The sequence below is a fragment of the Tripterygium wilfordii genome, chromosome 14, assembly GCF_013401445.1.
Source record: "Tripterygium wilfordii isolate XIE 37 chromosome 14, ASM1340144v1, whole genome shotgun sequence".
NCBI classification, from domain to species: Eukaryota; Viridiplantae; Streptophyta; class Magnoliopsida; order Celastrales; family Celastraceae; genus Tripterygium; species Tripterygium wilfordii.
The window spans coordinates 5,761,515-5,833,603 of NC_052245.1; the positions used below are offsets into that span (position 1 = coordinate 5,761,515).

Sequence of the window (72,089 nt, forward strand, 5' to 3'; positions counted from 1 at the left end):
TTCCGCTTTAGGGAGTCCCAAATGTCTTTCGCAGTATTTTTCTTCAGAATTGTCTCAAGAATTGATCGATCAATGGCTTGGAACAAATAATTCTTCACCTTCAAATCCTTCAGCTTTTGATCATCAACTATCTTCTTTTGTGCTTCAGTGAGATCCACCCCTTCTGCTACTACAGGGATCCCAGTCCCCACCAAGCTCCAATATTCTTTGGAACGCAAGAAATTCTCCATGAGCATGCTCCAGTGATCATAGTGTCCGTCAAACTTTGGGATTGCAGGTTGCACAAAGTTGCTGTCAGTGGCCATGTCGCTGCTATTTCTCAAGAAGCTGGATACTGAGTTTCACACTTTGGTCAGGCCTGTGACAGCGCTCCGATACCAGATGTTAAACACGAGAATAAACACTTAACAAATATTGATATTTGGACATACAAGCTGGGAGAATCTCTTATCTTATTCAAAGAAACATGATGGCATTAAATAGCCTTACAAACTAACTGAATGAGAAAAACAAGGAAAATAGAATCAGTTCACGTCTAGCAGACTTATTAACACGATATCAGGCTAAAGACTAGATCAAACATAAACAACTAGTCCCTGAAAGATAGGGATTATTAACAACTTCAACAAAAAAACAGTCTCTACATTACATTCTTATACAAATTTACTTCTAAAGTTTTGGTTTAGTAGATATGAATATGATGTTGTCATAACCAGCAAAGTCCCTTGTTTGTGGTGTGAGAGCACATCCCCTGTAGCGTTCCTGCCTTTTCCCCTTTTCTTATAAACCATAAACAGCCTTTTACTAGTCTATCAAACTTCAAACATGTGTGTTTTTGGAAATTGATGAATTCAAGGGGATTTTAGGAGGAAAAGAAAATTTTAATATGTTATTCGTTCTAGCTAATTTAATTTTTTTTTGAAACGGTGATCTACTATCGGGTCAAAAAATACACTTTTTGGGTGTGTTGGTGCACATTTTTGCACCACAATAGATAGATGCTACGTACTAGTAGCATATATAGTGGTGCAAAAATGTGGGGGCACCAAATGACATTTTTCTAGTAAAAACTCCTTACAGTTTTGAGACAATAATATTGCCCTTCAAAAATGATGCTCTTTTGGATGATTTCTAATATTTTTATCACAATTTTCCATTTATGTTCAATAATTTAGTTGATTTTTCGATTTTGCCCTTGTGTAAATGAGGATTTGCGGCATGATTTTTATTAATTTATTAATATTAACAAATTATTTATTAAATCTTATAATTGATCAAATGGTATTAATTTATTAAATCTGATAATTATTTGTTAAAAATATATAATTTTATTATTTATCGTATTTAATTAATTTAATAATGTTGTCATTTTTTTATAAGAATAATGTTGTTATTAGTATTAGATATTTGTTTACAATTTATTTAAATATGTTACAATTTACATGTATAATACCCTTACACATATTTTGTCACAATAATTTTAACATCGATATATTATCAGCAAAAATATAACTAAACACTTACCAACATTTTAGAAACCATATAAACTTTTATCATCGATCTTTCTCTATAAACTAGCCAGGAGCTCATGCTATACCCAAGAAGTACCAACAAAAATATAAATTTAAGTTTCAAAAAATATTATATGTAAAATTATTTTTAAATATACATACAAACATATATATATATATATATATTAGTAATAGAATTACAATCAAATTAGTATCATCATATATTGTTTACAAAATCCAAATACAATTAAAATAAAACTCACATTCATTTTGTCATTTTTAATATAAAATTTTATTATTGGCTATCCTCACGTTATGCGACTTATAAACTAAGCATCCACAGTAGGCACACTTGTATCCACACTCCAAACCACCTCATTTCTTGTGCAACTTCCCATTTATCAAGTGCTATATTTTAGTACACCCACAATGCAACACACTATCAAGCACCCCAAAAGAGGAAAGAGAGAGGAATTGAGGAAAAGGGGATGTGTGTAAGTTTTGTGAGTTGCATGGGTCCCACTAGATCACTATTCACCAGTTAAGGGATACTCCTTAAATGGAGTGTGGTTGGATTTTAAGATTTATCAAGAGTGATTTTGTGTCAATTGCATAGGCGCAGCACTACAATTAAATTAACCATAAAGAGGAGTTTCAAGTACTTGAAACTTTGTCCGTGGATGCTCAATATCGTTTCAGTTTTTACGTATTGTATATTTCGGCCCAAGAGTGAATTCAAATTCTTAGGAATATCTACCATTAGGCTTAAAAGTTCCTTTAGTATCTATCGTGAAAAAATTATACATTTTTAATTTATCTATTTATTTTGCTCTTACATCTTTTTGACACTCTCTTTCTTGATGAGCATAAACATTTTTTTTTCCCTTTTTTATTAATAAAAGGGAAATATTAACGGAATAGTATTAGTAGTTTGTTATATTGATTGGAAGAAAAACAAAGAATTGTCTCCCAAATTCTTAATGAGGTTGTTTTAGTTTTGAAATTAGAAAGACGATAAGGCATTATCTCTATCAATTCCTATATTAAAGGACAAGAAAAAATTAAAACCCAAACTAAAAGAATTCAATTACTTCAAAAGAGAAAGATCAGCATAAACAATCAAATCCAATCTGAAATAGGCAGCAAATAAAACGTAGGCTATAACATATTCTCATTTAATTAACATATCAAAGACTTATCACACTCTCTTCATTGAGTTTTTCAAAAATCCCATATCAAAGCACAAGAAAATCCACATAAACAAACAAATCTAATATAAATTAGGCAGTAAATAAGAGCATACTATAATTGAATTCAAAGGTGAAGAATCGAATTTTCAAACTAGTGGTTAAAAAAGACAAAAATGACAACTGATACCCACCACCACCAATTTTAATTTTCTAAAGTTCAACGATCCACAAATGTAAACAGTCCGTGTGGAAAAAATGCATATTAAGTGTTCGATGAAAGGACGGAGCGTGCAGACACGACATTACACAAAGCGGACCACGTTGAGTTGGTAAATGTTTTACGAGCCGCACGCACACATTTTCCCTTCCCTTCAAAACCAAAACACTCTACCCTTCTGTGCCTAAAAACACTTCAATTTTCTCTCTGTTTTTTTGGGCTCTGATGAAGAAATTGTGTCCGAACTTTGATCGTGAAGATGGGCTCGATACAGTCCTGGAAGTTCCCGTCCCAGAAGAGGCTTTTGCCTCTGCCAACAAGAACCATAACAAATCATGGCAAAACATGAAGGCGTGGATGAAACCAAACGCTGATAGATCACCAGCAGCGCTTCTCGGAAGCCGTAACACAGAGATCCAGCTTTTGCTTGGCGTCGTTGGCGCTCCATTGATTCCTATGCCCATCCGCTGCGATCATCGGTTGATCAATCGAATCGTGAAAGACCATCCTCTTGTAAGCAATACCCAATTCCATTTTAAGCATTTAATCAAATTGAAATATACTGATTTACAGGAAATCTGATTTGTTATATGCGATACAGGAGGCTTTGAAGGCGAAATACATTGTGCAGCAATATGTGGCGGCAGTTGGGGGAGAGAAGACATTGAATTCGATAGAGAGTATGTATGCGATGGGGAAGGTGAAGATGGCGGCGTCAGAGTTCTGTGGAGGGAATGGGATGTTGAACAACAAGGCGGTGAAGATGAAGTGTTCGAGAAATGGCGGAGGAGAGATGGGTGGGTTCGTGCTGTGGCAGAAGAAGCCTGATTTGTGGTGCTTGGAGTTGGTGGTTTCAGGTTGCAAGATTAGTGCTGGCAGTGATGGAAAAGTCGCTTGGAGACAGACCCCATGGCACCACTCTCATGCCTCCAGAGGTCCTCCCAGGCCTCTTCGTCGTTTCTTGCAGGTATTCACAGTGTTTGCTTTAAATTAATTCCTTAACCCAATTTCATTACTTCCTTTAATGCACTAAATTTCGGTTTTAACTCAAGTTTTTGGATTTGGGACTTCATTTTGTTCACTGATTTTCATGCTTTCAGTTCTTCTGTGGGTTTCTTTGTTAGCTGGAATCTATACTGAAAGCTATAATCAACTCCTCTTTTCAGATGTGCCATAAAAATAAAAAGAAAACTCCTCTTTTCAGAATTCTTTCTTTTTGGATATCCAAAACTATGTGAAGGACCCATTAGGGTCTGAATCTGAATTCTATGTTGTAACTAATTGTACTCATTAGGTCCACTTCGTACGTCACTTAAATCTGGTATTTCCCTACATTTAAGCCACTAAGTCTGACCCATAAAATTTAAACCAAAAAATCTTAATCAAAAGTCAACTAGTTAGAAAATCATTCTTAAAGTCAGCAACATAGTCCGCTGGGCCTGCCCTGGTAACGTAAGCTAGGCCCAGTTCAATGTGACATAGGCTCTTTCTTTGGTTCACAAACTTGGCCCAGATAATCTCATTTCCCAGTCCTAGACCCCAGACAAATCAAAGCAGAGTTTATGCCTTGTGTTTAATTCATTCCTTTCTCTGTAATATGACTCACATTTGATAAATGAAACTGAACAGGGTCTTGATCCAAAGTCCACAGCCAATTTATTCTCCGACTCTGTCTACATGGGAGAGAAGTCAATCAACAATGAGGACTGCTTTATACTAAAACTTGAAGCAGAATCCACTACTCTACAAGCAAGAAGCAGCAACAAAGTAGAAATAATGCAACACACAGTTAGGGGTTGCTTTAGCCAGAGAACAGGTCTATTAGTTCAACTACAAGACTCTCACCGCCTGAGGATCAAAACCCCCGGAAGTGAGAGCATATTTTGGGAGACAACAATGGAGTCGTTGATCCAAGACTACCGTAACGTCGATGGTGTCAACATTGCACACAAGGGTAGGACTTCAGTCTCATTGTTCAGGTTGGATGAGGACTTGCATACCCTTTCCAGGACAGGAATGGAAGAGGTCTGGACAATAGAAGAAGTCGACTTCAACATAAAAGGGTTGTCAATGGATTGCTTTCTGCCTCCTAGTGATTTGAAGAAAGAGGAAGACGAATGTGATGGTGTTGTTGGTGGTGTGCCTAGCGTTAATGCTCGTTTGCCATTCAAGATTCGGTCTGGTTCTAATAGGATTAGTGCTTCTAAAGTAGCTGCTATCGATTCATCCGAGTCGGACAGTACCGAAGAAGATGAAGAGTCGTAGATTTGGTTTTTATGAATGAATCTTGTATATATGCTAATATAGTTGCAATTGATAAATTGCTAAGCAAACAGTAGTAGTGTTTTTTGGAAGTTAAACTGGACCATCACAAGGATGGCAAGCTCAAAAAAAACTGATGATTCAAGCTGCTTTTTCTGTGGAAATGAATTCATATATAGATTTGATAATGAATAATCCTTGTAAGAAAAGTAAATATAGGACATCTATTTGTTTACAGGCTATAATATTATGTACGATACGGGGGAAGTTGCAAAATATTGTACAACATTATGTATCCAAGGATTATTTATTGAAGGTAATACAAAGCCCAATCAAATTAATAAGCAAAAGCCCAAATCAATAAGCATTAGGCAATAGCCCAAATGCAGTCTTAGTCTTTTAAGTTACTTGGCCCAAAGGTCAGGCCCCAAACAAATCAATTACCAAAAGGTGAGCTTTAGTCGCATCCCAAAGTTTGCTAAGTATACCCCGACTTTGTTGACTTTGTCTTTTTGTTAAGACCTATGCTCTTTACACCTCACCCACTCACCATCTCTTTCTTCTTCCTCACGAGCACCCACTACCGACCATTGTGTCGTCATCGTCCCGGCATCAATCTGCTAACCACTATCACCAAATTGAAGCCCAAGCCACCACAAACTAAACCTGACCAACCCCGATGAGTTTCGTCCACCGTAACCGTCGAAATCACGTTTGAAAGTCTATGGCCACCGTGAGAAAAGTCGTCTGATTCGGACAATCTGACCACTGTTGGAGGAAACCGATACCACCTTTCGATTCCTCGTGGCAAGGCGCTTCCATTCCACCCATTCTTCAGTCAAGATGCTGCCGAAAATTGATGACCCGAGTTGGGAAATTTTATTTACATCACATAGAGTACTAAGTTTACATCATTTTTTTTACCTTATAAGTTTACGTCCATATTTAATAAGTTTACACCAAATATTTAATGGATATCCTAAACTACCATTAATTTATAAAATTGTGATTAACAAAGTGTTAAGTTTACACACCTCATTAAAAGTGTTAAGTTTACACACCTCATCAATTGAACTAAAATTATATTCTGTATTTCAGTCAAGTATTTGACAATGATTGTTTTGTCAAAATTGAACTGCTATGCAACAAGATGAATCAAGAAAATTCAAAATGTTGGATTTAGTTAAGTCAAATCACTGCACAAAGCTCCCATCCACATGATTGCTGTTCAGAATTTTTTACCATAACAAGTTGCTACTATACCCATATCCAATCTGACATTATTCCAAGAAAGATATCATTAATTAATCATAAAATTTTATTGAGAAGTTGTTATACCTTTTTGCTTATGTTTTTAGGTTGAATTGATGTTTTGTTTATCGAAATAAGATCGGATTTTACATAAATTATATTTTCTGTACTTTTTTAGCTTCTTACGCTCAACAGCTATTCAACCCATGCTCGAGCATAGATGTCACAATATTGACCAGCAGTTAGCGCTCAACAGATGCTCAACAGGAGCTCAACAACTGCTCGATAGAATAAAATCCGAGAATTAGAAGTTCGACTTGTTTTAGAAGTTTCCTTTGAGGTTTACGTGTTTATTATTATCGAAGGAAACTCTAGGAGGTTGGGGAGAGTTTAAAACATATATAAATACCTCATGACAAGTCAAGAAGGTGAGATATTTTTGGAGGTTGACGACAAAGAAAGAAGAAGAAGGGATTTCGACAATGGGGTATGATAGGTTCTAGGCAGCCACGTTAAAAAAAAATTTATCACTAACACGTAACCCTACTGTTGCCAAGGATGAAAACAACCAGTAAGAAACCTAATCAACAAGGAAACTACAACACATACAGAGTTCTAGACGAACAGAAAACCACAACAACCCAAACTCAAACCCAAATCAAAACCTTTTTCTCAAATATATCGGTACCTTGTATCGATTTAGATTCATAAAATTGGATTAGACAAATAATCAGAGGGTATTTGTTGATCGTTTCGTATATGAGATAAACCCAAAAAAACTTACCTCTACGCCATCACCATTCTTTGTATAGTCAACAATGTTCTTTTCAAGTTGTTGAAGCTAATAGTCATTCGTATAATCCTTCTGGGAATCGTTATCTTCCATCTTCAACACTTCTTCAATAAATCTTGCGTTGAAAAGTTTTTGGCCTCTAGAATTATCTCTTTTTTGAGAGAATTTGTGTGTAAACTTATAAGTTTCTAGTATAATATGTAAATACATATTTAATATTTATTTTTAATAAAGGGTATATTTGTAATTCCAAATAAGGATATATATGTAAATAAAAAAAATCAAAAAGTAGTGTAAACTTTGTAGTTTATGTGGTGTAAATAAAATTTCTCAATCGAGTTTGATCCTAAACAGGGCATTTTTGGACGATTTGGTCTCTCGAATACCAACTCTGGGATAACTACGAGCCAGAGTTTCACGTTTTCGACTAGTTTCAACTCGAGAATGACCCCAATAGACGACGATATGGCCGGCGCTGGGAGATCTAATTACGAGATGCATTTGTAAAATGTTTCAGATTTATGTACTTTTGGTGTATTTATAAAAGTTTAGAGTTTTCATAGGTAACGCTTAACAACAGATGTATTTAGTAAATATTGGGGTGTGACTAAAGCTCTCCATACCATAATTGTTTCTGCTTCACATAGACACGCACGAAGGCTCTGCAATTATGCACTTATATTCACTTCCTGCAATCTAAACGAAGCTTTTAGCACATGTGATATAAGGATTGGCGCTTCACAACTCTTTCTTCTCACCTTCACGCTTTTATTTCGGTAAGACACCAAGAGTCTAAGACTTGATTGTAAAAATATTAAATTTGTGCTTTCAATTTTTAGGGATTATAGAATTGAACGAGAGATAAATGGCTTAATGATTGTCTAGTTATATTTATTGAGAAAAAAGAGTGTGATTAAATTTCTAATGTAATTATACAATATTAACAAAATGTGAGAATTCGTAGATTACAATTGTAATTGTTGAACAATTTATGGATGTGGTTTTTATAGTGCAATATTTCATTTTAGATTCGTATGTTTTTAAGAAGCGACATATAAATAACCAAAAAAAATTTATGGGGCATTGCCCTTGGTTCCTCACCACTTATTCACCCCATCATTCTAATCCTTAATTAGTCCGTCGGTGGTTGTCACTGTTAATGTCTGTATTTTATTTCTAATTAGGTGGGTCCAGTGTAGTTTTACCTTGCTTGATGAGGTCTGAAAAGTATTTTTTGTCATTTTGAAGGAAAAGATTTGTTATTTGTAAATTGTCGAAATATTTCAGCAGAATGAATTTTGACAAATTTGAACAATTGACGGAGTGGGTTGAATTTTGACAAACCCGACATATACCCGTTATGTTCCATAAACTCTATTATATCTATTTATTAGATAAGAGTACTCCATTACATGCTTGCCTCAATGACTCTCCAGGCTCATTCACAATATAAAAAATTTCTTACTTGAATAGGGTAGCCCCAAGATCCACATCACTTTTGCTAAAGTAACTGAAGGAGGTGTGTATCCACATCAAAAATTCATGCACAGTGACATGGGTCTTACCTATTTTTCTCGATGTTACCTTGACTGCTCAATCAAGAAAAGGCACAGCGAGGCCAGCATGCTTGCACCAAAGAATGTCGTGAGACAGAGTCTCTAGTACACGGTGAGTAAGAAAGTCTTTGATTTAGTATGTGTTATGCAAAAGAGGTTTTCTAATGCTGATTAAGTTTATGAACTTTTGTCTAATGTAGTTTTTGATGCAGAAATGAATAATGAATGCCGAATCTTCAATATTCTTATTTTTAAATAGCACGATTCTATTTCACTTTTTACTCGTACCAATAATATATTTTTCCCATCCCAAGACCGTATGACTTAGGGTGCGCTTAGTGCACCATTTTAAGTAGCATATATGCTACTTGTGCAACAAACACCTAAAGTAGCAAGTAACATTGAGGAACATTTTAACCAGCATTTTGAAAATGATGGTTTTGAGAACAATTTGAGGACCATTCAAATATTTCTGCCATGTTTGATCGAAATATCATTTTTTTTCATCGATTTACCTTAAATACCCTTGCTTATTTTTTTTATTAATACTTTTGACTGCTTCAATAATTCATTATTTTATTTTTTAATTAATACTTTGAAAATTATTAATCATAGTATTATCATTAAATAAATAAAAAAACTTGCATCAGATGTTTTTTTAAAAAAATTTTGATAGTGTAAAAAATAATTAAATAATTAATAAGAAATGATTTTAAATTTATTTTAAATATTTAATATAGTTTGTGTGTAAACATGTAAGAATTAAGACTCTGCAAAAATTAGTTGAAGTGTGGAACAGCCAGAGATTTAGTTGCTTAATTTTAAGATAAAATGCATACTACTTTTGTACATAATTTGTCACAACATTTTAAATAACGTATAGGCTATTAGCATAAATTCAACCAAATAGTCACACAACATTTCAAACAACGTATATGCTATTTTCAAAATTGTCCATCAAATGGACCCATAGCAAAATGTAATTGACTTTTATTTGAATATAAAATTTTGACCATAGCACCTATTTCTCAAATATTGTTGATTGACAATGCAAGATCAGTTGAGCTATAAAAATCAAATCTCAGGTAAATTGAAAGACATGATCAAGAAGTCAAAAAATTGATCAAGAAGTCAAAAAATTCATGAAAATTTCTTTATATTTGTATCAATACAGACATTTCCGTAAATATCGTCTCCGTGCATCAAAATTTTCCATAAGACAAAAATTAAATTTTGTATAAGTAAAAACTTTCTTGAACAAATTGGGGCACATCATTATATATTGATATAAAGTTCTATTTTGAGAAGATTGCAAAATGACTCATAGATATTGTATACAAGACTACAAGCAACATGTTAGCAGACCTATTAACTAAAGACTTACCCATATGTGTTTCAAGAACATGTATCTCGTATGGGATTGTTAGGTGCCTAGTTGTATTAAGTTAGTAGGAGTGTAATAGCTATTTCGTATACGGTAGTGCTAGATGTACATAGCCAAACATCCCTAAATATCCTTAATACATATGACATGCCACATAAGCTAGATGACATGACAAATTCAAAATAGAAAAAATTTGAAACAAAAATTAGGCGGTGGAACAAAACCTAATACAAAAGAATCTCTAAAAATCAAAAAGAGAGATATATTTCTCTCACTTCTCTCCCTCTTTCCTTTCTCTCTCTCAACCAATCTCCATCTGCAACCTTTCTCTCTCTCCAACTACTCTTCACCTGCAACCTCTCTCATCTTTTGTAGATGATGCCGTAGATCTGGTGACGAAGAAGACGGCGACACTAGTGTTAGATGGTGATGAGGAAGCCGTGAAGAAGCACTAGTGAAGGTTGGTGGTGGTCTTGAAGATCTATAAAGGTGGGACTTTTTAAAGCAAGGGAAGAGAGTGTCAAATTTTCAAAAAATTTGATTTCGTTTAGGATTATCACTGAGAATAGTGAAGACATTTGATTTTGTAGAGTAAGATTTTGATTTTGTTTGGGAATCGGTTTGTAAATTGGAGGTCAGCTATTGTATAATTATCAACCTAAACAATGTAATCAAGGCAAGATGTTGTGTAATTATCAATCGAAACAATGTAATTAGAACCTGTGTAAAATGAGACAGTCATATCTTCACAGATTGGTTTGTTTGGGTTGGTGGGTCGTTGTTGTTCTCTCTTGGCTGGTTGTGGGTTTGTTTGTTTGGGATCTTCTGTGTTGTGGGTTTGTTTGTTTGGGGTCTTTGATGTTGTGGGTTTGTTTGTCTTTGGTGCTTGTGTTGTTTTTGCCTCAGAGCTGGTTGGGGTGCTTTCCTCTTTCACTGGACATTCAAATCTCTATTAAATAATTACATTATTTTAGTGCGTTATTACACATTGATAGTTTTAAGTACATTATTTCAATACGTAATTACATTAATAACTTTTAATTACAAAACAATGAATAATTATATTATTCCAATGCACAATTACACATTGATTTTTCAATTAAATTATTGTGATCATACTTACACAATTCACAATATATTGCTCTAACGTCGTAATTAAAAATTATTTTCTCAAATCAAATCTCTATTTGAAGTAAATAATTACATTATTTCAATGCGTAATTACACTGATAACTTTTAATTACAAAACAAGTGAATAATGACATTATTCCAATGCGTAATTACACATTGATATTTTCAATTACATTATTGTGATCATACTTATATAGTTCACAATATATTGCTCTAACGTCGTAATTAAAAATTATTTTCTCGAAATTATATAACAATCTATGGAATCATAAAAAAGACTGAGTTCAAAACATATAAATATCAATATGAATCCAATTTGTTTTCTCCTTTGATGCACTTGACAATATATATGTAACTCTTTCTTTGAACGTTCAAATCTCTATTCGAAGTAAATAATTACATTATTTCAATGCGTAATTACACTAATAACTTTTAATTACAAAACAAGTGAAAAATGACATTATTCCAATGCGTAATTACACATTGATATTTTCAATAACATTATTGTGATCATACTTACATAGTTCACAATATATTGCTCTAACGTCGTAATTAGAAATTATTTTCTCAAAATTATATAACAATTTATGGAATCATCAAAAACGACTGAGTTCAAAATATACAAATATCAATGTGAATTTAATTTGTCTTCTCTTTTGATGCACTTGGCAATATACATGTAATTAGATTGTTTGCAAGTCCAATTACACTTGATAAATTTATAATTTTTGATTATATTGTCTTAATTATAACTCGTAAACAATCTGGATGATTATCAAACATCAGTGGATAAATTACATTATTTCAATTTATAATTATACACTGATAATTTCTAATTACATTATTGTGGTCTTACTGACACATTGATTTATGTGTTGGCATGACTCTCATGAAGGAGAGAGAAAAAGGTACATTTGAGTTGCAGATAAGTTAGTAGGAGAGAGGAAAAAAAGTAAATTTGAGTTGAAAAAAAGTATGAGAGAGAAAATTAAATCTGACATAAAGATAAGCATGAAAGAGAAAAAGTAAATCAAAAAAGTTGATATTTTAAAACACGTGAGAGAGAGATCATGAGAGTCAAGTGGAGGAAGAGAGAGAAAGTGTACATGTCTCACAAAAGAAGCGGGAGTATGAAGAGGAAGAAGCGGGAGGAACGAGCAGGAGTAAAAGAAGCTGCTAGGGTTTTGTCTGAAAAAATATCTACCTGGCATCCAATGTGTACAGCCAGGTAGATTATGGAGTTTTATGGACCAAAATATCTATGGAAGATTAATATTTTCCTTTCGTATAAGCATACTATGCTTATACTATTGTATATGTTGACATGGTTTCTATGATGATTATCTATGGTGCATAATTATGTATGATTTTTATATCTTGTCAATATACTGTCGTGGATGACTAATTAGGCCATCTCTTGAAGATACATGTTAAAATATACTCTTTTGATTGAATGAGTACCTATTATAATTATGCAATCCAAATAAGAATGTAATTAATTTATAGACTTAGCATAATTGATTGTGTCACTCATTTAAGTGGTTTTTTTTTTTGAGAATACAACACAAACAAGATAAGATAACTCTACACACTTGACACCTATGAGTATTTCATCACACGTAAAAAGTCAAGTGGTAGAAGGAACTTCTCAATTGCAAGTGAGGGACACACACAACCGATGTGGGAGTCACATTTAAGCAAAATGCTCGTGAATATATTCTACTATTGGTTTGGTCAGCCCATTGGGCCAAGCCACTTCTCTTAAGCTCATCTTGGACTCAAGCCCATTTTGGCTCATTCCATTGCTACACATGAATATGTGAACAATAGTGCTACATAGCCCATTTTTTGATAGCTCAAGTATTTTAAAAGAAATTTTAAAATGTTCTCTCTCAAAATGCATGTTAGATTTTGAAAAAAACCATTACATATTTGGAATCAACGCATACAACTCTTTCTAACAAGATCCATTGTCGATGAATTTTATCGGGTGGATTTTAATTCCATTTTTTTTAATGGAATTTCAAAAACAATGGATTTTGAGCTAAAACCTTGAATACTTCGTCATCTTCATTATCTATGGACTGTGGAGGTATGATTTTTAACTCTCTTGTATTCGTGATTTAACATACCCATTGACAAATAGATTTCATGCTTATATTTTGTGATTCGATTCTAACAAAACTCACATCGCATGCCAAAGCAAAACTCGCACAAAAACAAAGTTGTATTTACACACAGTGGCACCGTGTAGCATGCTGAAGTGAAGCAGGTCAAGGCAAACAAGGAGAATGTTGGAATTTATTTAAAAAATATTCAGTTTTTTAATTCCCTTTAATATTCAAACATGATAACTGTCGAGTAGTTTTTTTTTGAACTATTGCAACTGCTTGGTAAAAGACACCAATGAAGAGACATGTCTCTTCACTACAATTCCTATATAAGGGATGCAAGAACCAACCGTTGGTATAGATATATTGAATATAGAATAACAAAAGTTGTTGGCTGTTCTTCTCTTTATTCAGTAAGAGTTTGGTTGCAATACACACTCTTAATCCAAGACAATTTGTATCCCAAAAACGTTTTGCCAATTAAACCCAATTGTAAAGGAAGGGTGGCAATAATCGTTTAAGAGATAGATTCATTTTCGCCTACTGTCTTGAAGCAGCAGATCCCCATCTCTTAAACATTCTTGTTTATAGTATCTTTTCTAACATTTCTTAAACGATTATTGATGATGGCTTTTTCATCTTCAATGAATCCATTGATCACTGGTATTACATCCCTGAATGTGATGCCCCAAGATTTGTCCAAACTTGATCATTTTGATGGAAATAATTACAAATGTTGGCAAGAGAAGATTGGTTTTCTTCTTAACACATTGAAGGTCCGATATGTGTTGGAAACAACCTGTCCCACAGTCCTTGCAGAGAAAGCTACACAAGATCAGATCGATGCAAAGAAAAAATGGGAGGAGGATGACTATACTTGTCGAGGAACTATTCTCAACAGCCTGACAGATTCTTTGTTCGATATGTATTCAATGTTGAAATCAGCAAATGATATCTGGGAGGCATTGGACAAACAATACAAGACTAAAGATTCTGGCAACAAGAGTTTTCTTGTAAGTAACTATTTCGATTTTAAGATGACTGATAATAAGGCTATTTTGGAGACAAAAAGATACTTTTCGTCCCTCAATTATGGGACTAGTTTCATTTTTGTCCCTAAATTTTTTTCTCTCATTTGCATCTCTTAACTATTGAAAAGTATCATTTTCGTCCTTTCAAATGAAATTGAAGTTGAGAAAAACATGATCTGATGAACAATATGATGCCATGTAGGATTTTTCAATGGTCGGATTTATTCGAGGGATAAACATGATACTTTTCCATAGTTAGGGGACGAAAAAAGGAAAAAAAAAAGTTAAGGGACGAAAATGAAACCTGATCAATAGTTGAGGGATGAAAAGTACTATTTTGTCCTATTTTGGATCAAGTTCATGACTTGCAATTAATTGTGCATCAATTACTTGCTGAGGGCATTCTTGTTGATGAAAAACTTCAAGTTGGTGCAATTATTGCCAAGTTACCACCTAAATGGAATGATTACCGTAAAACTCTCAAAAGGAAGGGTGATAATATCACTCTTGATGAGCTAAAAAGGCAACTTCGAGTTCAAGAAGAGTCAAGGCGGCGTGACAAGCAAGATGATCCTATAGAAAATAACAAGGCTGTTTATGTTGTTGAAACAGACAACAAAAAGGGCAAGAGACCTCGTGACGATTCTTCTAACAAAGAGCAAGGTCCATCGAAGAAGAAAAAGGGTGCTTGTCATTTTTGCAAGAAAAAAGGGCATTACATTCGTGAATGTCGCCTTAAGAAGAAGCAAGACAAAGAAAAGGATAACCAAGCAAATCTGGTTGTAGAAAATCTTGTTGCTGTCATAACGGAAGCAAATGTAGTGTTTGATGTCGCTGCTTGGTGGGTGGATACGGGTGCAACCCATCACATATGTGGTGATCAAAAGCTATTCAAAAATTATGAGAAAGTTGGAGATGAGATCGAGCTCTATATGGGCAATTCCTCCACCACAAAAGTTGCTAGAAAAGGCACAATTGAACTGAATTTTACTTCTGGCAAGAAAGTCACTCTCTTGAATGTTTTTCATGCACCATAAATTCGTAAGAATCTGGTGTCCGGTGGTTTGTTGAATAAGCATGGCTACAAACTTGTATTTGAGTCTGACAAGTTTATATTGTCAAAGAAAGAGATGTTTGTAGGCAAAGGCTTTGCCGAAAATGGGATGTTGAAACTCAATTTAATGAATGAAAATATTTCTATTTATATCGTTGAGTCATTTAAATTATGACATGCTAGATTAGGTCATGTTAATTATAATTCTCTTGATCGCATGGTTAAATTAGGAATGCTTCCAACAAGTTTAATGAATGATAAAGAAAAATGTGAAATATGTGTTAAAGCGAAATTAACAAGAAAACCATTTCCTAGTATCAATAGAGCATCAAATGATTTATTAGAATTGGTGCATTCGGATATATGTGATTTGCATAATAGAATTACAAGGGGTGGTAAGAGATACTTCATTACTTTCATAGATGATTTATCAAAGTTCACCTATGTTTATGTAATTCGAACCAAAGATGAAGCATTAGAAAAGTTCAAGGTGTATAAAGCAGAAGTTGAGAATCTCCTTGGATCCAAAATCAAAATTTTGAGAAGTGATAGAGGAGGAGAATATTTCAGTTATGAGTTTGATGATTATTGCGAAAGCAATGGAATCATCCACCAATGTACAACGCCTTACACACCACAATAGAATGGTGTTGCCGAAAGGAAGAATCGAACTTTAATAGACATGGTTAATTGATCATTCTGGTTTGCCTTATAATCTTTGGGGTGAAGCACTCTATTGTGCTACATATATTTTAAATAGAATACCTTCTAAGAAAAATAGGATGTCCTCATATGAATTATGGTTTAAAAGAAAATCGAATTTGACATATTTTAAATTGTGGGGGTGTTTAGCTTATGTAAGGTTACCTGATTTAAAACGGGCTAAGTTAGGACCAAGGACAACTAAATGTGCTTTTGTTGGATATGCAATAAATAGTAAAGCATATCGGTTTTTAGAGTTGGAAAATAACATTATTATTGAATCTAGGGATGCTGAATTTTTGAAGATATTTTCTTTAAGGATTCAAGATCTCTAGAATCAAGTTCTTCTAAGGAACAAGTTCCTAGAGAAAATGGTAATCCTTCAAATGAAGAAGAAATTGAGATTCAAAAGTCTAAAAGAATTAGAAAAGAGAAAAGTTTTGGTCTAGATTTTATGACTTATTTGGTAGAGGGTAGTTCTAAACTTATTTTGCATGAATATGATGTTTGTTTTACCATGGAAAATGAGCCATCAACTTATGAAGAAGCATTGAAATCAAGAGATTCTGTTTTTTGGAAGAAAGCTATTGATGAAGAAATGTTATCAATAATGTCTAATGATACTTGGAGATTAGTAGATTTACCACCTGGATCTAAACCTATTGGTTGTAAATGGATTTTCCGAAGGAAATTGAAACCCGATGGATCCATTGACAAATATAAGGCAAGAATTGTTGCCAAAGGGTTTAGACAATCCAAAGGAATTGATTAGTTTGATACTTATGCTTCAGTAGCAAGGATTTCATCAATAAGGATGCTAATATCCTTGGCTTCTATTTTTGACCTAAATATTCATCAAATGGATGTGAAAACAACGTTCTTGAATGGATTTTTGGATGAAGAGGTATACATGGAACAACCTGAAGGTTTCATTATACCCGGTCAAGAAAAGAAGGTGTGCAAGTTGATAAAATCATTATATGGCTTAAAATAAGCACCAAAACAATGGCATGAACGTTTTGATAGTGTAATATTATCAAATGGTTTTAAATTAAATGAGGCCGATAAATGCATTTACTCTAAAGAAATTGGTAATGAGAATATCATTATTTGCTTATATGTTGATGATATGCTTATTTTTGGTAAAAATGAGGAATTAATTAAATCAACAAAGACATTCTTAGCATCACATTTTGACATGAAGGATTTGGGTATTGTAAATTTTATTCTCGGTATTAAGATACATAGATTAGATAATGCATATGTGATGTCTCAAAGTCATTATATTGAGAAATTATTGGTTAAATTTAGTCATTTGTGTGACAAGATTTCAAGAATTCCGTTTAATCCTAGTCTAAAACTTGGATATGATAAAGGAAGATGTGTATCACAACTTGAGTATTCTCAAGTCATTGGGAGCTTAATGTATGTCATGCATTGTACAAGGCTCGATATAGCTTTTACTGTAGGCAAATTAAGTCGATACACAAGTTGTCTAGGTTTAGAACATTGGAAAGCAATTTCCAATGTGTTGGGTTATTTAAAGTTAACCAAGGACTATGGATTACATTATATTGGAAGTCCCTCAGTGATTGAAGGGTATCGTGATGCAAATTGGAATAGCATGGATGAAGGTTCAAAATCCACAAGTGGGTGGGTATTCACCTTAGGAGGTGCAACTATATCTTGGGCTTCAAAGAAGCAAACATGCTTAACTCACTCGATGATCAAGTCTGAGTTAGTAGCCCTTGGTGTGGCTGGAAAAGAGGCGGAATGGTTGAGAAATCTATTAATAGATTTGCCTATGTGGCAAAAGCCTATGCCTCCTATTTCTATACATTGTGATAATCAAGCCACATTATCAAGAGTGTATAGTAAGTCATACAATGGAAAGTCAAGACATATAAGTCTTCGACATCACACCGTGAGACAAATGTTGGAAGAAGACATTATCACAGTTGACTATGTAAGGTCTTGTACGAATTTGGCGGATCCATTTACTAAAGGCCTTAATAAGGATTTGATTCGTAAAACATGTTTTGAGATGGGATTGTAACCAATTCAATAAGTTGCCAAAGGATGGCAACCCTACCTAAACTTGGTTCTACCATTTTTAGGTTCAAAGGGAAAAACAAGTCCTAAGGGTGATTGTCTTTAGCACTAAAATAAAAAAAAAAGTCTCATCAAACTGAGAAGTCAGTGCTAGTCCTGTAATGAACTTGGAAAGGTTGAGTTCAACTCTTAATGAGTTCTCATAAAAGGTGTTTAAAAAAACTACAGGAGCACCTAGAAGAATTCACCTATATAAGTGTAAAGTGAGGCCACTTTTGTCAGGGTTCCATGAACTACCTAGAGCACTTATGAATTTGGGGTAACACGCATGACCTTTATCGCGTGGCTGAAAAGAATAACTGAGCACTATATGTTGTTATGTGTACATCATTCGGTTATGTAACAAAGTTCGATAGTTCAAAGACATTAAGTCCACTATTCAACCTATTTAACTTTAAGGATGGATCACTATGTAGAAGTTCAAACCCTAAAGGTACTTCTACTTAAGTAATAACTTATAACGAGGTAACAATGCATATTTTTGAAATAAGTGGGGGATTGTTGGAATTTATTTCAACAATATTCAGTTTTTTAATTCCCTTTAATATTCAAACATGATAACTGTTGAGTAGTTATTTTTTGAACTATTGTAACTGCTTGGTAAAAGACACCAATGAAGAGACATGTGTCTTCACTACAATTCCTATATAAGGGATGCAAGAACCAACAGTTGGTATAGATATATTGAATATAGAATAACAAAAGTTGATGGCTGTTATTCTCTTTATTCAGTAAGAGTTTGGTTGCAATACACACTCTTAATCCAAGACAGTTTGTATCCCAAAAACGTTTTGCCAATTAGACCCAATTGCAAAGGAAAGGTGACAATAATCGTTTAAGAACTAGATTCATTTTCGCCTACTGTCTTGAAGCAGCAGATCCCCATCTCTTAAACATTATTGTTTATAGTTTTTTTTCTAACAGAGAACGGTGTTTTTAGTTGTTACTGTGCCCAAGGAGGAAGTTTTTGAGATTTCTAGTTAAGGCTTCTATGTGAATTGGGAAAATGGTGTTTTCTAGCTTCGCATTTTTGGCAACTACTTCTTAATGTTCTAAACTTATAGCAATTGATCTAATTGAGAAGATTTTTGTACGGCTAACTGAGAGTATTTGTTCAACATGGCAGCAATAGGTTTGAACGAGATATACAAGCAAATTTATTTAGTGACATTGATATCCATTTAACTTTCACTTTGTACAGCAACACTTCGCAAGCTTATTACACCACAGCAGGCCAAAGCAAAACACTCGAAACAGAGACATATATGTACAAATACATACATATATAGATATGCATATTATACGGTAAAATAACACACATTTCAGCCGGAGATATCAATGGACTTGACCTCAGGTTGCTTCTCCTCCACTTTTGGCACAACCACACTCTCCATAGTCGCCTTCACTTGATCCAATTTCACATTCTTAGGCAACCTGAACCTCCTTATGAATTTCCCACTACTCCTCTCAACACGGTGCCACTTGTCTGTCTTCTCCTCGTGCTCTCTGATCCTCTCTCCTCTTATCTGCAAAACTCCACCTTCCTCCACCTCCACTTTCACCTCCTCCTTTTTCAGCCCCTTATATCCGCCTTGAATATGTGAGCCTCCAGAGTCTCCTTCCAGTCGATCCGCCGCTCGCTAAATCAAAAGTACCGCCAGTAGAGGAAGCGACATTTGCGACCTCCCCGATCCCCTCGAACGGGTCCCAGACGTTGAGGGAGAAAGGATCGAACACGTTGCTCCTCCACCCACCAAAGAAGCTTGGAATCAGCCAAGGTTTTGAAAACCGAACCGGACCGGCCGGTCGGTCTGTCCAACCGGTGACCAGCCACTTGTCCGGTCCGGTTGAGGTGCCAGAACCAGCAATCTACGAACAGGGATATTTTCGGTTGAATCGGCTGGTTCTTCAGTTAAACCGATCAGAACTGGTGTTTTAACCACTCGGCTATGAGACTTTCTTTGTTTAAAATGATACTTTATTTGAATATATTGTATTTTTATGAAGTTTCTTATATATTATATGCATATAATATAGATATATATATAAATAATTCATTAAGTTAAAACCGGTTCGAACCTAGTTGAACCCCGGTTGAACCTTTGAACCGTAAACCAAAGACTTTTCGGTTTGATGACCGGTCCGGTTTTAAAAACCTTGGAATCAGCACCATAATTGCTAAAAAAGATTTGATTTCTGCGAATGTTTTCTGATGCTGAAATGGAAGCGGAGGGGTGTGAATATATATAGCGAAAGATCAATAGAGAATTGTGGACTTCTTTTCTGAAGCGGCGGTCGGTTTCTATAAAATTCTACGGTCTTCTTTTGAATTCGTGAAGGAGGCATATGTTTGTCTCTTTGGTACTTCTTCCACCGAACAGAGTACTTACATGGGCCGCCGTTGGATTCTGAAATGGGCCAAGATTATGAGGCCGTAATAATTTGGAAAATTTTATCTACACACCACTAATCTACCATCTTTATATCACTTTTTGAACATAATAAATTTACACCAAAAAATTATAAATCGACACACAAATTTATAATGAAGAAAACCAAATTACCCTTATTTTATATAATATTATAAATATTAATGTTAAGTTTACACACATTTAACTCACTTTTAAAGTTTCATCAAACACCTGACAACTTATTTCACATGTATAATATTATAAATATTAATGTTAAGTTTTGCAGAGCTCATGGACGACGATCCTCCTCTTGCAAACCTTGTCTTCGCCTAGCCCTCTGAGTACCTTCGCTATTTCGACGAAGCTGCACTCTAGGCCCATGTAATACTTTTTTTTTTTCCCCTTCTCTCAATTTGTATCTCTCTGTACACATTACGTTCTTGCTCATGTGTTGCCTTAATTTCTGTTAAACCTTTATTGAACTAATTCACGAAGAGATTTATATATATTTATGTAAACTACAAAATATTAAAAAGTGGTGTAAAGATAGTAGATTAATGGTGTGTAGATAAAATTTCCATTTGTTGTATCTTTACTGTAGCAAAGGAACGAATACCAAAGAGAAATTTTATTTGCACACCACTAAAATACTAAGTTTACACAATTTTTAAAATAAAATTATTTTACATAAATATCTTTATTTCAAATAACGTATTAAACCTTAATTAAAAATTTTAAAAAAAAATTTATATTTATATATTGAATTAAAAAGAACTAAATGTACACCAAAAATTTTGAATTAGGTTTTTTTATTTGGTTGTACGAGGAAGTTGGACGATGACACACCTTGAAAACAGGGCTGAAGCCACCGTGACCGAGGAGGTTCAAGTGGGAGAAGAAGTTTGTATCCCTCCATCTTTAATAAAAGAACATTCATTAGTAACAGATTGGATATATATAGTAACTTTTCTGGGTATATTTATTCAACTCCCCCCACAAAAACAAAAACTAGTCAACCTAAGACTGCCGTTTTGGTAAAGTACAAACTGACGAAATCAGTGAGTAATCATGAATCAACATTAATCAGTGACCATATCAAGAAAAACAAACTGACGAAAGTCAAATCTATTACTTCTCTAAGCATTCACAACCATTGCCAGAATTCTGAAGACAGCGGTAGGGGTGAAATCAGTAAGAAATTGTGAGGTTGAATGTGGGGTTGGAGAGAGAATGTGTGTGTAAATTTAATTATAGTATTTTTAATATTTTACACATCAAGGGTAAATCGATCTTTTTCACTATAATTTTGAGTGTAGAATATAATTTTATGGTATAAATTTATCATATTCAAAAAATGATATAAGCATAGTATTTTTGTGGTGTATAGATAATACTTCCCTAATAATTTCAACAATTTTCTTTTTGAAACGGCGAAGAAATATTCGAACCCTGATCATCAAGATGATATACACATCATCCTTATCACTCACATCATCTTTACCACCCAACTAGTGACTGAAGTGCAATTTCAACAATTTAGGCACCATTTGGTGTACAATTTCTCTCAACAATATATGGTCAATTAACCATAAATTGTAAATAATCACCAAACAACAACTTGTTATCCCAAAATCCAAGACAATTTCTTGACCATATATTATCATTTCTAATATTATCCCCTCTAGTACCATTTTGAGACGATATTGACTTTTTTTTGTAAAAACTATCCTCACTCTTTTGGCTTTTTATATGTTTGAAAAATATAAAATAAATAATTAAATAATATTTAATGGCTTTTATTATGTTCATTAATTATTTAATTATTCTTTAAATAAAAAACTTTAATTATTATGTTTTATTATTAAAATGCATATTACCCCTACATTTAATTTACACAACAATTTTAATAGCAAATAAGCTGCCAGCAAAAGTACAATCAAACACCTAGCAGCACTTCAATAACCATGTATGCTACCATTTATTACTATCATTTATTATCTACAATATATGTTACTGTCAAAATTGGCTACGGAACGCATCCTAGTCTTGTTAACTAATTATGTTATGTATCATAATCTTTTCCTAACCCTAATAAACTATAGACATAATTGTGTAAAACATCTCTCACACTGGTTTTGTGTTTCCGTTATTATCTAAGAAGAAGCGATAAGTTCAGGGCATGCAAGGCAGCCTTATTCGTGTCCATGGTGGTGAACAAAAAAGTGAAACTTGAGATGGAACTGGCAGCTAATGACTCTTCTCGTTCTCCTCATGTTCTCATCTTCCCTGCACCTGCGCAAGGCCATGTAGACTCCATGCTCAAGCTGTCCGAGCTTCTCTCCCTCGCCGGCCTCCGAATCACTTTTCTTAACTCCGATTACAATCACAACAGACTTGTCCGATACACTGATGTTCAAGCCCGGTTCGCCCAATATCCCGGATTCCAATTCAAGACCATTTGGGATGGGCTACCAAATGACCATCCAAGATCTGGTCACGAAATCATGGATGTCTTTGATGCTATGAATTCGGCAACAAAGCCGCTCCTCGAAAAGATGCTCACCCAGAGTGACCCGCCGGTTAATTGTATTATTGGTGATGGGATTATGGGGTGGGTTATTGATGTTGCTGAGCAGCTTGATATTCCAATCATTCATTTCCGGACAATTGGTGCTAGCTGCTTCTGGGCTTATTATTGTCTTCATGACACGATTGAAGCTCGTCAATTGCCTATAAATGGTACATCTTTCGTTCTCTCGTGTCTTCGTCTATTTCATTACGTCAAACTTAATATCTTTTCTTTTTTTTTTTAAATTATGAAGGAATCGAAGATATGGATCGGTTGATAACAACTGTACCGGGCATGGAAACGTTTCTCCGGTGCCGAGATCTCCCAAGTTTCTGCAGAGCTAGTGATCTCGACGACCCAAATCTCCGACTCGTCAAAACAGAGACCCGACAGTCTCCTCGAACCCGTGGACTGATTTTGAACACATTCGAAGATCTTGAAGGACTGATGCTTTCCCAAATCCATACTCAGTGTCCCAATATCTACACAATCGGTCCAATCCACGCTCACCTAAACACAAGACTAGGCGTCAATGGAACAGAAACTCAATCATCGAACAGTCTGTGGGAAGTTGACATGAGCTGCATTTCATGGCTTGACAAACAACCCCCAAAATCAGTCATCTATGTAAGCTTTGGAAGCATTACAGTGATGACAAGATGCCAATTCATGGAATTCTGGTTCGGACTTGTGAATAGCAAGAAGAGATTCTTATGGGTCACAAGACCTGATTCAATATCCGGGAGCGGCGCTGGTGGTGGTGAGATTCCGGTGGAGATTGAATTGGGGACCAAGGAGAGAGGGTACATGGTGAGTTGGGCCCCTCAAAAGGAGGTCCTGAGTCACAATGCTGTAGGTGGGTTTTTGACACACTCTGGATGGAATTCAACTTTGGAGAGTATTGTCTCTGGTGTCCCCATGATTTGCTGGCCCTACTTTGCTGACCAACAGTTGAATAGCAGGTTTGTGAGTGAGGTGTGGAAGCTTGGTTTGGACATGAAGGATGTGTGTGATAGAAAAGTAGTTGAGAAGATGGTGAATGATCTGATGGTGGAGAGGAGGGAAGAGTTTGTTAGATCAACGGATAAGATGGCTCGGTTGGCTAAAAAAAGTGTCACTGAAGGTGGGTCCTCTTATTGTAACTTGGACCGTTTGATTGAGGACATCAGGTTGATGAGCATGCAATCATATGGTCATTAACAGATGGGTGCAAGATCGTACCAATTAGAGTATGTAGACAAACAAGAAACTTGGGACGTTTAATAAATTAAGGGCATCTCCAAGACTGGTATGCAAAATGGGGATGCATAACTGTACTTTGCATATTTGAATAGTTATATGCATAATTTAATGAAATTTCATTCCAACAATGAGTATGTAAAATGGGTTTCCATTTAATTTATCACATTTTTTTTTATTTTTTTAATAATTCTATAAATGTGTAGCCTCTCACTCATCACTTTGTGCCAAATCTTTCAAAAACTTCTACATGGATCACCCAAATGCCAGTTCTAAGATTTTGAGAGAATTCATTGCTTTCGACTCTGATTCTGAAAATGAGTTGGAACAACTTTTTAATGCCCGAGAGAATGACGATCAACAAGCTAATAGGAGGAGACGAACTGGCCACCGTGGTTCCTTTTTAGGCCATAAAATTATTCAACGCAATCACATTGACGGTCACTCCAGATTTGGCATGCATTTTTTGGAATGCCATGGTCTCTAAATGATATCAATGTGCTACAAAGATCTCCTGTATTTGGTGCACTAGCTAATGGTCGTGCGCCCGAAGCAAATTACACGATTAATGGTCATCAATACAATATGGGATATTATCTCGCAGATGGCATATATCCTCGTTGGTCTACATTTGTGAAAACAATTCCATGCCCACAATGCCCAAAACGGAAACACTTTGCCAAAATGCAAGAAGCTGCTCGGAAGGACGTAGAGCGTGCTTTTGGGGTCTTAAAAGCTCGTTTTGCCATAACACGTGGATCTGCAAGATTTTGGGACGTCGATACGCTTGACGATATTATGACAGCTTGCATAATATTACATAATATGATCGTTGAGGAAAACGGGGGCCCTGACCACATAGACTTCGATGGACTCACAACTCCACCAACAATGTCACATACTCAAACTGCTGAGTTTTGAAGTTTCATCCAAACACATCGTCAAATTAGAGATTCTTAAACCCATTCACAATTGCAAGATGACCTTGTAGAGCACTTATGGACTCGCTTAGGGTCATCCGATTGAGTCCACTATAAGTCACAGTTTGTGGGTAGATCTGAAAAAACCCTCACGAGACTAAAACTCGTCCACTAAGGTTTCCTTAGGGGTTCAAAGGCTTGTCGCATGTGCTAAATGCAACCGCGATTCCTGCGTCAGTGAGTTAGGTTATATCTTGAAAGCAATGTTTATTTTGGTTTTATGCGTGTCCATGCATGATAATAAATGCTACTTTGTTTCCTTCAGCTCAATCACTATCCAAATAGAAGTCCACAACATCTAGCTCAAACATAGAGCCAAAACACAGGAGATCTTGTAAAGAAAGTTTAGACAATCATTTAATCAAAATAAGAAAACATTAAAAATTATAACCCTTTTTGGCCATTATCTCTATCCTAGCATTCTTCCAATACTCAGCCACCATGGGATCCATGCCTCTAAGGTCTTTGGACATAACTTCTATTTCCCAACTCCTCTCCATCTCCCTTTCCTTTAGCTCTCTATCTCGTTGCTGTTCAAGTAGAGCTCTATCACGTTGTTCATATTTTGCGCGTTCGATATTAAGTTTCTCTTTCAAGATCTCATCCGAAATTGAGGACTTCGATCCACTTGCAGCAAGTTTTTTTGCGGCTTTTATGCCTAGTGGTCTATCTTGATTAATGGAACGTTCATCATTATCTCCGCCAATGGGAGACTCATTAAGGTCATGTAGGGAGACACTAGAAGTCTTATGCCTCTTGTTTGAGAGAGTTTCTTGCCATTTAGCTTCATCCTTCAATATAATCCAACAATGCTCAAGTAGAAATGGTTTATGCTCTAAGTCAGCGTTCATGGATTTTGCATCATCTACCTGTATAAGAAATAGAAAAATAAACACTGTCAAATATTATTCAGTCAAGAAAGAAATGATTAAAGTTCAATAATGTCTAGAATCTCTAAAGCATGTGCTCTGCACTCTGAACACTATATGGAGAATCTTGGACTTAACATTGCAAAATAATGACTGTCAAATATCATTTATTCAACAAAGGAATGATTAAAGTTCAACATTATCTACAAATGTCTAAAGCATGTGCACTGCAATATGAACAAAATATTTAGAATCTAAGACTTAGCACATGAACTCAAATTCCAGCATCAACAATACAAAGTTAGTCACATAGTTAAGTAGGAAAAAATTACCATTCCTTGTTTGGTGTCTTCCTTCAATTTGACTTAAATGACCAGAAAATTTTGACACTTCTTGTTAATATCATTCCACCTTTGCTTTAGAGATGCTTGGGTACGGGGACCTCCATGGATGTTGAAGAATTCACTAATTCTTTGCCAATATCTATTAGCATTTTGAGCATTCCCATGTGTTGAATCTTTACTAGTATTTAGCCAAGCGGAGACAAGGAGTTTGTCATCGTCAATTGAGAAATTCTGACTTCTTCGACTAGTGCCTGTTAACGGCATAACCTCGGATGGAATTTGTGACTCCAATTGATCAATATTATGTTCATCGTCTAATTCATCGCTCATGAGCAACGATGCATATGAATTGTACATGGAATCCATATCTACAACTAGTCAAGAAAACATTAGCAATTAAATAAAATAGGACCAGAACATAGCACTTGCACTTGATGAGAATAAGCACTAAAGGGAAGCTGCAGAGGACATATACACAATGTTTCTTTAACTTGAAAAAGAGATATCATTTAAAGCTTCATCTTCTACAAAGAGCTCCATGTGGCCCCAAATAAACGCAGATTAGAGGAGCCCCAAATTCCTATGAAAGAACACCTTCAAATACATGCGAGAAATCACCCAATTCAAACCAATTTAGAGATAAATACCCAGTATCAGATTTCAATTTGGCCCCAAAATAATACCCAAACTCACCCCAAAATCTCAATTATATCTTCATATGCAGACATATAGACAACGGTTGAAGACTGAGTGATGAAGAATGGTACCTATCAACGTCGGAAGAGGTAATTGAGGAGAGGAGGATGATTGCGGCAAAGTTCGGAATAATTGCGACAAAGGTTGAATGGTTGCAATGAAGTTGGGATGATTGCAGCAATCTCGTCTCTGCTTTTATGGTGGATTCGGATGATTTGGGAGAGGTTTCTTGTCACTGTTCAAAGTCGTTGAGCAACGACTTTCTCCCTCCTGCGTCCTTTTGCATCTCCTTTCTCTCTCCTCTCTGAGATCGCAAATTTGGGAATCCAAATTGAGGTCGCATATTTTCGACCTCGTATATGAACGCAGTTGGCTTCACAAAAACTACGAAACGGGTATGTAAATCAACGGTTATGGGTATGCATACCCGTTTGCATACCAGCGTTGGAGATGCCCTAAGAGGTCTAAAAATGGGTATGCATAATTGTACTATGCATACTTGAATAGTACTATACAAACCCATATGCATATTTTAATTGAATCTCATTCCAACAATGAATATGTAAAATTGGTTTCCATTTAATTTACCACTATTTTTTTATTTTTTTTAATTATTCTATAAATATGTGTAGCCTTCATTCATCACTTTGTGCCAAATCAATGTGTATTTTACATTGAAATCTTATCACAAACTTCAAACTTCTCCATGGATCACTTAAATGTCAATTATGAGATTTTAAGAAAATTTCTTGCCTTCGATCCGACTCTAAAGATGAGTTGGAGCAGCTTTCTAGTGCACGAGAGACAGATGATCAAGAAGCAAATGGAGGAGACGAACTGGCCACAATGGTTCCATTCTAGGCCATAGAATTGTTCAATGCAATTATGTTGACGATCATTCCAGATTGTGGAATGACTATTTCAAGCCAAATCCTGTTTACTATGAAGGTCTATTTAGGAGAAGATTTTGAATGAGTCAAAATCTTTTTCTCCATATTGCAAATGTTGTGTTAGCGAATGATGCATATTTTGTCCAGAGACGGAATGCAGCTGGAGTTCTAGGGCTCTTTGCTGTTCAAAAGATCACCGTAGTGGTTAGGTTCCTCGCATACGGGAGTCTAGTAGACTCTTTGGACGAGTATATACAGATCGGTGAGAGTACTGCAATTGCAAGTTTAAGAAGATTTGTTAGAGGAGTTATTACAGTATTCGGAGAAAGGTACTTGAGGGTGCCCGATCAAAACGATGTTCAACGCTTATTAGCACAGAATGAAGAACGTGGTTTTCCTGGTATGCTTGGAAGTATTGATTGTATGCACTGACAATGAAGGAATTGCCCAATTGCCTGGCAAGGGATGTATACTGGACATTGTCGTTCGCCTACCATTATTTTGGAAGCTATGGCATTGCGTGGTATGTGGATTTGGCATGCTTTTTTTGTAATGCCAGGGTCTCTAAATGATATCAATGTGCTTCAAAGATCTCCTGTATTCGCCGCACTAGCTAATGGTAGTGCGCCTGAAGCAATTTACATGATTAATGGATATCAGTACAATATGGGATATTATCTCGTTGATGGAATATATCCCTGCTGGTCAACGTTTGTGAAAATAATTCCATGCCCACAGTGCCCAAAAAGGAAACATTTTGCTAAAATGCAGAAAGCGCTCGGAAGGACGTAGAACGTGCTTTTGGGGTCCTACAAGCTCGTTTTGCCATAACAGGTGGATCTGCAAGATATTAGGATGTTGATACACTTGATGATATTATGACATCTTGCATAGTATTACATAATATGATCATTAAGGAAAACGGAGGTTCCAACCACATAGACTTCGAGGGTCTCACAATTCCACCGACAATGTCACATACTCAAACAACTGAGTTTACAAGTTTCATCTAAACACATCGTCACATTAGAGATGCTTCAACCCATTCACAATTGCAAGATGACCTTGTAGAGCACTTGTGAGCTCGCTTAGGCTCATTCGATTGAGGCCACTATAATATACAGTTTGTAGGTAGATCTAAAAAAACCCTCAAGAGACTAGAGCTCGTCCACTAAGGTTTCCTTAGGGGTTTAAAGGCTTGTTGCATGTACTAAATGCAATTGCGATTCCTGCGTCAGTGAGTTAGGTTATGTAGTAAAAGTAGTTTTATTTTAGTATTATGGGTTTAGGGATGATAATATATGATACTTTGTTTCCTTAAGCTCAATCTGACTCCAAATAGAAAAGAACATCCTTAAAAGGCTGAACTCTATCACTACATGACAAAAACCTGTTGTTTAGTCAACAAAAGAATCACATCTCTGCATTGCTAATATCTTGAATACAAGCCAAAATAGAAGTCCACAACATCTTGATCAAATATTGTTCAGAATTGACAAAAGCAATGAAAAGATTGTCCATAATACATAAACCTCAATAATGTTAAGAGATTGTCCAAAATAAAAGTAAACATGTAGTTCAAGTAATGTTCAAAACCTCAATAATACAAAGTCTAAAACATAAAAACACCAGTACAATTAAAAAGCTCAAACATAACCCTTTTGACCATTATCTCCATCCTAGCATTCTTCCAATACTCAGCCATCATGGGATCCATGCCTCTAAGGGCTTTAGACATAACTTTAATTTCCCAATTCCTCTCCATCTCCCTTTCTTTTAGCTCTCTATTTCGTTGCTGTTCAAGTAGAGCTCTATCACGTTGTTCAAATTTTGTGCGTTCGACGTTAATTTTCTTTTTCAAGATCTCATTTGAAATTGAAGACTTTGATCCACTTCCAACAAGTTTTTTTGCGGTGTTTGTGCCTAGTGGTCTATCTTGATTAATTGAACGTTCATCATCATCTCCGCCAATGGATGACTCATGAGAGTCATGTAGGGAGACACTAGAAGTCTTATGCCTCTTGTTGGAGAGAGTTTCTTGCCATTTGGCTTCATCCTTCAATAATATCCAGCAATGCTCAAGCAGAAATGGTTTACGCTCTAAGTCAGCGTACATGGATTTTGCATCATCAAGCTGTATAAGAAATAGCAAAACCCTAAACTGTCAAATATCATCAAATGGCAAGAAACATCATTAAGAAACAACAATATGAACACAAAATCCAGCACTAATAATACAAAGTTAGTCACATATTTAAGTAGGAAAAATTACCATTCCTTGTTCGGTTTGTCCGCTAGGGTGTCTTCCTTCAATTTGACTTAAATATCCATAAATTTTTGGCACTTCTTGTTAATGTCATTCCACCTTTGTTTTACAGATGCTTGGGTACGAGGACCTCCATGGGTGTTGAAGAATTCATTAATTCTTTGTCAATATCTGTTAGAATTTTGAGCATTCCCTTGAATTGAATCTTTGCTAGTATTTAGCCAAGCGAACACAAGGAGTTTATCATCATCAATTGAGAAATTCTGGCTTCTTCGATTAATTCTTGTTAAAGGCACAACCTCGGATGGAATTTGTGACTCCAATTGATCAATATGATGATCATTGTCTAATTCATCGCTCATGAGCAATGATGCATATGAATTGTACATGGAATCCATATCTGATCAAATTGAAGAAACAATTCAACAATATAGATAATAAGCCTATATAACCAATTCAGAGCTTTCCCAAAATCATGTATGAATTCATCAAGTTGTTCTACTCTGAGAAGTGATTTATAATCTATATATATGTTGAAGTTAAACCAATCCATTCACACCCAAAGATTATTCAACTTCTCCATCATGGATAATCCATTCAATGAGAAGATCAACAATTGCACATTGGGAAAGTCGTGCGCTTACAAAACAAAATTCATGAACTGATTCGGTATAGAACCCAAACTACAAAACTAACAAGCACATCATCTATAGAATTCTTATGCTTACCACAAAATGATGAACCCAAACTACACACAGAATGGCCTTAATTCTTAGAGCCACTAAACAATCAAATATTAGGTCACACCCACTATCTCTCAAGTTTTGAGTTGAACCAATCCATCAACACAAGTAGTTCAACCGAAAACTAACGTCATCAGCTGCATAATTTATAAACACAAAATCAAAATCAACAATGCTACGAAATAAACAGAAATCAACTTTCAGAATCTAAAGTAAACGCACACAAGTACATGACACAATAAAATTACCCAAATTTCAACACTATTTCGGTCGATTGGAAGCTTATAACATGAAAATGCAGAGATCTCAAACTATTCCTCTGTGAATTTGGAAAAAAAAACTAAGAGAACAACAAAATCCACAGTCTCGAAATTGAACCCTAACTTCGTACGAATAGAAAATGAGCTTACCAGATAAAAGGTTAGCGAAGTGGGAGCGAGAGAAATGGCAGTGTGGGTGAGCGAATAGCGATCATAACTTAGATGTTAACATTTATGCATGGTTTTCGGCACTATTCATAGCCGTTGCTCAACGGTTATCAACACTCGCGTCGGTTTGCGACCTTCGTCTCTCTCCTTGCCAGAGTCGCAAATATTGGAACCATAAATGGGGTCGCAAACTTTCGAATCGGTTTGTGACCTTTGTTGGCTTGACGAAAATGGCGAAATGGGTACGCATATCGTCCGTTACCCGTTTGCGAACTGGTTTACGACCTTTGTTGGAGATGCCCTAAGTACGGTTAAATAAGGATATGTCCTACAAATGTTCAATCTCATTTAATTTCTCCCATTAAAAGGGCATTTTTTGACCAAAATTGATAGGTTAAAGTTAGTCACGTTTATTGGGACGTTAATTTCATTGCTGATAGGTTAGCTAATTTTGGCTTTGATTTGTCTTAGGGAGTGCATTTCTTTTCTTATCCTTCTGTTATCTATCTTCTTTCTCTTTGGGATGATATTGTAGGGCTATCCAACACTAGGCTTTGTCCAATTTAATAAACCTTTTGTTTCTCTTTAAAAAAAATAGAATGATAATAAAACTATCTGGAGATTGAAATGAAGAGTATCCATTAGTGTTTTGATTGCCCTCTCTATGTCACTTCTCTCAAGTCTCTAGCTTGCATTCCAAGTGCACTCCAATCTTCCAAACATGCCTACCATTCACAAATTGGTCACCAAAGCAAGGATGTCAAATCATTGGCAAACCTTCACGGATAATCGTATCTCCAATGTAGAGTTCCAACCATTGTGTCTCCAAAACCCTCCAATGGCATTGTGATGTAGCACTTCTTGTTGAGGAGCCATTTCATTATGTGACCCTCTTTCAGTCTTTCACCCGCCATCTCCATGAACCCATTCGACTAGGGGTGTTTATAATCGATCCGCAACCGTGGTTATTCTGTTATCTGATACGGTTTTGATTTTAGTAAATTTTTAGAATTTTTTAGATTACGGTTATAACCGAAAAACCAAAAAATATTAATATATATTATATACTATATTATATACGTTACATATTATATATTATGTCATATAATATATATCTATATACCTTACATATTATATACTAACTTATATTATATATATAAAAATACATATATATGTAATATATATATATATATATATATATATATATATATATATATATATATATATTGGAATTGTTGAGACATCATGAGAGGCCAAGTAGTATTTGTAGAACTCTAATTATGACTCTATAAAAAATTATAAATTAAGATACCAAATTAACTTAATCATTACACAAATTATAAATTAAGATTGATTAATTGTAACTCATGGTGACTTTATCATTTTAACTATGACGAGATAAATATATTTATTATCATTATCATGGGTTTTTATCAAACTTTTTTAAGATTTAATCCCTCTATTTTCTCTCTCTATTTAAGATTTATTCATACTTCTTTCATTTCTTCAAATACCGATCTAATTCGAAAAATATGGTTATTTCTGTTTGGTTATCCGAACGTATATGGTCCGATTATGAATTCTAAAATATCATAACCGAGTCAATTCGGACATTTAGGTTTTAGTTAAAAATCGAATGAACACCCCTACATCTTACAATGGTTTGACCCATACCCACAAGAAGGGTTGATTGGTATTGACATGGCCCGAAGCAATTTCTTCAAATTGTGTCTTGTTTAACCTTGTAACAATTCCAAAACTCACAAGACTACAGATTTTGGTGCATGTTTGTCTCGCTAGGAAATTGAGCTTTGGTCATGAGCAAGTAAGCTAGCTTACTTGAATGGGCTGGAAAGTAATTGTGAAATGGGAACATTGGGATTGGCTACATATGGTCAATGAATTCATCTAATATAAAAAAAGTTGTAGAACTTAATTCGGGAATTCTTTGTTCCCTTGTTGAGATCTCAGATTGTATACAAGGAATTCGTCTAAAATAAACGATGAAAAATCATTAAAGTGTTATACGGTTATACCTTTTGATTCTTGAACACAAGTGTTTATTAGGGTTGTTATTGGTATGTTTACCATTATCAAACCCTTAATACCGTTACCATACCGATTCCTTCGGTAACTCAAAAAATGTTACTATTGCCGAAAAAATCGATATATCAATGGATCGATAATGGTAAGCCAGTAATTGGTAAATGGATAATGCTTGAGACCTCCAAAAAGTGACCCCTATTTAATATGGAGTGTTAGATGTGAAGTGAGTCCTACATGTGTGTTTTTAATCAATGATAAAAATGATTATTTTAATGTCACATAGATTTGGAGAACTTTTGGGGATCATATTTTTGGGATCTCTAACATTGTCCTTGGTAAATTTACCGACTCTTATAACCCCCTGGTTTGTTACTATTACATCTTTCAAAAAAAATTGCCCAAGTAATTGTTTTATTTAAAGACTAAAATGAGCCAAAAGGGAAGAGTAAGCCCAAACAAGAAAGCCCAATCATTCAATTAACACCAGGATTCAATAGCCAATAAGTCTACGGATCCCAGTGAAATCAGTCCCAGTTATCCCAGTGCAAAGCTGGCATGCTGAGTTGGAAAAAAAGGGGCCCACTTCAACACTATCTCTCAACCATAGTTCCCTCCCCTCTCTTAACCTAGGTTAACCAAATCAACTCCTCTGCAACTCCACGCCAATCTCAACCTCCACATGGATCCATACCTAACGCAAAGTTCTTTCATGATTTGCAAACTCATGTCAGAGAATGCAGACGATTTAGTCTTCTGAAGGACATAAATTTCTCGCAAACAACACCGTATTTTCTCTACCAAGGTACTCCTCTTTTTAGTTTATGATGCTTTTTTAATTTCTATCTCGTGATTGCGTTTGGTTGTCGAGAAAAAGAGTCCTTCCTTTTCTAAAATTTTATATTTGGTTGATAATGTAGATAAGATACTTCTTGAACTGCGTGGGTTAGATCCTTTCTATTTGTATGATGTTCTTTGTTTACCTGATAATTTGCTTATGCATTTGAAGAATCAATCCAACTTGCTTTGTATATTTACTTATTTAGGCTTTGTTATGGTTTCATCAACACAACACATATCCTTGTTAATATTTCAGATAAAAGAACGACAGAAGAGAGTGAGATGCAAAACAAAACTGGTTCTGTTGTAGTTGATAATTCAGAAGGTGAGGATGAGAGCAGAAGAGATGAAATGCTACAAACTGATGAGGTAGTTCAAGAACCACAGGCTGGCATGGTTTTTAGCACTATAGATGAGATGCTGGATTTTTATAGAAAATATGGAAAGCAAAAGGGTTTTTCAGTTAAGCGGAGATCATTGAATAAAGATAAAGATGGGACAGTGAAATATGTCACATTTACATGTGGACGATCAGACAAGTTGAAGAGTCGTTCAAACAATGTGTTGAAGCCTCGTCCTCACATGAAGATTGGTTGCAATGCAAGGATGTGTGGTCGGTTATTTATTGATGGAAAATACATAGTGAGCCATTTTGATGATGAGCACAATCATGGTTTGAGTCCAAGTAAAGCTAGGTTTTTTCGGTGCAATCGTCAAATAAGTTTACATTTTAAGAGGCAACTTGAAATAAATGATATTGCTGGCATTAGACCAAACAAAAGCCATAATGCACAAGTTATTGGAGCTGGTGGCCATGAGAATCTTCCATTTCTTGAAAAGGATACAAGAAACTTAATCGCCAAAGTGAGACGATTAAGGCTTGGTGACGGAGATGCGAATGCGGTGCAAAGCTATTTTTTGAGGATGCAAACACAAAATGAAGGCTTCTTTTCCATGATTGATTGGGATGAGCATGGTCGACTGAAAAATGTTTTTTGGGCGGATCCTAGGAGCAGGGCAGCATGTAGAGAGTTCGGTGATGTCATTACGTTTGATACTACGTACCTTACTAATAAATATGATATGCCTTTCGCTCCTTTTATTGGTGTTAATCACCATGGCCAATCGATATTGTTAGGATGTGGATTAATTTCTAGTGAAGACACAGAGACCTTTACATGGTTGTTTCAGACATGGCTTGCTTGTATGTATGGATCTGCACCTATTGGAATCATCACTGACCAAGACAGAGCAATGAAGAACGCAATTGAAATTGTTTTTCCAACTTCAAGGCACCGTTTGTGCTTATGGCATATAATGAAGAAATTTCCAGAAAAGCTGGGTGCATACAATGAATATGATTCAATTTCTTTACACCTTGTAGCGGCTGTTTATGACTCATAAAGTCAGCAAGAGTTTGAAGATATGTGAAACTCTGTAATTAGCATATATGGCTTGAGTGACAATGTTTGGTTGGCGACATTATATGATGATAGACACTTATGGGTTCCAATATTTATGAAGCACAACTTTTGGGCAGGAATGTCGACAACCCAACGGAGTGAAAGTATGAATGCTTTTTTCGATGGATATGTACATTCAAAAACCACTTTGAAGCAATTCGTTGAACAATATGAGAATGCTTTGAAAAGTAAAGTAGAAAAGGAATATCAAGCTGACTATGAATCCTTTTGCAAGCAAGTGGGTTGTGTGACATTCTACGATATGGAGAAACAAATTCAAGCAATTTACACAACATCAAAGTTTAAGGAATTTCAAATAGAAGTAACAGGGATGATGTATTGCCAAATCATTTCAATTGATGGTGATGAGATGATTTCAGTATATGTTGTAGCCAGGGATATTGTTTATAGGGAGAGAGGGAGAAAAAGATTTGTGTATAGCGTTTTATTTGATGCGTAGCAATTTGAAGTAAAGTGCACATGTTACAAGTTTGAGTTCAGAGGAATGCAGTGTAGACATGTCATTTCCGTGTTAATCCGCAATAACATATGTTTACTTCCAGAAAAGTACATCATAGGAGGAAAGATGTACGGAGATGTCATACAAGGGTTAAAATTAGTTATGATGGATGGATTACTACACCTGAACAATTGCGATACGATAATATGATCAGTGCTTTCACTAAAGTGGCTGACTTGGCTGCGGATGATGAAGATCACTACAAGAATGTCATGAATTGGATCGAAGGTGCAAATAAAAATATGTCATTGCAAGTAACTCCCATAGTTATAAATAAAAATTTATCAGTCACCAATGATCCTGTCATCAAAAGAGGAAAAGGACGTTCCCCATGTACTAGGAAGAAACCGATAATGAAAAGGAGAGGAAAAAAAAAAATAACAAGACAAGATGTCCACGACTTAATGGTATGCCTTATATTTCATTTAAATATATTTGTGATATCTTATTGTCTCTTATTTAACAGTCTAATTTAGTTTGTTCTTTATCAGGAAGATAATGCTCCTTATTTACCAAGTCAAGCAATTGTCACAGCAACATATGGACAATTATCACAGCAGGGTCACATAGGTTCTTCTAGTCAAGTACAAGAGGGTGATTTTATGTCTTTAATTAGAACTATATCGCAGGTGCCTTTTTAAAAAAATTAAAGTAAGCATTTGTGTGAATTTTATTAAAACTGCTTCTCCATTATTGCTTATATCAACCTTGTTTATTTTCAGGATGGTCAAACATCAAGAGGGAGTGGTGAATATCAACTAGATATGGATGGATCTTCCCAAGATTAAATGTGATTATATATTTAACTGATGCATTGATGATGTTGTAATTAGCTTGGATACTCTCCTTGTCTCTCATTTTTCCTTCAGTTCCATTTTGGTGATGTATCAAGTCTTTTGTTGTGTTTTGTTTGGACTATGTTGAAGTTAATGTAACAAGTCTATTGTTGAATTTTGTTTGCACAGTTGCCAATCTCTTTTGTAATGTTGCCAATCTCTCCAGAAATGGTACCCTTCTCCAGAAATGGGGCCAATCTCTCCATGTTTTTTACTAGGCTGATTATCATTACTAAATGACACTTCAATATTGATTGATTTTCACCTGCCAGATTAATATCACCAGACAATAAAATGTTTTGAAACATCAATGTATTACAAGGGAGATCAATATGATACAAGAAAATGTTCCCAAGTACCTAATATCAACACTGCATATATACCCAAATCGAAAATGATCCAAGAACAACACTGCATATGGCCTACATATGTACCGAAGATTAAACACCTTAAATCAGCATTATCAATTCCACAAAATTAACCAACTCAAATCAAGCAATCCATTAAACTACCCTAAATCTCCCTATACAGATTTGAGACCATGAAGGAAGAGAAGCAACTGTAGATAACACTTGTTGAATAGTTCCACCCCACACCCAGAACCATCTTCTTATCTCTTCATTCGATTCAACAATCTTCTTCGCTTTTTCACTCGGTTTACTAAATCGGAGATGGATCAACAAGGCCCGTACACTGGCAGTTGCAAACTCGACCTTGATCGACTTGAAGTTTGAGATCGGTGTGGAGGTTGAGATCGGAGAGTATTGTTTCAGTTCGTTATTGATGTCAAGAATGAGAGATGAGGTGCACAACCTGGGTTGGAGCTTGAAATAGAGGTGCTGATTTGGTTAACCTAGGTTAAAAGAGGGGAGGGAACTATGGTTAAGAGATAGTGTTGAAGTGGGCCCATTTTTCTCCAACTCAGCATACCAACTATGCACTGGGATAACTGGGACTGATTTCACTGGGATCCGTAGACTTATTGTTCAATAGCAGCCCATTTATTTCCAATTCATGGAGAGACTTCACGAACTCTAATGAAAGCAGAGTGGTGACGCCGTAGCTTTGGTGAACTTGACGCTTTTACAGAGAGGCTCAATCTTGGAGGATCAAGGAGAGGAGCTCAATCATGGAGGATCAAGGAGAGGAGCTTATCAAATAAGTCATAAACTTAAGATCTTCGAAAAACAGACCTAGATCAGGATCGGCGAAGGTGGGGGAAGAGGAGAACACGTCGAACTGACCATTGATGGAGGTGAAGTGGCACTGTGTTGATCGGCTGACTCGTTGAACTGAGGCGGTGTGCACAGCCCAGATGCCATACAGAGAGGATGAGTTTTGAGACTTGAGAGACGACAAACTCATCGAACTGAGGTAGTAGTAGGGAGGAACTGGCAGATATGAGATGTTATTTGAAACTGAAGGTAAGTTGCGCTGCCCCAGATGAGAGTCGAGAGACTAGACTCCAAAGGTAGAGAGAGTGAGGTGTGACTTGTGAGAATAAGTATAAAAATTAATCAATGGTGTAGATGAATCTAACAGTCATAAATTAAAACTAAAAATAATATTAATATATATTTAATATATGTGTCGATAATCGTTAAAATTTTCGATGTTGAATTTTGTTTACTGTTATCGGTATCGAATCCAACGATAAATTTATCATACCGAAGTATTGGTAACGATATACCAGTATTCTATCATTTTGATAACCAATGTGTCAGTAATGATATACCATTGGATAATTTTTCGTTACCATAACAGCCAAGTGTAGTCTATCTACACTTATAAGTGCTAGCTATGTAGTTATATTAACAACAAGCTTTGATAACCTTTCTTTGGTGAACCGGGCTTTGATACCAATAACAAAAGAGAATGGAAATGAGAGAGTTGTATAGAAAATATTGTTGTAGAGAAGGTTATGCTTTTTATTAAATTTCTATGCCTTTATATAGGTAAAGATTTTACAAGTAGACAAAAGATTAACTTTACATGTGTTGTAAAACTAATGAAATAAATATTAAAAGAAGATGATCCTAAATTTCTTAATGTACAAGTGTCATATTTTTACTCATTAATCCATTGTTTCTGAAGATGCACACTGAGCTAGAGTTTCTAAAGCTATGTCCTTATTGATGGTGAAACGTTTATCTGGGTGGATAAGTTCACTCAATCAAGCAAATCATTATCTGTAAAATTTATTACAAAACACATGCTCCTGCATTTTTTCAGAACTTTGGTGACTTAAAAGGCAATTAATATATAGTTACATAAGCAAGAAAATCTGGAGAATTTACTTCCTCTCTTGTTACAAATTATATGTCCCACATCTTATGGCAAAGCCAAATGATGTGAGTTTGTAAGAACAAGCTCACCTCTCACATGTATGAGACCTTTTCCCTTGACCCAAGTGGCTCACCATTGAGTGAGACGATTCAAAGAGAAATAGAGTCATGTGTGTCCGATGTATTCATGGGAATCGATAAACTCAAAAGGCACAATATTATGTATGTGAGTAGGCTGAGATTTTTTAACATGGTATCGGGACATGGTCTCGGTTCTGTTGTACAGGCCTCCACCTATTCATTTGCTGGGTCTGGTATTACCCAACCCACAAATGCAGGGGAGTATTATGAATAATAGTTGCAATGCTAGCTAGAGATCCTTGTGATAACCATCCTAAAAACATTTCAGCAGTGTGTGACACTCATTCATTGGTTGTGGTGACATCATAGCAAAGAGTCTATTGAAAATCACACCCAATAAATGAGTGCTACACATTGCTGAGATGTTTTGAGATGGTTATCACTAGGATCTTTTTATTATTTTTACCTTACATTACATGTCTATTGTGTTTGGTAATTTACGTCTCCTTAAATTTAGTACTATCCATTGCTCACCAACGCAATTTAGGTTAGAGCATTTGCAATTGTGAGCTTTGGGGACAAAATGTATTTGGAGATGTGTTTTATAGAGTTGGTTGGGAATGAGAATGAAATGTTACATGTATTGATACAATGATGTAAATTTGCTGACTTGTTTTTGATGTAAAAAGGTGGGGCCTAGTATTGATTTTTGGTGTAATGGCGAATATGGTTTAAGTGGGCCCATGTTTGGAGGCCAATCATATTCCATATCCCCAAGCTTAGCCCACTAAAAGAGGGACAATAAAATGGTATTGTTGTAACTAAAATGGTATCCATGACCCAATAAATTTATGAAAAAGAATGGTATTCAAGTTGAGTTTGGGTCTGCACTCGTTCAGCCCATTTGCTTCATAACAACACGGCTTAGTGGAATAGGTTACAACATGAGAATCCAATTCCCATTAAGAAGATATGGTGTATCTAGGGTTGGGCATGAGTCGGTATTATTGGCCATTATCGGTCAACTGACCCATTATCAATAATCGATAATCAACCGTTAACCGATCCACAGGTGTTAGGCCGATAATGAAAATCGACCCATCATATGTGGGTCAGGCAATTGTTCTTAAAATGCCCAACTATCGGTTGGTCGATAATATCGTCCAACCAACTTTCAAATAAAAGTTGGGCCTAAAGCCCATATGTTGGCCCGACTACTAAACTTTATATTCATTATTCAATATTTATTTCATAAAGCCCATATGTTGGTCCAAGCCTCTTCTTCAATAGTCCAATACTCCAATTCAATATAGATTGAATCGTGTCATGATTATCTTCTAGAATCCTCTAAGATTCAGAATGGCTCAACGGCATAACCCTAGAAGGCTAGAATAGTAGAACTCCGCAGAAGCAGTGAACTACTGAACTTAGTGAAGGCTTGCCCACTTAACTTCAGTCTCGAAGGTAGCATGTAGCACCACAGGTCCACAATTCGCAACTCGCACTGTCGCACTTAACTTCAGTCTCGCAGCCAGCACGCAACAGTCAAGTAGTCAACACACAACACGGCACCACAGATCTGTGCACAGCTCTTGTTCTTGTTATATAATTATAAGTCATGCATTAATGATTTAATTCTTAATTTCTCGAGAGAAGATTACATTAGGAATGGGCTATCTCAAAAGCAGAGGTGGAGCCAGGAATTTTCGTGGGGGGCCAAAAAGTTGACGGGGGTTCTGGGGCAGCGCCCCCGAAATTTTTTTTAGGGTTAGTTACTGAAAAATTAACTAATTTCTCATTGATTATATAGCAAAATTATAGTGAAAGATACCACGTACTTACAAAGACCCTGACCTCATCTGCTCCTCAGTCCTCGGACCTCAATCCCCTTGAAGTCGCACTCGGATATGAGTCACAACACTTACAATAAAACGGTAGCATTTAAAAAAAGAAAGAAATGTTGGGAGGTTTAAAAAAAGAAAGAAATATTGGTCAAAGGAGAATAATAGGTTTAAAAAAAAATAAATGTTGATAGGTTTAAAAAAAGAGAGAAAAAAAAGAGATATGGTTGAGTTAAAATTCGAACTCAGCATATGATATAAAAAACCATAATTGTTACCGCTAGACCAACTGATAGAATTTGACATGTCTTGTACAAAATATATATATAATTGTTAATTGTTTTTCCAAAATCTAGGGGGCATGGCCCCCCCTGGTCCCCACGTGGCTCCGCCCCTGCTCAAAAGAACTTCTTTTGTGTATTTGTTATAGACTTATAGTTTAATAATGTTGTTGGTTTTGTAAAAATCGTAGGCCATAAATGGAAAGATTATATATGACTGTAGATTCATGGGCTAACTCTGGTCAAAAGGGGATAAGATGTTGTAATTTATCTTAATATACATATCTGGTCCTAATTATTAATTAAGCTTGTTTTGTTTGTTTTCTTTTTCCATTTGTGTGTTTGTGTCCTAAAACAAGACCTGCAATAATTAATTACATGGGATGGGAGTCATCATTATTAAGTATTTGCTATTTAGTACAAAAATTATTTGGACAGAAGTAGCTTTCTTTCTATTCTGCAAATGTGGAATTGTATGTATGTCAGTATTTGGCATTTGGGACTATAATGACTAATGAATAATGAGTGATTTAGTGTAATCTATATTCTTGTTCTAAACTTCTGATGCATATTTTTTCCTATGAATTATATTATAGAATGAAAAAGCGACGAGGTAGTGTGACTCTGTCATGCCTGATCCGTGGAGCGTGAAGAAAAAGACAAGGACAAGGACAAGGATAACAAAAACATGCACCTCACGTGCTATATGACAAGTCATTATAATCTCACCAGAAATTTCGACAGCATCTCCCCATAAATTGGGAAACCCAACCTGTAAGCAAACATACAATAAACCAAATAATGTCTAACACTTCCAAAAGTAAACCGACCCTCAGGGTCCATAGTCATACACATCCCATCATTGTCATCAGTCACACAGTAGCCACAGGACACCACTCTCGGCTAACCAAATACAATCCACTCCAAAACATGAATATTACTCCAACTACAACAACCTACTCACACAACTATGGCATGCAAACAACAAGTCATACATATACATCCAAATATATATAATCACACACATGTACCACATAAACGCAAAAGAACACACAAAAGTCCAGGCCACCTACGTCACGCGTCCTCCTACTGATCCGTAGCCTATGCACTAGATCCTGTCTCACTTGTAGGGAGAAAAATAGATAGGGTGAGCAGAAGGCTCAATAGAAACAAAATGATAGAATACAAGAAAAGAATAATAAGGATGAAAAAGTAATAATGTGTAATAGATGCAACAATATGCAATGCAAAACTAATACACCCGATCAACCCAACCGAACCTCCATATCCGCCTCTAATGACACCAAAGCCGACGAGAATCCATCCACGCTACCTCTCTCTCTAGCATCCAACCAAAACCAAGAACCAAATACCAGTCATCCATCACGTCAATCTCAAACCGCTAGAGAGAAAGTTGGCACGTATGAGGTCGTAACCACTCACTACTGGCCCCACAGTGATATCTCAACCTGCCATGCCTATTCTAGCGTCGGACAACTAGCCAACGTGTAGTAATAAATATCGCTACGAGAATCCTATGGATTAGGACCATCACAAGGCTCCTATCCATCATCCACACACCTGCTCAAATAACATCCATCACCTAACGTGAGCCCAGGACCATCCTCGGGAACCACCATGCATCTAATGTAAATTCATAGAATTCACGTCATTCGTGCAACATATATATACAAAAACATACATTCATCATGATGCATGAAGAATCACACAATGCCTGATTTATGACCAAGCATTTCAAGGGTTATGAACATTCACCATATTAAATCACCAATAACATTGTCATTGACATTAATACAAAGAAAACAATGGTAAGCATGCAAGGCTTGTTTCCCCACGGAAAGGTTCGAGGTGGAAACCAAAGCTTACCATTCAAGCAATTCGGTAGCTGGAAAGTGTTTTCAAATAAAAGGGTGAGAAATCCCTACCTCGAAGTGAACTCGCAATCCTCACCAAGAAAGCAACGTACACTCCACGCCAATTCACTAACCTATTCATTAAGATAGGCTCCATTAAGTTTCCATATTCACCAACCCATTCAAGTCTCACATTCCATACTCCACAATCTAACCCATTTAATAGATATTCACATTCTATCTTAATTTTTTAAGGTTAAACAATCAAACTTCTATCAGAATTTATTTTCATCCTAACCCAACCTAAATTTGAACAATTTGAGTCAAGAAACCTTATCTTGAAACTTGTTAGTTCCACCAACTCAAGAATTCCAAGCCTCCTGCTGAATTGGTTCAAGAACCACACATGAATCTAGTAATATAAGAAGATTAGAACCTAATTTTGAGTTATTGAACAAAGAAAACCCTCATTGAATCTAAATCCGCAAAACGCATTTAACCCACAAACCCTAGGTTTAAAGATTTACCTTAATCCTTCTATTTTCTTAAGCAAATGAAGTGTGGGTGTAGGTTTCAACTTTGAAGCACCCTTGACCAGTCAGAAAGCTCACCGGAATGTTGTCGAAAGTGGCTGCCGTGGGTGACTATGAGTGTATGGAGAGAAAAGGGGAAGACAAATTTTTTTTCTTTTTAAGAACATGAGAATCGCTTGTGCAGGAGCCCTTTTCTCTTTTATTATTATATATATTTTTAAAATCTTTATTTTCCTTTCCTTTATTTTACTTCAACCCAAGTTTATTTTCAAGGTTTCTTTTAAGCCCTTATGACATTCCAATTTCACACCACAACCTTTCTTCTTTTCATATCAAAGTCCCATTCATTCATTTTATTTTTATTATTCCATATTTTATTTATTTTTATTTTGGGACCCTCATCCTCCATTCCTTATAAAAATTTCGCCCTTGAAATTTATGTACGTACCCGTGGATATGAACAAGTCGGGATATCTTTCCCGCATCTTGAACTCCAACTCCCACGTTGCTTCCTCCGTCCCGTGATGCAACCATAATACCTTTACTAATGGAATTACACTTGATCTCGTAACCTTTTCCCGTCTATCCAGGATTCGCAATGGTTGTAAAATATACGTCTCATCTTCTTCCACCTCTAAAGTGGACCAATCCAACACATGTGATGGATCTGGTTCATATTTTCTCAATACCGACACATGAAACACATTATGAACCTTGAACAATCGTGGAAGAAGAGCCAACCGATATACCGCAAAGCTAGCTTCCTTTGCTTGCTAAATCTCTGAATTCCCCTACACGGACTCACCTTCAAGATTACCTCATCACCCATGACAAACTCCAATGGTCTTCTTAGGTCGGCGTAGGACTTTTACCTACTTTGCGTCGTAAGTAACCGCTTTCGAATCCCTTCCACCTTATCTTGTGTCTCTTTCACCAAGTCTGGATCCGATAATGTTGTCTCTCCTACCTTCGCCCAACACAATGGTGATCTACAAGGTCTCCTATACAAAGCTTCATATGACGCCAATTCAATGCTATTTTCGTAGGAGTTGTTGTATACAAACTCCACCAAAGGAATATAATCCTCCCAACTACCCCCGAAATCCATAACGCATGCCCGAAGCATGTCCTCCAATATTTGAATTGTCCTCTCACTCTGACTATCACTCTCTGGATAAAACGCAGGAGAGAAACACAGTTTTGTTCCCAATGCCTCCTACAAGCTCTCCCAGAACCTACTAGTAAATTGTAGATCTCAATCTAATACTATAGAAAATGGTACTCCATGCAATCTCACAATCTCCTGAATGTATAATCAGCTTAAGGACTCCAACGTGTCTGTCTTGTTAACCGAAAGAAAATGTGCCAATTTCGTCAATCTATCCACAATCACCCATATCACATCATGCCCACGAGGAGATCTTGGCAATGTCGTCAAAAAATCCATCGTGATATGTTTCCATTTCCACTCTTCCACCGGAAGTGGCTGTAACAACTTTGCCTGCCTCTGATGCTCCGCCTTCACCTGCTGACAAGTAAGACAATTCGTAATATACCTAACAACATCGGCCTTTATACCTCCCCACCAAAACTGCCTCTGCAAATCCCTATACATCTTGGTACCCCATGGATGCGTAGCAAATCTTGAATGATGCACCTCTCTCAAAATCTCCTCAGGTAACTCTTCATCCTCAGGTACTATCAATCTACCTACAAATCACACTCCTCCATCCGTGCCTCTAGTCCAACCACTCTTCTCCTCAAAAGTGTCAAATGTAACATCTCCAATTTGAGCATCTATTACTCTCTGTATCAATACAGGATAAGTAGCAATGTTTCTCAAGTACATTCGGCTACCCTTTTCCTGTAGCTCCAACCCAAAACTGTCAACCGTCTCCAACATCTCCTACTCTCGCACCGCCATCCTCATAACTCGGGTTTTCCTACTCAAGGCATCCGTAACTACATTCTCCTTCCCTAGATGGTAATGCAATGAGAAATCATAGTCCTCCAAATACTCCATCCACCTCCGTTGCCTCTGATTCAGCTCTTTTTACGTGAAGAGATACTTGAGGCTCTTGTGATCTAAGAACATCTCAAATCACTCTCCATACAAGTAATATCTCCAGTACTTCAATGCAAATACTATCGCTGCCAATTCAAGGTCGTGCACTGGGTAATTACACGCATGTGTCTTCAACAACCACGAACCATACTCTACAACTCTTCCATGCTGCATCAATACATATCCTAATCCAACTCTGGATGCATTGCAATACACCAGATATCCCACATCTCTCTCCAGAACAATCAACATTGGTGAAGATGTGAGTTTCCATTCCAACTCTTGAAATGCCACCTCACACTCCTCCGACCACACAAACGGAACTCCCTTTCGCGTAAGGCGAGTCAAGGATGAAGCCACACGTGAGAAATCCTTAATAAATCTCCTGTAATAACCAGCTAGTCCCAAGAAACTCCGTATTTTCATCACATTCTTAGGTCGCTCCCACTTCAATACCGCCTCCACTTTCGATGCATCAACCGCCACTCCCTCCTAAGTAATTACATGGCCTAAGAACTTCACCTCTGTCACCAAGAATTTGCACTCGCTCAGTTTTGCATACCACTGATGCTCTCTCAAAGTCTGTAATACTATTCCTAAATGCTGCTCATGCTTCTCTATAGTAGGCGAATAAATCAAAATATCATCTATGAATACAATCGCATATGCAGGAGCCCTTTTCTCTTTTATTATTATATATTTTTTTAAATCTTTATTTTCTTTTCCTTTTTCTTACTTCAACCCAAGTTTATTTCAAGGTTTCTTTTAAGCCTTTATGGCATTCCAATTTCACCCCACAAACTTTCTTCTTTTCATAACGAAGTCTCATTCATTCATTTTATTTTTATTATTCTATATATTTTTTATTTTGGGACGGGATATTACAAACTTAACCTCAATCTCAAGGTCCTCAACATCAAGGTGAAAGTCAAGTTACTCAACCTCAACCTCCTCAGCCATCCCAAGTTAGTGTGACTCAACCAACACAAGAAACAAGCTTTAAGCCGGGAAAAGAAGTCTGAAGTGTGGAATTACTTTCATTACAAGAAGAATGAAGATGGCACATACGTCATATCCTCGAGGGCGGTGTGCAATTATTGCAAGGATAAGGAGTATCCTTGCGGGTCAAAGAATTATGGATCAACTAATATGAGGCATCACGTGTTCAATGCTTGCTCGGACTCTTCGGTTAGAAAGGACAAGGGTGATCCTAAGCAACCATTGTTGACAAAAGACCCCAAAGGTGAGCTTGTTCCATTACACTATGATAAAGAGTATGCTAGGAAGAAACTAGTAGAGATGATAGTGATAGATGAGCTCCCATTCAATATGGAAGAGGAAGTCGGGTTTAAAGCTTTTTGTCAAACTTTAAACCCTCAATTTCTTGTGCCTTCACAAAAGACAGTGGCTCGAGATGTCATGAATTTATACCTAGAAGAGAAGGCAAAACTTAAAAGTATATTGTGTGGTGGTGCAAGAGTGTCTCTCACTACAGACACTTGGACATCTAAATAGAATATTAATTACATGGTGCTTACTGCCCACTTTATAGATGATGATTGGAACGAATTCTCTCATTTTGTCAAATTACTAACCATAAGGGTGAAACCATAGCCAAAGCTTTGGAGAAGTCTTTGTTAGGAGATTGGGGGATTGTAAAGGTTTTTTCAATTGCGATGGATAATGCATCAGTTAATGATAAGGCCATTGATATTTTCAAAGGAAGGCTTGCTAGAAGTAATGGACTTGTGTTAGCTGGAGCTCATTTGCATATGAGGTGTTGTTGTCATATCCTTGATTTGATTGTACAATACCAGATGGCTGCTTTGAATGAATCAATTGAAGGGATTAGATTGGGGGTTAAGTGGGTAAGATCATCACCGTAAAGGTTAGATAAATTTAGGGAATTTGCTCATAATGAAGGTATAGAAGGGCTTCCAATTGTATATATGGATGTTTGTATTTGGTGGAACTCCACATATATTATGTTGGAGCAAGCTTTGAAGTTTTCCAAGGTGTTAAGTCTATTAGACTCGAGGTTTCAAGACTATTTTAAGGATCGTAAAAACTCTAGGTGCCCGGATGATATGGATTGGATGAATGCTACTGAATGTGTCTCATATTTGAAGGTGTTTTATGAAGCAACCCTCAAATTGAGTGCTTTTAAAACACCCACCTCGCACTTGATTTTCAAACAATTGCTCAATATCCAAGTGTTGTTGAATATTGCAATGAAGAAGCCAGCTGAAGATACATTGCATAACGTAGCAAAAAACATAAACAAGAAGTTTGAAAAATATTGAGGTAATTGGGAGAATGTGAACCGCTTTCTTTATCTTGTGGTAGTTTTTAATCCAAGGTGCAAGTTAGACTATTTGGGTTTCCAATTAAAGAAGTTAGGGATGATTGAGGATGCGGTGAAAAAGATAAGATGGGGTAAAACAAATGCTCCATGATATGTTCAGAGAATATGGAGACATGATGCCTAGAAGAAGTAAACCAATCGATGGTGATGGTGATGGTGATGGTGATGGTGGAGATGAAGAGGATGATAGTGATTATATTTATGGAGAAGATCAGGATGATATGGTGGATTTTCATCAATCTCTAAGGGCAAACCAAGTTGTTGCACTAAGTGATGAGGTTGATAGATACTTGAAAGAACCTCACGTAGAGTCGACTAAGAAGAATAAATTCAAGGTTTTGCAATATTGGAAAGCGGAGTCGGGTAGATTCTCAATTTTGGTTAAGATAGCCAAAGACATATTTGCAATATCGATTTCTAGTGTAGCTTCCGAATGTGCATTTAGTATGGGGTAAATGTTGTCGATCCTTTTAGGAGTTGTCTAACTTCTAAAATGGTGAAGGCATTGGTATGCACAAGTGATTGGCTCAGGGAGGATGGATATAGCTTTTACAAGGATCCAACTCAACTTCAATTGGAGCTTTATTCAACCTTGGAAGAAGTTGAACAAGGTACCCTTTCAATACTTTATTCCTTTACAATTTACATTGTTATTTGAGCTTTATGGAATTATAGTTTCATTACTTCATGTGTTCATTTATGTTTTGGTTTATGAAATTTCAGAGGTTTTATCAACTCAAAATCTTCAAGGAATGCCTCTACCAAGTACTTCAGCTGCCAATCCATCCATACAAGCTTCCACCACCAACTAATGTATATCTAATATAAATTTGTTTTTGCAGAGCTATTTTTGTTCCTGTTTTAGAGCTCCAGTAGTTGTTTCTGACTTGCAAATATCAATTAGATTAGAGCTGCAGTTGCTGCCCTGCTGATGTGATTTGCTTTCTAATTCAGTAATTTGGAATTTTGGATGAGTCATTCTCATTTATAATTGTAAGTATATATAGCAATTGTCACTTTGATGATTTGATCATGTCATTACATATTTACATTTCACTGGTGTACTACAACTACAAGTCTAGTCTACAACTACCTACTGAATTGGACTTTGGAGAGTGGATAGTCGTTGTGCAGTACTGCAGTGTGGAGTGTGGGAGTGGAACTATGGATGTGGTGGAGTCCTACTGGATTAGTGGAGTAGTTGTCGTGTTTAACACTTTAACCATTCTTGAGTAGTTAAGTTGTTAAAAACTTAAAATGTTCTCTTTTGTGGTACTGAACTACAACTACTGATTAGTGATTACTTGCATAATATAATTGCATTTGGCTGGAAGTATGGATCGATTACTGGAAGTTTGGGATTGAAATTGGATTTTGGATGATTGAAATTAGCATTTTTGCTTTGCAGTTTGCAAGGCAATGATTCATTGATTCTCAAATATCAATTGCTTATGCTTTAATGCTTTATTGGTTGATAAATGATAACTATATGAGTTGATGTGAATTCTTGAAATTGAATGGATTAATTCATTAATCTCTATTCTCTTGAATCTTGAATTCTTGATTAGTTATCTAGTTGATTACTTGAATTTGAAGTCTTTAACAGTTAGAATATTCTTTTCGGATAATTATAAATTTGATGTTATATTATATGCATGTCATTATCAGGATATGTGGAGGATTAAACCATTAAGTAATTTAAGTTTGTGTTTATTTTTTAATACAGACACAATCACACACAGGTATTTCAAGCATGTATGGAGTCGGTTGTTATCAACAACCAACCCATTTCGCAACTGACAAAGACTGTTTCCATCCATCACCCGACCCATAAAGGTTGGGACGATAATGGTTTTGAATATTTAGAATTGTTGGTTGGTCGGGTAGGGCCGATAACCAACCGACCGGACCCATGCCCAGCCCTAGATGTATCATTCCTCCTTTCAATAGGTTTTGCCAAAGCCTTTATTAAAGGTCCCTTGAATTTATTGCAACTATTATTATTGGCAACGGACATGACACTTACATGTATATTTTTACTACAAGGCACGCCACCCCCGAATTGGGAGGTCATCATCAGCATCATTATGTATATGTTGTATCATATATACATACAAGTCCTTTTAATTATTATCATTACTAATATTATATAATCTATATATGTATAATCCGTGCATTTTCGGCCTCCTCCTAGCAAGTTCAAAATTTTTAAACTACTCGTGCATGTTGGACGTCGTTCGCGTTCGCCTCTTATTTCCTCTGCTTAGGTCACAAAACGACAACGTCTATATATATATATATATATGTATGTATAATTGGTGCATTTCTGGCCTCCTCCTAGCGAGTTCAGAATTTTTAACCTACTCGCGTGTGTTGGACATCGTTCGCCTCTTATTGCCTCGGCTTAGGTCTCGAAACGACGACGTTTGAGGTAGTTTTGCGATTCATGCATCTCAGCTCTTGCCTCGCATTGATGTCTCTACCAAAGCACATGGAGCTGATCTTATATGACAATCATTCTTCTTGCTTTCTGTCAATCGATTCTGAGTTCTTTCTTGCCGATTGTTTTCGTATAACGGTCGATCGAGGTCAGTTATTCCACTTCGTATTGCTACCGAGAGTGCTTACAAGTTCTTTATTCCGGTGCTTTTCCTAATCGTTCTTCCGTTGTTTGTCGACGCACAACGAAGGTAAGGTTTCTTTGAGCTTCATCGGTTGATTTGCCTTGCTAAATGAGCTATTTCTTAGGCATGGTGTGACTACCTATCTTCCTTGAGCTTCATCGGTTGAGTTGCCTTGCTAAATGAACTATTTCTTAAGCATGCTGTGACTACCTATGTTTACATTCTATTTTTTCTTCTGGTAACAAATATATTTTCTTAATTTGAAGATGTCTTTTGTCCCCTGTAATGGCCAAAAACCATCATATGACTCAACCAGCAATATTGGATAACGGCCAACGCAATCTGAGTCCGTCAACACCAATTTATGCTAACCCATTCGATCAATATGGGACGAAGGTAGATCAATCCATCTACATCCAACGCCCTCGGCAGCCCATGAAAGGGCGCACAAGCCCATCTGCATCCAACGCCCTCAACGGCCCACAAAAGGGCACACAAGCCGGAGATGTTCAACGTAACTGATCGTCAATAGACGAAGACCACGCAAGCTTCAGGTATGCATCCTACACCATATTCATACATATATTAGTACATGCATACGTCCCGTACCATATTGATTATACACCTAAACCACTATCTCCTATCCTGACTTGGCTGCCCTACGACAACGGTCGTCTGAGATCGTTGTCGAACTTGACCCCGACAAATCGAACAGCCTAGCACATCGTATCAAACAGTTTGCAACCACCTCCTTACACCGAGCCTCCTGACCACTGTTCAACTCTGACCTCAACCAACCAAAATAGGCCACGTGTCCTGACATTCGACACCACCTTCCCATATCTGCCTGTGAATTGTACTATAGTACCCAGTATGTCAGCCTTGGTCGGTAAGTTACTCCACTATAAAAGGTCCTCTCCTCCTAGACCTATTGCTCTCTCATTTTCTTCAACCCTCAACTCATTCACAGCTCTCTTGCATCCTACATCTACCATTTCTATACCAATATTTACACTTTACAATTCTTATATCTTTGTTTTGACCAACCTGATTCCGATTAACTGACTTGAGCGTCGGGGGTTCTTTAACAGGTACCCCACAGGTGCCCAAGTTCTTTGACCTCATCCTTGCTTTGTTTCACAGGATCCTGCTATAAAAGGTCTCTGTATAAAGACGTTGACTATTCAACAATTGTAGATTCGGGTATCTACATCCCCTGATTTTAATTTCATTTAATTAACGGGAGCTTCTTTTGCTTCTTTCTTTCTTCTTCAGCTTGGTGTCATTCTTTAGCTCGCCTTTTGTGCTTCCTGATTGTGTTTCGTTCTGTTGGAACGTGTTTGGTTGTTTTGCTTTTTCTTCTCTATCACCCTTTCTTTCTGTTGTTGTGGGATTCATTGTTTGTGGTTCTTTTGTGGGTTGGGTATTCAGTTCGTACCAGTTATTGGTTATGGTTTATGTGGTTTCAATGTAGGGAGATCATCAATAACATAGATATTGCAATTCCTATATCGTTATTGCTGTTATGATTTTGTTGGACCATATGTGCAATGTTGTCGTTATTCTTTTTGTTCCTGTAGAGAGACGATTCTCCTGGCAATGAAAGGGGATTTTGCCTAGGGTCTCTGTAGATTGACAAAGAACTCAAGAAAGAGGTATTTAATCATGTTTCGGGAGTAATTTTTTTGGAACATTTGTGCAAGTATTGGTCGTCAAATGTTTTGGAAATTATTGTAGTCTGCAATATCGATTTGTGTAATCACAGTCATCGTGTTGTCTGGATTGTTTGATATATGTAATTTAGGCATCATTCGTTTGATTCTTGGTGATTGTTGTTGGCCATAGTTCGTTGTTGGGCCACTGAACACTGAGTTTGTCGTCCACAATTGTCACTACAACTGAGGTAATTTCCATTCAAGTCATGTGTATGAACTTCTTTGTTGCTTTCTTTCTTACCCCACACCCCCTCTTTGTCGTTGAAGAATTCTGTAGAATCATTAACAGCTTCGAATTGGCCAATGCAGGTTTGTCTTTGCAATCCTTAACAGGCACTTTTCCGTCCACGATTTGCTCTCCAACTAAGGTTAGTTGCATTTATAATCGTTTTATGAACTTCATTTTTGGACATATTGTTTACATTCAGGAAATCAAAAACGCCATATTCTTTTATTGACGGTTTCTCTAAGAAGTGGACATTAGGTGTAGAGAGTGACGTAGTATAGTTAACTAAGAATAAAATTTAGAAGTGAAATACCAGAACACCATATTCTTTTCTTCGGCCTTCGCATTTCTTTTTGCTTTTGGAGTCTTGGTTGAACTCTATGCGATTCTAAGTCTATTAGCATGTTTCTTATAAAGGATTTTGGTTATGGTTAATGGGTCTTTTGTGAGATACGTTATTCTATCTGTCATGAGAATTTGCACATTGATATGCTACTCGATATTCCAGTTGTTTTTTCTGAGTTATTGCAGCTGCTGCCTGCATGCATCTCATCTGTTAGTTTGTTTTTATATACATCATCTCCCGCATAAATAGAAAAGAATTCCTACAATATGGATTTCAGTTATCCCATTTTGTTGGTGTACTAATGCTCTTCCCATACATCATGAAGCACTTTCCACTTCCAAGAACTTGCCAACCAAAACCAGTACTTGGAATTTGCTTATAAGATAAGCCTTATTGAGAAGTTTATAGAATGGTAACAAACGGGTAGCCATTATTGAGAAGTTGACTCACACATGGGATGATGGATCACAAATTTTATATCAAGCCAAGTTGTAACCCATTTTTCGCAATACAGTTTAAGATAGGTAGAAGAAAGTGACATTGTCATATACACCCTTTTCAAATTTCTCTTGCAATGTAAATGGAGAATCCCCCAAATAGTGAAAGGGTATCCAGCTAGTGAAATAGCTTTAGACAAACAAGCAAGAATTTGATTTCATAAAAGCAAAGTTGTAGAGCTTACAAAACGTGAGTTACAGAGAAGAAGAAGACGACCTTATAACAGAGAAGAGGAACAACGATCTACTCGTTCAAAAGAAAACAATAAAATAATGTGTGATCAATCAAATCAGCCAACGGCTAACAGAAGTAAAACGATGTTGGTTCAATGATAAGTGAAACAACGTCGTCTAGAACCAAGGAGAAGGAAACAAAAACGTATAAGAAATCTAACATCCCCCTTCAAGATCAACATGGTTAATCATGTTGAGCTTGAACATGAAGTGTTGAAGCTGAGCAACCGCCAAAGGTTTGGTGAGCATGTCTGTAAGCTGGTGTTGAGTGCGGATGTGCTTCAACTCAATGAGTTTCTTGTCCACCTTCTCTCTTATGAAATGGCAGTCTATTTCTTTGTGCTTGGTTCTCTCATGGAACACATGATTTATGGCAATGTGTATGGCAGCCTTGTTGTTACAGAACAAGGGAATGGGTTTGTTGACATGTATGAGCAGTTCATTGAAAAGAGTATTTATCCAGACTAATTCATTGGTCACAGATGCTATTGACCTGTATTCTACCTCAGTTGTGGATCTAAAGACAGTCTGCTGTTTCTTTGATCTCCAAGGCATAGGAGAATTGCCAAGCATGACAGTATAGCTTGTTGTGGATCTTCTGCTATCTGGACAAGTAGCCCAATCAGCATCGCAGAAAGATATGATATCAGTGGAAGTTCCTGCAGGAAAAAATAGAGCTTGTCCAGTTGTCCCCTTGAGGTATCTCAACACTCTATAAGCAGCTTTGAGATGTTGATCAGTGGGAGCTCGTATAAACTGACTTAATTTGTTCACTCTGTAGCTTATGTCTGGTCTGGTGAGGGTAAGGTACATCAGCTTCCCAATCAACCTTCTGTATAGCATGGGGTCTTCAAGTGTTTGGCCATGATGTAAAGACAGTTTTTCATTTGTATCCATAGGAGAGTTTGCAGCTTTACAATCCTTGAAATTGGCATCAAGAAGCAAATCCAAAATATACTTTCTTTGACATATTGTCATACCTGCCTTTTTATTGTGTATTTCCAAACCGAGGAAATATTTTAGATCTCCTAGGTCTTTAATTTTCAAAAAAGTGCCAATGTAATGTTTCACTTCTGTTATTAATTCTGAGTCATTTCCTCCAATGGCCATATCATCTACATACAAGAGTAACAAAACTTTTGCATTATTCCTAGTGAAGCTAAACAAAGAATAATCACATTTAGATTGAATGAAACCAAACTTGAGCAAAGCATCTTTACATTTTTGGTTCCATTGACGTGAAGCTTGTTTAAGTCCATATAAGGACTTGTTTAGCTTACACACAAAACCTGAATGATGAGATTCAAAACCAGGAGGCATGTTCATGTAAACATCCTCATTAAGATCTCCATTCAAGAAGGCATTATGCACATCCAAGTGGTGCACAAACCATTGATTGGAGGCTACCAAAGCTAAAAATATTCTCACATTAATCATTTTAATAACCAGGGCAAACATTTCTTGTTATTCAAAACCTAAAGTCTGACTGTATCCTTGTGCCACAAGTCTAGCTTTATATCTCTCAATAGTCTCATCAGGGTGATATTTTATTTTGTAAATCCATTTGGATCCTATGGCCTTTCTATCCTTAGGCAGTTTTACCACAGACCAAGTATTGTTCTCATCCAAGGAATTAATCTCATTTTTCATAGCTTCACACCAATATGGTAACTTAGATGCTTCTGTAAAGTTCTTAGGTTCATGTCCTGATTCAATTGCAGCTAGAAAGTGTTTAAAAGATATAGAATGTACATTAGCAGCATGAACACCAGCACTAGTATCTGCATTAAAGGAGACAGATTTCATGCTATTACAAGAATCAAAATTAGAATTCAGAACAGCATTACTATCAAAATCATTTAAATATGTAGGAATTTTCTTGATTCTTTTATGCATTTGATTATTTGGTTCAGATGTAGGTGCTTTATTGGTCTTATCTATCTTATCTCCTCTATCTTGTTCACTTAAATTGTTAATGTAATCATTTACATTTCGTTCCTTAAAAGGATGCTTTTTTTTCTAAGAAAGTAACATCTCTGGAAATAATAATTTCATTAGTTTGTAAATCTAAAAGTTTTTAACCTTTCACATCACTAGGATAGCCTATGAAGATGCAAGCCTTGGTTCTTGCTTCAAATTTTGATTCCTGATGTCTCAGAATTTTAGAGTAACAAAGGCAAGCAAAGACTTTAAGCATGTCATAGTCTGGTGTCTTGTTATATAAAAGCTCATATGGACTTTTCTTGTCCAAAATTCTAGAAGGAAGTCTATTTATCAAATAGACAGTCGCTTGAACACAATGACTCCAGTATTGGTCTGGTATGCCAGATTGTAATCTCAATGCTCTATTAACATTGAGAATACGTTGATGTTTCCTTTCTACCACCCCATTTTGTTGGGGTGTGTAAGGACATTTTTTTTGATGTATTATGCCTTCTCTGTTAAAGAATTCAGACATATTAAACTCTAAACCATTATCCGATCTAATGATTTTAGTTTTTGTCTTGAATTGTGTCTTTACATACATGTCAAAGTACTCTAAGTGTTTCCTGACTTCAGACTTGGTTTTCATTAAAAGAATCCAGGTAGCCCTTGTGAAATCATCAACTATGGTCATGAAATATTTGTAACCTTCTAAAGGAAATTTGTGAGTTTGGTCCCCAAGTATCTATATGAATAATATCAAAAGGTGCAATAGTTTTGGTCTCACTAATAGCAAAAGTCTTCCTTTTCATTTTAGATAAAATGCAAATATTACAATCATTACAACTCTTAGTCATGGTTTTACTTAACATTTCAGATATTCTAGGAGAAGGATGTCCTAGTCTAGCATGCCAGAATTGTTTCTTCAAGGTAGAGGTGGTCATAGCAAAAACTTTCTTTTCAAGCTTTAAGTCTTCAAGCAGGTAATACAAATCATCATGCATGATCCCATCCCAACCTTCTTCAATGTGGTTAAATCCTACAATTGACATGAAGTTTGGGTGAAAATCAATGCAAGACTTCGATTTGTAAAAAGCTTGCTTGCAGAAATTAAATTTAATTTGAAGTCTGGCACACATAAAACTCCTGTCAGTATGATACCAGATTTCAATTTTAAGTCTCCTACATGACTGATCCTATATCTTTTACGATCAGGCAGCGTCACAAAACAGTCATACAATTCATGATAGTTATGCAAATAATCCAACATACATACTACATTATCATAAGCACCAGTGTCTATAATCCAGTTAAAATAAGATTTCATACCTCCCACAACCGAGACAGATGCAGTGTGGTTAGCAGAATCTGTGGTTGGAATATTTACCTTAATGTATGCCAGTAGCTGCTGGCATTGATCTCCTGACAGTCGCATAGAAGATCCTTGATGATTTTGTAAATTTGATTCCACTTAGTTGATGCTCCTTTTGTCATTAAAGTTGGAATTCCCCATCTTTTGTCTTTTGGAGATTTCATAGTTTGCAGGGTATCCTACCAACTTGAAGCACTTATCTACCGTGTGGTTCGTCTTCTTGTAATATTTGCAGAACAACTTGTCTTTGTCTGAGTTAGTTCTCTTCCCATTTTTGAAATCTCTGTTTCCAGTTGATGAGCGTTTGCCAGTGACCTGCATTGTCATGACTTCTTGTGTGTTGGGCTCCTTTTGAGTATTGTTTGAACTTTGTTTCTTTGTCACAGAGGCTTTCCTTTCAAGTTGCCCAACTTGGGCAAATGCTTTGCTCACATCCGATAGGGGATCCATCAGCAGTATTTGGTTACATACATACTCATAAGAATCATCTAGGCCCATGAGGAACTACATGAGTTTGTCTTTGTTCTGTTGCATCAAAGTGGCCTTGCTGATTTCACAAGTACACTTCCCGCATTTGCATGAAGCCACTTCCTTGTACTGATATAACTCGTCCCACAGTGTCTTGATTCGAGCATAATATTCGAGCATTTGATATTGGAAATAGCTCTAGCTATTTCAAAATCCTTGGTGGGATTTGCAGAGGAATATCTATTCCTTAAATCAATCCAAAGTTCATGAGCAGTGCTAGAAGTAGAAACACTTACCAAGATATCTTTTGAAAAACAGTTGGTCATCCAAGTTTTGACAAGATTGTCACATTGTTCCCAATCTTGGTAAGTTGGATCTTCTTCATTTGGTGGAATGAGTAAACCATTCACAAAACCCATCTTGTTCCTCGCTTTGAGGGCAGTCACCAGTTGGTTATTCCATAGATGGTAATTGTCTCCGGTAAGTGTCAGAATGCGTGAAGTAATATGGGTTTCAAAAAGGACTTGTAGGAAGATTTCCAAAAACCATTTCTGGCGTTGGGTTTGAAGAAGAAGGGTTTTGAGTAGATGGATTTCCAGAAGTCATTTCTGGTGTTGGATTCGTAAGAGAATGGTTCTGAGTTTGACTCCTTGTAACCTGCTCCGATACCATGAAATAGTTTTAGGCAAACAAGCAAGAATTGGATTTCATAAAAGCAAAGTTGTAGAGCTTACAAAATGTGAGTTTCAGAGAAGAAGAAGACAACCTTATAACAGAGAAGAGGACCAAAGGTCGACTCGTTCAAAAGAAAACAATAAAATAATGTGTGATCAATCAAATCAGCCAATGGCTAACAGAAGTAAAACGATGTAGGTTTAATGATAAGTGAAACGACGTCGTCCAGAACCAAGGAGAAGGAAACAAAAATGTATAAGAAATCTAACAGCTAGAATTCATAAATAAATGCCTTAAAGTGGGTGTGAATGTCATGGTTGCACATTGTTCTTACTCAATTGAATCATTTATCATGTGTGGAACGAAATTCCATTTCTGAAATTTCATTCCTATAACTTTGTTGTATTGTTTTCATGTTGTCTTTATAGCCTTTTGTATCTACAAAATCTGCAAATGCTTGCTTTGCTTTTTGTCAAAATAAATACCTCTACCAGTGCTTGCTCTGCTTCCGATTGCGTTCCTCACTTTGTCAAAATTGAGGGTAGTACTTTATTCTCCTCATTTTATTTAACAAATACAGTTACTTTTTGCGCACATTTATGATATGCTATATAGTATGTGTACCATCAATATGGTTCTCATGTTGTTTTTGCTATTTGCATGCTGAGGAAACTGCATGATACTATGTGTGGTATAGATGGATGTTTGACATTTTTGGTTATACAAATCGTCCCATGTTCTATAGTTTGTAATGTTGTTATCAATATGTTGATAGGTTGGACAATGCTGAGACAAGTAGGAAAAATAGGATCTCAAGGCAAGGTTTTAGGATAAATCGGAGGCATAGATGTGATCGCAATGAGACCATACACGTGGAAACATGTCTTATAGCATCTGACAACAATTTTCAGACGCAACCAAATGTGGTGTCCAGTGAGTTCATTACTGGAGAAGCTATTATTGGTATGAATTTGGGTTATCTAGAATATGTGTGTCAATACTGTGGTGCCATATTCTGGTTCGCTGAGCAGCTTAAAAACCATCACTCCCATATTCAAGTATACTCACTTTGTTGTATGCAAGGGCGTATAAAACTTCCTCCACCAAGAGAAATTCCTCAGGCATTAAAGCATTCGTTAGATTATCATGGTGGTCACCTTTCAAAACTCTTTCGGCAGTATATAAGCTTGTTCAATTCCATGTTTGCATTTACATCTACTGGAGGGAAAATTGATCGAAAGATAAACGATGGGTCAGGTCCGTATGTATTTAGAATTAATGGCCAGAATAATCATTTGATTAGGTCATTGCTTCCATTGGCTGGTAAAAAACCTCAATTCGCTCGGCTCTATATTTATGACACTGAAAATGAGGTCGTGTAATACCCCAAACATCTTTTTCTTTTAGAAATTAAGTAGGATCAATATGTGTTAAGTATATATATATATGTATAAAATCATTAGAAATTAATACCGAGTGATTTGGGGGTGTACGAGTGGTTTTAAAACTAAAATTTTTTACTACAGAGGTATCATCCGGACAGTTTTTAAAAGCCATCCAGACAGTTATAGAAGAAACTGGAATAGGGTGATTTTAGGCATAGTTGTCCGGACACCTCCCTAAAATCTGCACCCCGAGGATTGTTTTAAACACCCATTTCACGAATCTTCTTAACATGCCCGACCTAAACAAGCCCTAAACCCCATTTTCTCTCAAATTTCCTTCCTCCCATCAACCTAAGATCATCAATCAAGGTAAGATTATCCTTTTTCAAGTTGTTTCAAGTTGGATTCATGACTTCTCTCTCTAGCTTACATATTCTTAAATTCCTCTCTTTGTTCTACTCTTTCAAGGTTTGAACCCAAATCAAATCCATGAGTTCCTACATCATTTGAGGCCTAAAGGAAACTTGAATCCCTTCCTTCTACTTGTTTCTACAACCTTGGTAAGTTTCTTAAATCTAAAAACTAGTATTTAGAGATTGGGTGATTTGGGATTCTAGGGTTTTATGGGTTTTGTAGATTTGGGGGAAAATCTTTAAATAAGATGAAATTAGTGATTTAATAGGTTGATTTAGACTTGTTTATGGTTGTATTGCTAGATTCTATTGTTGATTGGAGTAGCAAGCTTGAGTAGATAAAGTTCAAGAACTTGGAAAGTTTTGGGTAAGAGAAGGTAATGGGTTCTTGATTTATTGGATTAATTTGTGTTAGATATGTGAAATTGAAGTTGTTTGTATATTGATTGGAGGATGGGTTTACCGAATAATAGGTTGGTTGAGGCCGGAAAAAGTCAAGGTTGAGTATTGATTTACATAGCTAATTTTTGGAGTGCGAGGTAGGAAAATTTCACCCTTTGTTATTCTCTTTGAATATGTCTTCCTATTGAGAACATTTATCCTCCCCATTGTTCATTATGATGCGTTCTCGCCTTAATTGTGCCTAAGGGAGAATAACCCCATTTTGTGATTTCTTTATTGTATGATTTGAATTATATTGCATACCCACTTGTTCAATCTTCCATTAAGCATGAATTACTCTTGAACATGCATCATGAGTAGCATATGTATATATGTAGGTTGTAGGTTTACCCTATTGCATAACCATGTTGGACATGCATTGTAATTGAATGGAAGATGTCGGGTATGGACCCGTATATCTCCTAGTTGTGATTGATGTGAAATGTGGAATGTCGTTAAGCCGTTCAGGGTTCCCATGACTACGGGAATGCCAGTGGGCCGGATTAGGATTCCATATGTGCTCGAAACACCATGCGATAATGTCGTTGGGTTGTTCAGGGTCCTGATATGTGTAGGGATGCCGGTGGGCCAAGTTAGGATCTCGTATGGTGTGATTATCTACTTGTGTTTGGTGTACATGATGTTAGCTATCATATTGTTGCATTTGTGTCTTTCTTTAATATTTCAGCCTTATGTTATTCACTTACACTTTATTATTCCCTACTGGGCCTTTCGCTCACCCTTTTCTTTCGCCTATTCCCTCCTCGCAGATGAGTCTAGTTCTGGTACCAGGTTCGCGGATCAAGAGGAGGGTGTGTGACATGGATGGACCCCTAGAGAGTGATAGGACTAGATAGTTCTAAACTTGATTTATGTTATTACTATTTTGGTCGTATCTATATTTCTTAGTTGAGACATTGTGTGATATCCCCTATTCTTGACTGTGGGATGGACGGTAGGGAGGGTACTCCATGTGATCGGGACTCCCGAACCGGGTTTGTGGACTTTGTGTTCTGACGACTTCTTATGTTTGCTGGATTGCTATTTGTGCTGGATATTGATTATATATGTTGTGGTGTGGAGAAATTATGTGTGACTGTTAAGTGGTTTAAGGCCCTGCTTAGATGTGAAATTGATTGATGATATGACATGCTAGGAGGCCTGAGGCCCTGCTTAGACTTGAGAATTTAACTGTGTTATGAATTGTTAGATGGCCGAAGGCCCTGCCTAGGTTGTGAAAATATTTGTCATTTTGCTGCGTGTTTACTCCAGGTTGGCATCCTCTGTAATATGGGGAGGTGCTGTCGAAATTTCCAGTGGTGTGATTATTGAATTTATTATGGTTTGATTTAGAAGGTACCAAAAGTAACGCATTCCGGGTCGGGGCGTTACATGCCACAAATAGAATATCAACTTTCTCCAGCTCTGAAGGAAACTGTTGAGATTAAAAATCCTACACTGATATGACATTTAAAATAGTCTTAAGGTAAGCTTTTGGTAAGCTTCAAAGGTTACCAGATCTAAATCTGCAGTTTGTGTTTGCTTCAACTCTACAGTTTGTGTTTGCTTGAACTCTATCTCTGTATTGATTTGGAACACGTTTTTATTTAGATAAAATTGATCTGAATATTATCTAATACAGGAGATATGATAGGAACAAAGTATTGAAGTTTGATATGGACTCCTTGTGGTTTAGTTGTTGGATAAACACTAATGTCTATTAATTTGATATATATGTGTTGGTTTTTATCTTAAACAAGTGCAGTAATTATCTTCAAGATAATCATCTGATCAACATCTGAGATTATCAAAAGTGGTTTGTGGTGTCTATATAAAACACATCAACATGGAGTGAAGGATCGAAGCTTTGAGAGAGAAAAACCTAGAGAGAAATATTTTGTACTTCGAGTCTGTTTTGTTTGTTTTGTTTTTCCACTCTCTTAGATGTTTTGATGAGTGATTCATATATGTATTCATTACGAGAGAGTGTGAGTTTCGTGTTTAAGTGTTGCTCTATTGATTTCTCTGACTGATCCATAAGAGGAAGAAGAAGAGCAAGACTGCACTGTTTCGAAGTAACCTACACAGGATACCTCAGAAGTTACCTGGATCGTACTTGAGTACAAAGTCTCTTGGAGGTGCCAAGAGCAATTGCAAATCATCATTGGCGTGTTGATTTCGGGTTAATGCATACGCTGAGTCAAGTTGTATGATCAAGTCGTAGGTAACGATAGATTGTAAGCTTTTCTTCACATAGTGGATTGCTTTGATAGGCTGGTCGCTCATAGACCTGAGGTTTTCTCCCAATCACGATTTCCTAGTTAAATTTGTGGTGTTCTTATTTGTTTATATTCCGCATTGATTTCCTATTACATTGACTAACAATCTTGGGAAAGGAATATTGTATTCTCATTTGGTATCGGAGCAGGTGTCAACGATGGAATCTAGATCAACAAATCAGGTACCACAGTTTGATGGATCAAACTACTCATATTGGAAAGCCCGCATAAGGGCATATTTGAAGTCCATTGATGAATGAGTTTGGATGTCAATTGTGACAAGGAATAGTGTATCTGAGTCCATTGATGACGATGATAACAAAATTGTTAAACCTTCTGGGAATTGGACTAAGTCTTACCTTGAAAATGCATGTTGGAACAGTAAGGCAATAAATGCTTTATTTTCTAGTTTGAGTATTTCTGAGTTTCGCTGGATCTCACACTGTGAGAAGACAAAAGAAGCTTGAGATCTGTTGGAGGTGACACACGAAGGAACCAATACATTTAAAAGGTCTAAGCTTCAACAACTTACCGCTATGTTCGAAAATTTGAGGATGGAGGAGAATGAGGTATTTGATGACTTCTATGCGAAGTTGAGCTATATTGTCAATACATCATTTACTTTAGGAGAACCCATTGAATCAAGCAAAGTGGTAAGGAAGATTCTCAAATCTCTACCTGAAAGATTCACAATGAAGGTGGCAGCAATTGAAGAAAGCAAAGACATTGATAAAATAAAGGTAGAAGAATTAGTTGGCTCACTACAAATTTTTGAGGCAAGTTTTCTAAGATACTGCTAATGAATTATTGGTGTTAACAAAAAGTTTTAAGAAATTCATGAAGAACAGGAACTCCAAGGATTTCAAGAAGGAGGAATCTTCATCGTCCAAAGCTGAAAAGAAAAGTAAAGATCCAAAGTCCTCTCAATGCTTTTAGTGTAAAGGATGGACATTTTGCTCAAGAGTGTGCAAACCAAAAAAAGAAGCCGAAGGCTTATCAGACCACTTAGAACGATGATATAGAAGAAGAATCTGGCACTGAATCAGAGGAAGAAAAGGATACTCCAGTAGCCTTTCTAGTAACCTTCGGCAACCAAAAATCCAAAACAAGCTCAGAAGAAGATGATTCGATTATTGATATATGTGAGCTTCGGAGTGCCTATAAAGACATGGTTGAGGAAGGTATCAAGACTAAAAAGGAAAGACACACAGCTATGAAAGAGAAGGAACTTCTAGTGCAAGAACTAGCTAAAGCCAGAAAGGAAATCAAAGAGTTGAAGGAAGAAATAGCTGAGCTGGAAGCTTTGAGCAAACCAGCTCCAACTCCTATGAGCCCGAGCACTAAGCTAAGCAAGGATACAATTGGAAAGTTTATGGATCAAACTTTGTATAGAAGTGTCATAGGAAGCTTACTTTACTTGACTACAAGTAGGTTTGACATTGCATTTAGTGTTTGTGTGTGTGCTAGGTACCAAGCCGATCCCAAGGAATCTCACCTTATGACAGTGAAAAGGATCTTGAAGTAAGTCAATGGTACACTAGACTTTGGAATTTTCTATTCAAAGGACACTAATGCGTCATTGGCAGGTTACTCGAATGTTGACTGGGCAGGTTGCAACGATGATAGAAAGAGCACTTCAGGTGAATGTTTCTACTTAGGTACAAACTTAGTAGCTTGGCATAGCAAAAAGTAGAATGCTATCTCCCTCTCCACAGCTGAAGCAGAATACATAGCTACTGGAAGTTGTTGTACTCAATTGCTTTGGATGAAACAAATGCTCGTTGACTACGGATTGGAATAGGAAAGTATGACCATATTTTATGATAATATGAGTGTCATTAACATTTCTAAAAATCCTGTTCAACATTCTAGGACTAAGCATATTGACATTCATCATCTTTTCAATCGAGACCTTGTTGAAAGCAATATTGTGAAACTTGAGTACATTGCTACTGAAAATCAATTGGCCGACATTTTTACAAAACCTCTAGACACGCAAAGATTTTTGTTCCTAAGAAAAGCACTAGGGGTGATTAAAATAGAATAGATTTTTCAAGTAAGCTTGAGGTAACAAATATGTGGGATATGTGATTTAATTCTTAATCGATGATCATAGCATTGATTGTTTAATGTTACCTCCGTATATATTTATTGTTAAATGGCTAATCCGTCAATGGAATTGAAAAGATCATGTTATTAGTCATATATTGTATTTCACAAATCTCTTCTGGTGAAATTTGATTAACATAATGTGTGAGAATTGACTTGATAGGTCTATTGAACAGTTCCTTAGGAAACTTGATGCAAGAAACACAAACGAAAAGGGCTACGTCAAAGGTACGGAAAAAAAAGAAGGTTTTGTATCTTTTGAAATAAAAAGAGCTACCTAAGTGTGACTGTGAAAGCCGCCATATAATCTAAGGTTTCACCTCTTTGAATAAAGGGGGTAATCTTGTAAGTTGCTTGCATGTACATAAAAGTACCAAAGGATCTAGATTTGACAACCTATGAAAAGTCTATCTCTTATATTATGTTATATCTTGATCTAACCAGTATTGAGATTCACACACAGATGCACAAGAACGAATAACATGCATCAGATTTCAAGCAAATGATGAGGGAATAGTAAGTCCATTTCATGAATATATCTTATGGTAAGTCTTTCTAATCATTGTTTATTTCATTTGATTGAGTATCATAATCTAGAAGTTCCATCCTTGAAACCAATTTCTCTTGATTATTTATTTTATTTGGATTTTTTTTATGTGTTTATAATTCTCTGGGATAGCCTAGTTGTGTTCTAGGTGGGAAAAATTTTCAAATAGATTGACCAATTGAGAAGTAAGTTGTAGTGTAACCTCAAATGTCTACACAACCTTGACCCAAGGACATTTTTGGAATTTTGTCCAAACTAACAAGTCAGGTAAAGAGGTACGCTTTTCAAAAAAGGCAAGTTGCGTGGGAATGGGTGAGTTTCATTGAATAGATACATCTTTCATGGTTTCCTACAACGAGAAGTTGTGTGGGAATGGGTTTCATTAAAGAGATACATCTTTCAGTTTCCTACTCTCTCTCAAATAGCAAGTTATCGGTTTGGTTTCTCTCTCCCACTCCTATTTCACCTCTATCTCTCTTCCGTTCAGTTGCTAAAACCCTATTTTCTGTCGAGCTCCATGGCCAAAAGAAAATGGGAGATTCCAGAGTCCTCTTCAGCAGCAACATCAAAGAGACCTCTTAAGAAGCCGAAGAAGACAAAAAAGCCACGAGAACCACCCATGTAAAGGTTTTCCACCACTGATGTCGAAGCCTTCTTTGATGGCCACTTCGAGTCCCGTGTTCTCAGCACTGAAAGAAAATTTATTTTCTCTGAGTTAGATGACCCTGATTTGTTTCATATCTTCGAATCTCGTTCATGGTCCCCCATTGTCGACTTAACAGGTATGTCCAGTCCTCTGTTAGTTAGAGATTTTTATGCCAATCTGTCAGATAGGGAATTTGATGATGAGGAACTAGGGGTAATTTCTGGTTTTGTTAGGGGTGTTACATTCAATTTTCCAAAAGCCACAATTTCTAAAATTTTGAACATTCCTATTGTCCATGATGCTGAGTTTGATGTTTTGACCCTCCTACTGACCCATCTTTGAATGACATTCATCAATATTTATGCGAAGAAGGTTTTGAGATAGTTCATGATAAGTTCCCTCATAGGTTTCCTAGACCCAATCAGAGACTTCTGAATATGTTTGTCTGTTCAACATTGTTGCCTACTGAACATCATGGTGAGTTGACCGAGAGATATTGTCGTTTGCTTCATGTCTTTCTCACTAGAAAAACCATTTGTTTGTCTACCCTGATTTTCAATCAAATCATGTTTGTGAAGTCAAATAAGAACCGATCCTATAAACTGCCTTATGGGATCATTTTGACCAGGATTTTTGAGTCTGAAGGTGTGATTATGCCACCTGATTTTCTATCACCTAGGCATCCAATCACTGGAAAGACCATTGTGAGAAGTCAATCTCAAATGTCTAGAGTGTTTGACTCTCCTACTGCTTCAGTACCTACATCAGTTGCTCAAGAATCTGTAAAGGTTTCTTAGAGATTTTGATTCTAATAATACAGGTTACTTTCCTAACAATACAGGTTACCTCACTCACAGAGCAGGTTACCAAGCTGAACTCTCTATTTGAGAATCTTCATGCTCTAGTCACCTCCAAGGCTGAATCTGCTATAAAAGTTGTGAATGCCACTGTTTCCTCTAGGCTAACAGAACTTTCAGAATCTAAACGTGTTCTTGCTTCGAATTTGGACTATGTCATGGAGCGAGTGGATATTGGAATTGAGCGTGAAGCACCATGTTGACATGTGTCATAAGTTGGAAACTTTACAAAAGGAAGTTGCTGAATGTGCTGATATTCTTCATGCTTTTCAAAATAGGGAGAGACGTTGACCCTTGTGTAACCAAAATAGGGGGAGATATTTTGTTAGGGTTATGATTAATACATTGATGGTAGGGTTTTATGATTGATACATTGATGGTGGTTGATTGTTTTTGTTTCGAATATTGTTTTTTGGTCTAGCATGTGGTTTCTTGCATATGTGTGTCTGCAGGTTTGGTTAGGTGTGTAATTACTATAGGTTCTTGGTTGACTGTTTACTGCAGGTTGTTCCATTAAGAGGGAGTTCACATATTAAGGGGAAGTTTCAATCAAGTGCTTTTGAAGCTGGTACTTGGTTGTTTTATGCAGGTGTTTTGATCACACAAGTGTTAAGGGGGAGATTGTTGGGATTAAAAATCCTACACTGATATAACACTTGTATGATAAGTTAAGCTGTTTAGTTAAAATAGTATTGAGGAAAACTTTTGGTAAGCTTTAGAGGTTACCAGATCTGAATCTACAGTTTGTGTTTGCTTAAACTCTACAGTTTGTGTTTGTTTGAACTCTATCTCTGTCTTGATTTGGAACACGTTTTTATTCAGATAAAATTGATCTGGATATTATCTAATACAGGAAATATGATAGGAACAAAGTATTGAAGTTTGATATGGACTCCTTGTGATTTAGTTGTTGGATAAACACTAATGTCTTTTAATTGGATATATATGTGTTGGTTTTTATCTTCAACATGTGCAACAATTATCTTCAAGATAATCATCTGATCAACATCTGAGATTATCATAAGTGATTCGTAGTGTCTATATAAAGCACATCAACATGGAGTGAAGGATTGAAGCTTTGAGAGAGAAAAAAACCTAGAGAGAAATATTTTATGCTTCGAGTCTGTTTTGTTTTTCCACTCTCTTAGATGTTTTGATGAGTGATTCATATTTCTATTCATTATGAGAGAGTTTGATTTTCGTGTTTGAGTGCTACTCTGTTGATTTCTCTGACTGATCCATAAGAGGAAGAAGAAGAGCAAGACTACACTGTTTCAAAATAACCTACGCAGGCTACCTCAGAGTTACCTGGATCGTACTTGAGACACCAAATGCAAATATCATTGTCTTCAAGGAGAAGACCCAAAGCTAGGGCACTTAGAATGAATTGCACACACAGACCAACGAAGTTCATCATGATCAAAGATCCTTTCAATAGCAACCATTCCAATGTATTATTTCAACTTCACTGATGAAAACACCATCAAGTCAAGATTATACAATTACCAACGGCTCACGGGTAATAATTAGCTATCTAATGATCGTACTACAGTCATTTACTATTTTAATGTCACTAGAATAATGACATTTACTATTAGTGTCACTTACTACCATCACCATTCTTATTTCATTATGCAGATATAATAGGACATTTAACTTCCAGTTCACATGCGGGTTTAAGAATTCCTGAGGGCGCCCATTTGTTCAAGCCAACAAGCTGGATACTTGACCTGCGCTTCGAGCTCTTGAAGTGAGTTTGGCTTGCCGTCCCCTCTTTCAACTGGGTTAGTGTGATTCTCTGCTCTCAACTGGGTTGGAGGACTGTTTTGATTCTTCTATCCGGGTTTGTGTTCGTCTTCATTTGCACTTTTTAAATTCCCCTGTCAAAAGCTGAATTTTAATATCTATTTGCTAAATCTTTTTCCCTTTTTTCATTGCAGCTGAATTCTTCTATCTGGGTTTCTTTTTTTTTTCATGCAGGGATAATTCTTGCCTTAGAGATGGCAAGTCGGATCCATCGATCATTGATATGGATTTAATTGCAAGCGCACAAATCGCACAAGTAATAAAGAGGTGAGTAAATTATCGTTTCCACTAGGGATGTGTTGGCAATAGAAATCAATGTCAAACTAGTAACAACTATGCAAATTGGGGAAAGGTTTTGTGGTTTGTTTTGATTTTTAACTAAACTAATTAAAAAGAACAAAGACAAATCAAACACAAGTGTGAAATCAAGGATGGAAAGCACTAGGGTACTTAACGTCACCTCACCTATCCAATTCAATTCCCTTGGTCCCTTAATCCCTAATTCCTCTCTCTATAATGACAATCGATTTCCCAACCTATTCAATGTTCTATTCCTAGATACATCAAACGTATTTTCAACATAAATCCCTGTTATTCCTAACAATCGGATTAATATATCAAAAACCCATTAAGAACTATGGAAATCATTTAGCGATTGCATAAGCCACAAACCTATATTCCTATGGTTCATGCACCCTATGTCATCTATGGCTTGAGGCAAACCCTGGATATCTCCTTCCGGTCTCAATCTAGGCAACAAATCAATTGAATGATGGCCACACATTCAAAAGCATTAATCACACCCATAGACAATCAATAGAGAGAGAGAGAAATCAAGAAATAAGGAAACCAAGTTTATTGAATCTTCAAGGTTTGGTTACATTAAGACCCTAGTAAGAAATCTAGCCACTCATGGAAGCAAAATACATCATTAAACAAAGGAAATCAACCATAGAAACTAGGATAGAAAAGGAGAGAGAAAACCCCCTTGTAGACCCGCTTCTTCTCCAAGCTTCAATGGTGGCTCCAAGCTCTTCAATGGTGGTAGAATGAAAAACCCTCCAAGAACTCCCCCAAAACCCTATTTTATGCCCTTTTATACTTCCCCAAACTCTTATGTCGTTTTCAAAACAAGTTGGGGTCGTTTTGGCTTAAAAACAAGTGAATTCGGAACTTTTTCGCCAAACTGCGCGTGCTGTGAATAGTACCTCCGATGTTCCGATCGATCGGAAATACAATCTGCCTGATGCAGCGTGAGATTATAAGACGCAGAAAATCAAACACACCAGCAAGAACACACTCTTCTATAATCCTCGCTTCGGCACAAGCAAGAACTATAGGTAAATCAGCTCACGCGTAGGCGGCCGTATTTTATATCATAAACTCAATAATAATGTTCAACTCAAAAACAAGCCAAATAAATAGGTCACGTAGGAACCCTAAAAGAAAATACTTAAAGACATATCTGCCCATAGACACTTAATTAAAAAAAAGGAAACAAAACTAAGTAAAACTAATAGTTAAATAATTAAAGCCTGCACGTCCGTATGTTGTTTCTTAGCCACAAAGCTTCCTCCCACGTTGACGATCAAAGGCCTCCATACACTGTAAAGCAAACTCTTCAATCATATCTACATCATCCTCTCCGGGTGGGGAAGAAGTCGACCTCGACGTGGAAGGCACGGTCAACACAGAAACATCACTTGAATAAGGTAGTAAATGACGGACATTAAACACATCATGTGTCTTGAGTGAAGCGGGCAGTTTCAGTCTGTATGCATTGGAGTTAATCTTTTGCACTACCTCCACGGGACCAATTTTACGCGCTGCCAACTTACTATACTCACCAGGAGAAAAACGATCTTTAGTCAAAACAGCCCAAACCAGATCACCAACGGCAAACTCCACAGCACGACGTTTCCTATCCGCGGTGGTTTTGTACTTAACAGCTGAATCTCGTAGGTGTTGAGCAGTGACTTCATAAGTGTGGCGAACTTGGGATAGCAGATCTTCGGCTTTGACACTGCCCCGTTTCACATCAGGAAGAGGGAGTAAGTCCAACGGGGCACGCGGATTATACCCATAATTAATCTGAAAAGGACTAAACCCTGTGCTACGATTGGTAGACCGATTATAAGCAAACTCCGCTTGATATAGTCGTTGATCCCACAGCTTGAGGTGATCACCCACCAAACAACGTAATAGAGAACCCAAAGAACGGTTAACAACCTCCGTCTGTCCGTCTGTCTAAGGATGATAGGCACTACTAAAATCAAGTTTAGTGTTAGAGAGACGCCACAGACAACGCCAAAAATGGCTGAGGAATCGCGTGTCACGGTCCGAGACTATAGACAGAGGTAAGCCATGGCATCGATAGACTTCGCGAAAGAATAATTGAGCGATATGAACTGCATCGGAAGTCTTCTTGCATGCAATAAAATGGGCCATCTTAGAGAAACGATCTACCACCACAAAAATGGAGTCATGTCCCCGTTGTGTGCGAGGGAGGCCTAAAACAAAATCCATGCTAATACTAGTCCACGGGCCCTCGGGTATAGGTAACGGCATGTACAGCCCGGCATTAGTGGTACCCCCTTTTGACACCTGACAAACACGGCACCATTCCACGAAACGCGCAACCTCCTTGCGCATAGTTGGCCAAAAATAGCGCTCAGCCACTAACACCAAGGTTTTATCACGTCCCATGTGCCCTTCACTGTGTAATTCTTGGATTATTCTCAAACGTAGGCTACCTTCGG

The 72,089-nt window shown here is 36.5% G+C and overlaps 5 protein-coding genes, 2 long non-coding RNA genes and 2 pseudogenes across 8 annotated transcripts; 6 read left to right on the plus strand and 3 right to left on the minus strand.

Annotated features, from left to right (window-relative positions):
• Positions 1-2,977: 2,977 nt before the first annotated feature.
• Positions 2,978-5,372, plus strand: LOC120014348. Its single transcript, XM_038866278.1, has 3 exons — positions 2,978-3,431; positions 3,520-3,885; positions 4,548-5,372. Exons 1-3 carry the CDS (start codon positions 3,144-3,146, stop codon positions 5,181-5,183), a joined length of 1,290 nt encoding a protein of 429 aa, XP_038722206.1. The 5' UTR covers positions 2,978-3,143; the 3' UTR covers positions 5,184-5,372.
• A 14,074-nt stretch (positions 5,373-19,446) lies between these two features.
• Positions 19,447-21,097, minus strand: LOC120014165 (annotated as a pseudogene).
• A 1,596-nt stretch (positions 21,098-22,693) lies between these two features.
• LOC120015318 (7-deoxyloganetic acid glucosyltransferase-like) lies at positions 22,694-24,655 on the plus strand. The gene is made up of 2 exons (XM_038867689.1): positions 22,694-23,455; positions 23,539-24,655. Exons 1-2 carry the CDS (start codon positions 22,921-22,923, stop codon positions 24,483-24,485), a joined length of 1,482 nt encoding a protein of 493 aa, XP_038723617.1. The 5' UTR covers positions 22,694-22,920; the 3' UTR covers positions 24,486-24,655.
• Positions 24,656-25,881: 1,226 nt separating this feature from the next.
• On the minus strand, positions 25,882-27,083 carry LOC120014166 (glutathione S-transferase T3-like). Its single transcript, XM_038866085.1, has 2 exons — positions 26,748-27,083; positions 25,882-26,373 (listed from the first exon to the last, which is right to left on the minus strand). The coding sequence occupies exons 1-2, from the start codon at positions 27,081-27,083 to the stop codon at positions 25,882-25,884; spliced, it is 828 nt and encodes a 275-aa protein (XP_038722013.1).
• A 387-nt stretch (positions 27,084-27,470) lies between these two features.
• Positions 27,471-29,316, plus strand: LOC120014167 (annotated as a pseudogene).
• A 4,609-nt stretch (positions 29,317-33,925) lies between these two features.
• On the plus strand, positions 33,926-36,027 carry LOC120014168 (protein FAR1-RELATED SEQUENCE 5-like). The gene is made up of 4 exons (XM_038866087.1): positions 33,926-33,936; positions 34,518-34,588; positions 34,704-34,760; positions 34,880-36,027. Exons 1-4 carry the CDS (start codon positions 33,926-33,928, stop codon positions 36,025-36,027), a joined length of 1,287 nt encoding a protein of 428 aa, XP_038722015.1.
• A 138-nt stretch (positions 36,028-36,165) lies between these two features.
• On the plus strand, positions 36,166-37,394 carry LOC120014169 (protein FAR1-RELATED SEQUENCE 6-like). Its single transcript, XM_038866088.1, has 4 exons — positions 36,166-36,521; positions 36,650-37,013; positions 37,098-37,235; positions 37,329-37,394. Exons 1-4 carry the CDS (start codon positions 36,166-36,168, stop codon positions 37,392-37,394), a joined length of 924 nt encoding a protein of 307 aa, XP_038722016.1.
• Positions 37,395-42,655: 5,261 nt separating this feature from the next.
• Positions 42,656-45,238, minus strand: LOC120014731. The gene is made up of 2 exons (XR_005471619.1): positions 44,332-45,238; positions 42,656-44,216 (listed from the first exon to the last, which is right to left on the minus strand). It is a non-coding gene; the product is annotated as an uncharacterized LOC120014731 (long non-coding RNA).
• Positions 45,239-47,971: 2,733 nt separating this feature from the next.
• LOC120014581 lies at positions 47,972-55,521 on the plus strand. Of its 2 annotated transcripts, XR_005471584.1 has the most exons (6): positions 47,972-48,706; positions 52,972-53,046; positions 53,196-53,294; positions 53,416-53,474; positions 54,892-55,108; positions 55,191-55,521. It is a non-coding gene; the product is annotated as an uncharacterized LOC120014581 (long non-coding RNA). The 2 variants fall into 2 exon arrangements; XR_005471583.1 differs by lacking the exon at positions 47,972-48,706 and having other exon boundaries at positions 51,959-53,046.
• The last annotated feature ends 16,568 nt before the right edge of the window (positions 55,522-72,089 follow it).

Excerpts from the sequence above, each read along its gene's own strand:
- LOC120014348 (XM_038866278.1), top strand. The coding sequence starts at position 3,144 with ATGAAGAAATTGTGTCCGAACTTTGATCGTGAAGATGGGCTCGATACA. Across the intron at positions 3,432-3,519 it reads TCGTGAAAGACCATCCTCTT|GAGGCTTTGAAGGCGAAATA; the intron begins GTAAGCAATACC and ends TATGCGATACAG. Across the intron at positions 3,886-4,547 it reads CTCTTCGTCGTTTCTTGCAG|GGTCTTGATCCAAAGTCCAC; the intron begins GTATTCACAGTG and ends GAAACTGAACAG.
- LOC120015318 (XM_038867689.1), top strand. The coding sequence starts at position 22,921 with ATGGTGGTGAACAAAAAAGTGAAACTTGAGATGGAACTGGCAGCTAAT. Across the intron at positions 23,456-23,538 it reads TCGTCAATTGCCTATAAATG|GAATCGAAGATATGGATCGG; the intron begins GTACATCTTTCG and ends TAAATTATGAAG.
- LOC120014166 (XM_038866085.1), bottom strand. The coding sequence starts at position 27,083 with ATGGATTCCATGTACAATTCATATGCATCGTTGCTCATGAGCGATGAA. Across the intron at positions 26,374-26,747 it reads AGAAGTGTCAAAATTTTCTG|GTAGATGATGCAAAATCCAT; the intron begins GTCATTTAAGTC and ends TTTCTTATACAG.
- LOC120014168 (XM_038866087.1), top strand. Across the intron at positions 34,589-34,703 it reads ACCGTATTTTCTCTACCAAG|ATAAGATACTTCTTGAACTG; the intron begins GTACTCCTCTTT and ends TTGATAATGTAG. Across the intron at positions 34,761-34,879 it reads CTATTTGTATGATGTTCTTT|ATAAAAGAACGACAGAAGAG; the intron begins GTTTACCTGATA and ends TTAATATTTCAG.
- LOC120014169 (XM_038866088.1), top strand. The coding sequence starts at position 36,166 with ATGTCGACAACCCAACGGAGTGAAAGTATGAATGCTTTTTTCGATGGA. Across the intron at positions 36,522-36,649 it reads AGAGGGAGAAAAAGATTTGT|AAAAGTACATCATAGGAGGA; the intron begins GTATAGCGTTTT and ends GTTTACTTCCAG. Across the intron at positions 37,236-37,328 it reads TAATTAGAACTATATCGCAG|GATGGTCAAACATCAAGAGG; the intron begins GTGCCTTTTTAA and ends GTTTATTTTCAG.